Source organism: Miscanthus floridulus, chromosome 7, assembly GCF_019320115.1.
Source record: "Miscanthus floridulus cultivar M001 chromosome 7, ASM1932011v1, whole genome shotgun sequence".
Lineage (NCBI taxonomy): Eukaryota > Viridiplantae > Streptophyta > Magnoliopsida > Poales > Poaceae > Miscanthus > Miscanthus floridulus.
In genome coordinates this window covers 24766338-24837173 of record NC_089586.1, presented here as the reverse complement: position 1 = coordinate 24837173, position 70836 = coordinate 24766338, and the positions used below count along the sequence as shown (strand labels likewise).

The window sequence follows — 70836 nt, the reverse complement described above, 5'->3', positions numbered from 1 at the left end:
TCACAAAAAACATGATGCTCATAACATAGTTTAGCAAGTTGTTTAAGCGGTAACACCGAGGGTGTTACATATTGCTAGAAATAGTCATTACTCCACTATGAACGACCTCCACTCTACATTCTACTTTATTCTTGATATGGAGTGCGTAAGCCTAGTATAAGTAGTGACCACTTGTCTACATGGATGCTAGTAATGATATAGATTTATTTGCTTATCTGTTCTATTGCATCTTGTTAGCCATCCACTTTAGATGTGGTCTCGGCTAAAAGTGAATCATCCCTCTTCGTTATTGTAGATTGCATCAAACTGATAACTACCCATCAGGAGAATAAGTTATGTTGCCTGTTTTTGTTAAGATGATTTATATTTTTTCTATGTATGAATAGATTGGCCATTATCTCTTGTGGAATGTTATTTTGTGATTTTTTTCTATGCTTATTTGAATATATTGGCCTTTGAAATAATGTCCTTTTTCAGTTGCATTTGACATCAAAAGATAATTTGAATTTTAACTTTGAATCACCTTTTATTCTGAGGCAAAGATTCCATCAATTGGCCATCCTCAAGAAATTGTTTTTTCTATGTTTTATCTTTTAAACTGTTATATTGAACTATGTTTTATTTTCTAGTGTATTTGACATAAAAAATATTTTGAATGGCTACAATAAATCTTTTTTAGGTCAACTTCAAACTCTTAATGCATTAGATGCAATGAAGATAGTTGGCTTAGTATTTCTTATTTAATTGAATTTGTAGGTAATTGAGAAATATGTAATAACCAATTTTAGATTAACTTTTATGTAGTGGCACTTGGGGTACATTATTAATGCCCTGTGTAGGTTATAAAGAAGGGTAAAAATGATATTTCTAAATTAGTTTTAAGTAATGGCAGTGGTGACCAAACAATATGTCAATGGAAAAATGATCAAACATGTCAAATTTGCATATGCATAACACAAAAGGTTTAGATAAATTCTTCTAGCCAAGGTATGTGCTGATCATTTTTTTTAACAGCCATCAATCATGCATGTACATAGCAACTGTAACAGAAGTTTTTGAAATGATATTAAGAGAGCATATATACAAACAAAAGTTCGCTGACAAGATTAACTTGCAGCAAACATACATACAAGATTAACTTGCAACAAACATACATATCAACTTTGCTGAAGAAATTAAAGTTCCACTATTCCTCTATACTCTTGCCACAACAGTCTGGGCTATCGTTTTTGTTTCAAAAAACTACAAATGGATAAAAGTGTTAGATTTTCATGAAACAAAGTTCATTCTAATTTGTTGATATCTATACAAATCAAAGACCTTTGAACTGGACTTGTTATGTGGAATATAAGTTGTTGTTCTTACCTGGATACTAACCATATATAGATAAAAAACAGGTGGGTGAGCGTGGTATCCAAATATCTGGAGGACAGAAGCAAAGGATTGTTATTGCCAGAGCAATCCTAAAATCACCTAAGATCCTTCTTCTTGATGAAGCCACTAGTGCACTAGACACGAATTCAGAACGTGTTGTGCATGAGGCGCTTGAGTTAGCCTCCATGGGACAAACTACTATTGTTGTCGCACATCGTCTCTCCACTGTCCGAAATGTCGATATAATTGTTGTCATGCAGAATGGTGAGGTTAAGGAGATGGGATCACATGATGATCTCATTACCAATGAGAATGGCCTCTATTCATCTCTTGTCCACCTTCAGCAGACCAGAGATTTAACAGACACCAACAAGGTCGGCGGAATTGCAAGCCAAAGTATGAGCAGAGATTTCTCTACAGCTAGTAGGACAATCTCAACATGGTCAAGATGATAACAAAGATAATTCAAACCTTCCTGTTCCATCCTTCATGACAATACTTATGCTTAATGCACCAGAGTGGAAGCAGGCGTTCATAGGAAGCTTCGGTGCAATTGTGTTTGGAGGCATACAACCAATATTTGCATATTCCATTGGAAGCATGATATTTGTCTACTTCTCAACAAATCATGAAGAGGTCAAGGAGAAAACAAGGACTTTTGCACTTATTTCCATCAGCCTTACAGTTCTTTCATTCTTAACTAGTATTGGGCAACATTATAACTTTGCTGTCATGGGGGAATTCCTAACAAGGAGGGTCAGAGAACAAATGCTTGCAAAATTTCTCACTTTCGAGATTGGGTGGTTTGACCATGATAAGAATTCTAGTGGTTCCATATGCTCACAACTTACTAGAGACTCCAACATTGTAAGTACAAATAAAGATTGTAAATATTTAGAAAACGATATTACTGACCAGATATAATATTTGTATTGTAGGTGAGGTCACTCCTGGGTGATCGAATGTCTCTAGTCATCCAGACAGTTTCTGCAGCTGTAACTGCCTACATCATGGGTCTGGTTATAGCTTGGCGTATGGCCCTCGTCATGATAGCATTACAACCCATTATCATTGTTTGCTTTTATGCCCGCCGTGTTTTACTGAAGAGTATGTCCAAGAAATCAATACACGCACAAGATAAATGTAGTAAGCTAGCTGCTGAGGCTGTCTCTAATCTTCGGACCATAACTGCTTTCTCATCCCAGAACCGTGTCTTGTGCCTCTTTGACCAAGCACAAGATGGTCCACGCAAGGAAAGCATCCGACAGTCCTGGTTTGCAGGTATCATTCTTGGCACCTCCATGGGCCTTTTGAAATGCACGTGGGCACTCACCTTGTGGTATAGTGGCATGCTCATGGCTGGGCACCATATTACAGCAAAGGCCTTCTTCCAAACCTTCTTGATTCTATTAACCACAGGACGTGTGATTGCAGAAGCAGGTAGTGTTACAACAGATCTTGCTAAGGGTGCTGATGCAGTTGCTTCAGTGTTTGCCATTCTTCATCGAGAAACAAAAATGGATCCTGACAGCCCTGAGGGATATAAACCAGAGAAGCTCAAAGGTGAGGTGCACATTAGAGGAGTTGATTTTGCATATCCATCAAGACCGGATGTGATCATTTTCAAAGGATTCTCCTTGAGCATCCAACCAGGCAAGTCAACGGCACTTGTTGGGCAAAGTGGTTCTGGAAAGTCAACTATCATTGGACTTATAGAGAGGTTCTATGACCCAACTAGCGGGGTGGTAGAGATTGACCTTAAAGACATCAAAACATACAATCTTCGTGCCTTGCGACAACATATTGGACTGGTCAGCCAAGAGCCAACATTATTTGCAGGTACCATTAGGGAGAACATTGTGTACGGCACAGAAGCGGCTAGTGAAGAAGAAATTGAGAATGCGGCAAGGTCAGCAAATGCACATGGCTTCATTAGCAACCTTAAGGATGGATATGAGACAAGGTGTGGTGAGCAAGGTGTTCAACTGTCAGGAGGACAGAAGCAGCGCATTGCAATCGCCCGTGCAATATTGAAGAACCCTGCTATCTTGCTATTAGATGAAGCTACTAGTGCATTGGACAACCAGTCTGAGAAGGTGGTCCAAGAGGCATTGGACCAAATGTTGGTCGGAAGGACAAGTGTAGTGGTGGCACACAGGTTGAGCACTATTCAGAACTGCGACCTAATTATTGTGCTTGATAAAGGAGTTGCTCTGGAGACAGGCACACATGCATCCCTCATGGCCAAGGGTCCTGCTGGAACATATTTTGGATTGGTTAATATGCAGCAAGGAGGCAACAATTTGCATGAAAACACATTAGCTCCAGATTTGCAGCCCTATTGATTTTCCACTTTGTATTAACAAATAATCAAGAATGCTCGGCAAACCATTAAAACTAGCAGGAACCCCCACGGCAATCGCCGCGGGCTAGGCAGAGCGAGGTGGCATTATTGGTTTTGTTCCCTGTAGAACATATATGCATCTATTATTTGTGACGTGCAAAAGATAAATTCTCTGAGATATGAACACATAAAAGTTGATTTTTTCCATAGTAGCACTCCAATAAACATTTTGAGAGAAGAAGCATGAGAAATTCTGTACCAAATACTGACTTTACTTTTTCCAGATATATCTCTACCTGAGAAAATGGTAAATCAACCTATTTTACCATTCAACTAATGTAACAACTCAAGAAAAAAATCTAACATATAAGAAATAGTACACATTATTGGGAGTGAAAACAGTCATATATAACCCCTGCAAGAAGATAACAGGAGCAGTCTTCTTAAACAGGCCCAAGAAAATTGGAATAGGACAACAAACTATGACTAAAACAACATATAGGTGTTGGGCGACTGATGCCAGTGATTTTATTATGCTGGAGCAACATATAGTCATCCTCATCGACCATGAAGTTCTCTGATTCCTTGGGTAATCATATATCTCTTACATTTGAGGGCAGTAGACTCACATCTATTAATTCATTCATCCTGACCATCCTCAGCACAATAGACTCACATCTATGAATATGAAACCGATTCAGTAAGCAAGGTTGGGAGTCTCTTAACTCGAATTTGTATGGGACAAAAAGGTGGAGACATGAAAATCATGTAGCATTTCACTATGACTAGTAAACAGAATAAATAGCAGCATGCTATCGGAACAGTACCATTCATAATCAAAGTCGATTTCTGTGGTCTTTATGTACAAAGATCGATATAGGGAAAAATGTGAGAAAATGAACGAAGCCCACTGTTATCTGATTTGCGATTGTAGACACAAACAGTACGAAGGCTAAGTGATTAGCAGGAAGGCAATAGACAATTTAGAAGAGTCAAACATAGCTTGATATTACAGAGGATGTGTACCACAATGTCAACTTCCAGGAGAAGATGTTCATATCGATTTGGTACTTCGGCGTTGTACGTCCAAATCAAAGATCATGGTTTAGTGACAGTTGTATTGAATAGATCATAAGGTGATCCAAGAGGACCAGCTCGTCCTTGGGACCTTGTTCTTGACTATCAACAGGATTGCTTCTTCAGTTTGATCACGTAGGACCAGCTCGTGTTTGTGTCAAGATCTATGTGGTGGACAAAACGTCCACGGTAGATATTACCAGGAACATGGCGAAACAGAAATCGATTCAGCTCTAAAGGAAATCAATGATAGACGACTTCAGCTATACTTGATCAATTTGTCACGTGTTTTTTTTTTTCTATAAGGAATCGGTAATATTCTTTCATAAAAGTGTAGCAATCTTGCAAAAAACTATTAAAAAAAGTTATCAGAATAGGGTGGACCACTGAAACTTTTGATAGAACATGCTATATGCATATGAATCATTTCCTGATTCCACCTTTTGAGATGTTAGGTTATAGAAATGCAATAAGATCACAACAGCACAGTGCTACAATGAGGTGACTGAAATCAGGAATTAAGTAAACCTAATGAATGGGATTTCTATTTCAAGTTTCCCAAAAGATTGATAAACAGTTCTGAGACCAAATTGTACCTCTATTTGTGCCATCCTAGAATTTAATCTAACCATACCTTCTTTGTTGTCATCTCCGGCGCGTACATAATATGTCCTTTTGAGGAACTCAGTTGTCATCACAATTTTCACTGCATTCAGAATAAACATCAGGGCACATTCTTCTTAGTTTGGTAAAGCCCTTTTTTTGTACGATAGTAAAACTATGTTTTTTTAAGGGACAGTAAAACTATGTTAGTACATGCACCGGAAAGTTTGGACGAAGCAAAGCGGTGTCAAGCACCGACCTAAGCAACAGATAGTCTGGTCTAAACCCGTGCTTTGCAGCATTAAAGGCATCATAAGAATGGACTGGCTATAATATTATTTATAAGTAAGATAATATGACAAAGAAATTTTGTCTTGTTTCTTGTCTATAATGCTAGTGCAAATTGAACGAAACTATCAAAGGTATGAAACAATCCAGTGGCAGCATCATGAAGTTCTGTGTGCGTGTGGGTGGGTTTGAGTCTATGTATGACTCTCTCTTCTTCTATTAATACAATGATACACAGCTCTCCTGCGTGTTTGAGAAAAAAATCCAGTGGCAGCAGCACCGAGGAAATCTTAAGGCATTAGGACAATAGCGACAACTATGATAAGCACATCTGCACATGGAAAGGTACGGAACTCAACACAACTGATTTCACAATAGTGTGCCAACCATAGGCAAGATGCATGTTCCAATGACTTCTGTTTTCAGTCAGAGATACAGCCTCCAAGTAATCTGGAACTTATCATTCCCTCGAGCATCTAGATTTCTTTGAAGTTGCCATCCATGATCCATGATGCCTTTTCAATGCCTTCCGGAGTCTCAGTTTTGCAGCAATCCAGCACCTCAATCCACAAGCCTGCGTTCTGAAACTTGGAGCAGGTCCTGCAACCTATGTACAGAAGTATCAAGTAGAAAAATCATTAGATGAATGTAGCAATGCGTAAATACCAAATAACTAGAAACACTGGCGCGGCTTTGCCGCGCCTTCCTTGATGGACCTGTCGATGTATACAAATTTGTTACAATAAATATACCCTGTGCCCGTTATTCAATTTGTTTGATGGAGCAATGGTTTGATCTATGAAGCACTATGAATGAGCACTGTTGGCCAGAACCCTACAGTAAGTGTTAAGCCCTTGTTTTTTTTTTGCAGCAATTAAATATGCAACAATACACCTGGTAGAGAAGATTCATAATGCTGGCAACGATAACAAAGTATATATTGTTTATTTGTACATATAAGCGTGTAGATTGGTACAGGACATCAGTAAGTATACTCTCTAACAGAAGGAACCAGCAGTTTTGTACTTTGAGTGTGGGTCACCACAGAGGCCTATAGTTACAGAATAACACTGACAAAGGAGGGTTATCAGATCTTATAAATTTTGATACCAGAGGCTTGCTATGGTGAGCACTTGACCATGCTTGTCCCATTCCCTCTCTGTAATTTTTTTTTTGACACTTTAGGCGTACTAAAGGCAAGCCTCCTTTTTTTTTCATCCTACCAGACTGGTGGAAGGAGTGGAGGATCTTCTCTTCTGCAATTGAGATAGATAAAAATCCACAATCAGTTAGATGGAGATGTAAGGACGGCATGCCAGTATAAAGTTATGAATCTAACAAAATTAATTTCACATTATTTAGATCTATAATTATTTTCCTATGGTTTTCACACGTTTCTGCATGGATTAATACAAATGTTCAAGTTCTTATTAGCTTGTACTACTGTTCATCTTCTAGCCGTAGCAGGTAACGCATAGAGAGAAGGAAGGAGCAAACCTGCCATAGATCCACATTAAAAGCACTCAAAGGGATGTGCAACGAATTGAAGGAGCTAGATATAGGAGGGATTTGGCTCTGGTTTACCATGTGCAACGAATTTGAAGAAGAGCAGAGCTCGCCGTGCGCGTGTTTCCGGCGAAGGTGACAACGGAGCACTGGTGGAGCACTTTGTGGTTTCGTACTACTCTTGCTGTGACTCTGAGGCAGGCTCGTCGATTGCCTCACGTCGAGAAGCAGGAGCGGATGTGGCTCACTTTCTGCCGTCGCCGCTGCGCTTGCGGCTGCAAGCGCGGGGTGTTGCTCGCGTGGCCCTCTCGACCCGGCACCAGGTCGTGGGGGAGGAGCGCGCAGAGATCTGGCAGGCGGTGCCGCACGGGAAGAGTCGAGGGGACGCGCGAATCGCGATGGAGAACAAGGGGGGCGCTGCTTCTCCTCCCGGTAGGGGAGAGGCCCGGAAGATGCGGAGGCTGGAGCTCTTTCGGGTCGCGAAGAAATGGCTCGGCGACGGTATCTGAAGTCTTCTTTATTGAGTTAGTCGTGGTACTCTATTTATATAATTTTATCTATTTAGTCCTAATATAGCGTATATGTTATAACAGTAACTAGATAATATACAGGGTTAACTCTACGTCGACTTCTGTATATGGCTACAACATCTGCAGCGGCTATAGTATCACAGTAGAAGGGTCTTTCGATACCGTCTTTCCTTGGTGTGTTCACACAAAAAAAAAAACGGTAGTTTATTCCAACAGGGACCTCTCCAGTTCATACACTGGACAGTTCCGGTGTGTTCAAACGCCCTGAACCCGCATGCAGACAACATTGTTGCAAAGTTCTGGTGCCTATTGCTCTGGTACATGCTCTGAAAAACACCCCGACGACAGTGCCTAGTCTAAGCTCTGGTGAGCACCTCCGGTGACCATAGTCCAGTGACCGCTTCGTGCCTCTTGGACACTCTCTGGATTCACACTCAGGTGCGCACCTTCGGTGCATCATCGAAGATATCTGGTGAGTGCAAGATGATTGGACCCATATGAGATATCACCACTGAAGGGACTCTCCAGTGCCAACCAGAGAGCTCTAGCGAATGTAAAAACACTCCACTGAGCTACTTTATCAAACCTTTTTTAATGGGTAACTCCAAATTAATTTCCAATGAGACAACCACACCTTTAGCATTGAGTTAGCATTTTCAAATCATTCTTCAATGATCTTTTGTCAAGTCTACTCCTTGCATAAATACCAAAGAGAAATCTTGTTTTTTTCAAGTAGGCTTTATAATTTCTAAAGCCTCCTACTAATATTGGTGACATCAGAATGGATTGCCAGATAATGGAAGCAATCAACATTGCAAGTCGGCTGAAGAAGAAGCTGAATAACTAGCTGCATGGGCGGGTCTAAAGCAGACCGTCTTCGTCTGTAAAGAGCGTCTCTAGTTGAAATCAGACTACCTTGTGATGGTATGTACTCTAAAAGAACCATGTAGAAATCATTCTGTAATATGCAAATATGATCAAAGAAAGGAAGCAAAGGAAATCCTCCAGAGTGTTGTTGAGGTAGCTCATAAGTTGTGTCAATTTGGTCGGAGAGAGCTTTCTCATGTTTTCGTTGGCATCCCGGCCTGCATGTTGGCAGCTTTAGCCCCTGCGTGTAATTATGTTCTATTAATATAATTAAGAGTAATTAAGTTCTTCGCATTCAAAAAATAATAATGAAAACATTCTTCTATTTTGGTGTAGGAGTAGGTTGCTGATAAATTTGTCTTCCATTTGAGATGGTACGATGTTAATAATGCGTGAGAGTGAAGTGTTCTATTCTACTAACTCGTGACCTATGAGATCTCTGCGCCATGAAAGATTAAGTTAATGCTAGGAAACGGGTGTCCGTCTGTCCGAACGGACCGCTTCGTGCGCTCACGTTTTTTAAATCCATGAGCCATCGTGTTGATTCATTTTTAAGCATCCGGACGGACTGCTCCGTGTGCCCTGCCCCGCTCGTGCGTTGCTCCCGGCTGCACCGGCTACTCAGTGGGCCCGATCATATTTTATTCTATGGATGCAAGTAAGACAAATATGTGCATGTACACAGTATGTACGGAGGCCTCATCGGAAATTTAGAACATGAACACGAGACATGCATGTACTACCAGAAGAGGACATAATCGACATGCATGGAGAGGTGTGCTGAATGACTAGCTAGAGCAACCTATGGCCACCGTCTATACTTGCATGCATGCACAAAAATCCAAAAATAGTTATAGGCCACAAATATCCGTGAGTCTGATCATATTGCGAGTCAAATTAGCATAGTCAACATAAGTAGCAACCATTCTGTATGGGCCCTAATATGGTAGAGCCACGTATAAAATATTTGTATGGTCGGCTTAATAATTTATTTTTGCTTGATTAACCATAGTCAACATTGTGCCAAAATTTCACCATGCATTATCTTTAACGGTAATGCTACGAAGCGGGCGTCGGTCCGTCCGGACAGACCACTCCGCGCGCCCTGCCCGCACCGCTCGCTCTGTGCGCCCCGCGCCCTGCCCACCCACACCGTTGCTCGCTTCGGCCCGATCGCGGATTCGCCCCGGCCGTCGCGCACCTCGCCTGCTGCAGCCGTCTCGTAGGGCCGCCTCCATCGCGCCAGTTCGTCGCGCCATCCGCCCATGTTTCACTAAAAGCTTATGTTGTAAACATATGTGTCAAGTGTTTCAGATATTTGAGATGTATGTTGCATGTGTTCCATATAGATGTTGCAAAAAAGTAGATATGAATGTTAGATATGTTGCGACAATGGCTATACATGTATTTTGCAAGTGTCTATTCAAAATATTTTATCTACTTTAGACATATGTTACAAGTGTTTTTATCTGAATGTTGCATATGTTGCAGTGGCTATAACATATGTTGCAGTGGTTGTATACATATGTTGCAAGCGTATGTTTCAAATATTTCATCTGCTTCAGACGTATATTGCAGAAAGTGCTTTCATGTTGCAAGTGTTTCATGAGTAGGCACAGGTTGTCCCCGCAGGCGAAGGCGGCCCCTATGTGCGCGATACGGATATTGCAAAAGTAGACCTAGATGTCGCATATGTTGAAATGGCTATACATGTATGTTGCAAGCATCTATTCAGAATGTTTCATTTACTTCAGACCTATGTTGCAAGTGCTTTTATCTTGATGTTGCATATGTTGCAGTGACTATACACATGCAAGTGTATGTTCCAAATGTTTCATCTGTATCAGACGTATGTTACATAAAGTGTTTTCATGTTGCAAATGTTTCGTGAGCAAGAGCATGCGCATGCGGTCCCGTGTGTACATGTGTTTTATTTCTATAAAAGGCCCATAGTTAGATGTTGCAACGTTAGTTGGGCAACAAAGTAAAATTGTAATCTACATAACATCTGACAAGAGAGGTCGATGACACCATCTCCTCGTGGAGGTAGGGAAAGTGGAACGTGCGATCGTACGAGTGTTCAAGACGTGGAATTAAAAAATAATAATTAACAGAGCATATAAGAAGATAATTTTTATGGATACGAATAATTAATAGGATGAAAATAACTTTTCCGGATAGATGGAACATGTGATGATCCGATTTGTCCGGATGTCCGGACGGTAGGTGAGGTTCTAGTGACTCCGGGTATAGTAACATCTTTGTAGCAAACAGGTATACTTTCTCGCATGCTTGTCTTCCAAAAGAACCGTTGTTTGTGAGCCATCTTTTTTACACCATAAAAGATCACAGAGGAAAAAAAACTCGTTTTACCGCCCAAATGTAAGTCCCCGTTTTCCCATCTCTTTATATATGACACATCTATCTATAAACATAAACCAATGGAATTAAATAAGTAAACGTGCATAATTCGTGGGCACCCTAGAGGCCCCATCATCATCTATAAATAAACCAATGAAAACAACAAAACGTGCATAACTCGTTGGCACTGTAGTGGCTAGTGGCTAGTACCGTAGCTAGTCACATCGGTGCCATTTGATTCCTCTGGTCACCTTTCCCTCTCATCTGTGAATTATTATCAATTGCCTCAGTGCCAACGGACGGTGAAGAGAAAAAGGAGGTAGAGGTCGAGTAGAGAGGTAGTGCTAATATGAGCGTGAAAACAACGTCATCTCAAACATGACAAGCACCGTGCTCGCTGTTGCCACACCACATAAATATCGTGTACTCTTTTTTTTTTGATAGGATATCGTGTACTCAGCAGTCAAATCAATTATTTCTCCTTTCGATTGCAAGTGCGGGTCGTTCACTGCTACATAAGTGACTTTGAGTGGTAGACTGTCACGGCCGGTTTCTTAAAAAAACAGCAGTGATAGACTGATAGTGCCTCTCGGTCCATCAGTGTCGGTTTTTTTTTTTTTTTTTTTGCTAAAATCGATAGTGATAGGACCAACCGACACTGACTGTCGGTTTTAGCCAAAAACGGACAGCAATATTGGATCATCATTACTGGTTTTTAGCTAAAAAATAATACTGATACTATCACTGCCGGTTCGTGCACTAAACCATGATCCACTTTTGCCTACAATCATGTGTTCACAACAAGTAATGTGTTGGCAATTCTTTATCTTTTTAGCGTCACTTAAAATGTCGGCAATAGTAATATAAGGCTACAACTTATATGTCGGCGTTTCTCCTTCCAACACATAAAGTGTCGGCGAAAGTTGTTAGACAAAAAAAAGTGTCGTCATAGCCTACCTAAACCACTGTCCAAGTGTCGGCGAAGGGGTACGCGCTGTGGGCGGGAGACCGCGCTCCAAAACAGTACTGGGCACGGGAGCTAAAAGGCTAAACATTTTTTTGATCGAGAAAACGCTAAGTTGAGGCCACTAATTCTGCCAATCCTTCGTACGTCTCTTGCTCCCTTCCCCTTTCCACTCACGCAACCCTTCGTACGTCTCTTGCTCCCTTCCCCTTTCCACTCACGCAGGCACCGCGCGCCACCACAGCTCTGACGCCGGGCGCCGCCACCACAGCTCCGCCGCCGGGCGCTGCCAGTAGGGCTCCGCTGCCGGGTGCCGCTAGGAGCCGCTGCCAGAGACTAGTACTCGGCACCCCTGACGCCCAAATCGCCGCCTCCCAATCCCGTCGGAGCCGCCTCCCAATCCCACCGGCGCCGAAGTCGTCCCTGGCCAGAGCCCCGCAGCCTACAACAGTAGGCCCCCGCCGCCGAATCCAACGGACGGTGCTGCCCTAGCCCCCCGTCGCCCCAGCCCGCCGTCACCCTAGCCCACCGCCGACCAGCAAGAGCGGTGCCGCCGCTGCATCCCCATTCCCCTCCGCATCCAAGTGCGTTATCTCCGCATCCCCTTCCTCTCATCCCCATTCCCCTGCGTGCTAGGGTTTCGGCACATCTTACTTTTTTTGTATTTTTTTTCTTGGATGCAGAATGGAGTAGACAAAGGTGAGAAAGGCTACAAAGATTCAAGGTTTGGGTTACTTCTCTTGCCCGCCATCTCTTCCCCTCTTTGGAGAATCAATTTAGATGCGATGTTTACTGCCTTAGTTGATTTTGCAGAGGAACCAGTAGGATTCAAGATCTTATACACAACACAATCAAGATCTTCTACTGTCTACTGTCATTGCTTAATTGGTATGCTTTCCTTTTCTTATGAACTTTGTCTCTGCATTTGGCTTAGAATTGCAGGTTGTGTGTGATCTGTGATGTGATGATTTGGTTTCTTAAAACTGGACTAAATTTCCCCTATAGTTCTTATTGATGGCTTGTGGTGAGATAATTTTTTAGCATCAAGTGTAGTGAAATTGATTTAATTTGGACAATTGTTTGGCATGATCTTTATTTTTTTGTTGAACAACCCAATCTGAACTGAATGATTTTTTATTTTGAGAGTAATATTTCACTATTTTGACACTGCATTTTGTAAAAGGTGCGTCATGGATAAAACATGGATGGATCAGCCTAGGTACATAATAAACCTATGACCATATACTAGAATCTGCATGCATAGGGTGTTTGGTCTGATATCTTGATCATCATTTGTAGGCAAACCCTTGTGTATAGAGAAGGAGTGGATATGTTTTTAGAGTTTGCCTTTAGTAATTCAGCAAAAGGAAATCAGATTTTGTGTCCCTGCAAGGCATGCAAGAACTCTTGTTGGAGTGTCCGTAGTATTGTACTTGAGCACTTGATATGTGAGGGATTTACAGATGGGTATATAACATGGGTGAATCATGGTGAACCTAGTTCCAGTTTTTTCACAAACAGCAGCCAACATGAAAGGGTAGAAGTAGGGGACCCAAATGAAGAGGATGACATTTCTGGTTTACTTCAAGACATAGCTGGGGGTTTAGATGTCCAGGGGGACTTAGAAGTAGACAACACGAAGCAGCACGATGAGGATATGGAAGCTTTTTACAAAATGGTAGAAGATGCTGGCAAGGAGCTATATCAAGGTTGCAAGTACTCAAAGCTACGTTTCATTGTAAGATTACTGCATATCAAATTCGTTGGGCGATGGAGTAACAAAAGCTTCGACATGCTATTAGAGTTACTTAAGGATGTCTTACCTGAAGAGTCATCACTTCCAAAAAACTTTAATGCTGCTAAAAAAATGGCAAAAGGTGTAGGACTTGGTTACGTGAAAATTCATGCATGTGAGAATGATTGCATACTGTTTTGGAAGGAGCATGCGAAGAAAGATGTATGTCCAAAATGTGAAACTTCAAGATGGAAATCAGAAAACAGTAGTCCTAGTGGAAAACATGTGCATAGGGTTCCTATGAAAGTTCTGCGTTACTTCCCTATAAAGAAAAGGCTGCAATGGTATTTTATGTGCTAAAAAACAGCAAGTGACACAAGGTGGCATGATGAAGAACGCACACAAGATGGTTTGTTGAGGCATCCTGCTGATGCTCCTTTCTAGAAAGATTTTGACTCTAAGCATCCAGTATTTTCATCAGAGAGTCAAAATCTTAGACTAGCTGTAGCTAGCGATGGCTTTAATCCTTTTAGGACCATGAAATCAACTTATAGCATTTGGCCTATTATTTTGATCCCATACAACCTTCCACCTTGGAAGTGTATGAAGCAATCAAATTTCATCCTATCCTTGTTGATCCCTGGACCTAAGGCACCTTGTGGTGATATGGAATTCTTTCTTGAGCCGTTGGTGGATGATATGGTAGAAATGTTTGTTCATGGTGTAAGAACATATGATGCTTCTAAGCGTGAACTCTTCCAACTACGTGCTGCCATAGTTTGCACCATATCTGATTTTCCAGGTCTAGGTTATTTGGTGGCATGTGTCACTTCTGGCAAAGTTGCATGTCCTGAATGTCACTTAGATACATGTTCTTTCCAACTAAAAAAGGGAGGCAAGTGTGTCTACATGGGCCATCATAGATTCTTAGATGCCGAACACAAGTTTCGGTTTGATGCAGATTCATTTGATGGTACTACAGAACTTAGGCTAGCACCTAGACCTCTTAGTGGAGAGGAAATATTGGAGCTGACAGCCAATATATGCACAACCTTCGGAAAGGACCCAGTAACCAAGAAGCCAGCCAAGCGTTAGTGCAATCCAACTACAGAGGAGCCATCCAAGCGAAAACGCAAGAAAGTTAATGAGCCACCAACTGTTTGGAAAAGAAAATCCATTTGGTTTAAGTTGCCATATTGGAAAGACCTACTTCTACGGCATAATTTTGATGTTATGCACATAGAAAAGAACGTGTGTCAGAATATTATTGACACACTTTTGGACACCGATGGAAAATCCAAGGATAACTTAAATGCTCGCTTGGACATCCAGAAGCTTGGCATTAGAAGTAATCTTCATCCTGTTAGTGTAGAAGATAACTTTTATTTACCTCCAACACAGTTTACAATGAGTCCTGATGATAGGGAAGCATTTTGCCAAGTATTGAAGGATGTGAAGTTCCTAGACGGTTATGCATCTGATATGCGTCGTAATGTGCAAGTTAAGGAGAAGAAGATAATTGGATTAAAGAGCCATGACAACCACATATTGTTGCAGCACTTACTTCCCATTGCTGTTCAGAATATACTGCCAGAAAGAGTAAGTGTAGCACTAATTCGTGTGAGCAATTTCTTCAAGAAGATCTACTCACCCACTATTCGTATCAGTGATATGCAAAAACTAGAGGCTAAAATAGCTGAGACACTAAGTGTCCTTGAGACTATAAAGAGGTTATATGATGATGATGACTTTTCTGAGTAGATGAGTGGTCCTTCGAGAGGAGCAACATAATGAGGTAATTTCCTTTGTGTTCTTGCTATGCCTTTAAGCTGAATCAGACCATATTGCATTGATATTAGTATTTTTACCCTACTAAAATATATTTTATGCTTCAGGGTGGCAGAGATGTGATACTATATAATGTAGTAAGGCCCTATGAAGTTGCTGTGGCAAATGCTACTGTTCAAACAAAGAACCCAAGGGCTATTGTTGGGGGTACTGCTCTTGGCATGCAGTTCTGTGAAGTGGTTGTTAACCATGTGTTTATGAGGAATGCTATACTACCCCGTCCATATGAAGGGGTCACCACCATTCTAGAGGCTCGTGGGAGATGCATTGCTTGGCCACATGACAGAGTAATGGTCTAACCTCTTTATATTCTTGAAGGATGACAAGAAGTCTCAGTATGCTCTTAGTAATATATTTGTTTTCTACTAGATGAAGGATGACAAGAAGTCATTGCAGCAGTCAAAAGGTGGTGGCATAGCTTGAAGGTATTTTACTTGAACATTTTGATGTATATATTTAGCTAGCAGAGGAAGCCATAACTATTTGTTAATTGCAACTGTTTAAAAAAATAGTTATTCATGTATGCAAAACCTTCTCCATGCTCCTCTCAAGCTCATGTAGATACTATTGCACTTGACGAAGTAGCACCTGTAAGGCTGTAACTCACATGAGCATACTGAGACAGATAAGGTCTCTGGCTCTCTGCTCAAAAACATACATCCTGTTTGTAGCATGTAAATCTTACTTTCAAGATATTGTACTTCTGCAATATGCATGTAGCACCCAAATGGAACACATGACAGCATATGAGACAGTTTGGTTCTGTAATGGTCCTTTACCAGCTAGAGTATAGTCAGGATCACCTAACCGAGCGGGAATAGCTTCTAGTTGATCTTGCTCTTGTATCTGATCCCACATTTATCTCGCGTTTGACTTCTTGATTTGCTCTGTGAGTAGTGGCATGTGTCATTTTGTTTTGTGCGTGCCGTTCGATTAGGTGCTACGTGGGTATAGTCAGGTGTCTGCCTTATTTCTTTGGCTGAACATAGTTACATGCCCAGGATATGTAATCTGCTCATCGTTACACATATTGCTTCTCATAATGCTACTATGTGTTCCATTTGGGCAGTATATTTTCTCCCATGATAGTTTCATTGGGTCATAGTATTTATTTAAAGATGTATGATACAGTAATATGTTTTGGGTTGTCTGGTCATAGTCAGGTATCTATCTTATACAATCTTGTGGTTGATACAGTTACATGACTGGTACACAGATGTCACTCATCGTTACTCATGTTGCCTTCACTTGCTGTCATGTGTTACATCTGAGTGCTACATCCATTTAAGAGTGCTCTATATTGCTCTTGTATAATTTTGTCCACTATAGGTTAGAAATACCATGTGACCCAATAATATGGCTGCAATGTATTGTCTGGACATAGTCAGGTATCTGTCAAATGCAATGCTGTGGTTGATACAGTTACATGTCCGGTAGAAAGACGTCATTCATTGTTCTTTATAATTTGGCTACTTGTTGGTAAATTTACCGCTGCCTTCACACTATGGCCAAGTTAGAATTTCCCCTGAAGGCCTGAAGTTTTCACTTGACTGTCCTGGTGATCGCAACCCTTCATTTGCTTTCGTGCCTTTTCTGTGGCTGGTGTATGCATTTTGCATGGGCGTCTTCACCTTTCCAGGAGTTGAGGTGCATGATCCCAACAATATGGCGAGATCCACTTTGGTCCCTCTAACTCTTTTTTGCCTTTTGAACTAGAAGGGTCATGCTTTAGTTAAAAGGCTTTGCATGTGTGGATGTTCTAGTTCTGGGCATATATGGATTCTTTTTCATCTCTTGCTAATTTTACTGCAGTTCAGCTTGTAATGATCGTTCTTTCTTTTTTGAATATGTACTCATCATCTTTAGTCTACTATTTGCTATTAGTGATATTTGTTACAATACAAGAGCATATATAATGCAGATGCAAAAAACATATATTTCAGATAGCATAGGTGCAGTTTTTAGTCCAAATGAGTCATTTGCTTCTCACTTGTCTAAACTGAGCCTTAAGCTATCGAAGATGGCACAATAGGGCATAGCAGATCATGTGTCTTTGCTTCTCTGGTACCTAGGTCGATGTGAGTATTAGACAGCATAGATGCATTCCATTAGTAAATTTTATCTATCGGCAAGCTGCAGTTCCATCTTTTGCTCCTTGTATGCATGTTTGTGCATCACATGAATAAATAGTTTAGTTCAGATTTGCCCATCACTAGTACCTGGGCAGTGCCCTTGTAGTAGTAGCTCATCTGAGGCAAGTATGCCAGGAAAACAGAGCTTATGGAGTAGAAAACATAGCAATATAAATGTGTCAATTGAAGGTCCAAGAGGCTGTAGATGCTTAGGTGCCATCTACACATAGCAATATAAATGTGTCCCATAATTTTGGAATTTTGCATACTGTGCATTTCATATTAGGAGTTAATGTACATAGCACATTGCACTGATATTTCACATTTTTTTCATGTTAGGTACTATGTGGTGTTGCAAGTATTTTGGATTGGCAAGCTTTTGAGGTTCGATCAAAGAGCTATTACATGTTCTGTAGAGTGGCAGCAACCATATGTGCACGAAGCTGGTGTTCAAGTATTTTGGAGTGGCAGCAACCATATGACAGCAACCATATTTTGGAGTGGCAGCAACCATGGAGTGGCAGCAACCATATGGCAGCAACCATACTATTGATCTCTTAGCTTTAGTCATAACCAATTAATACAAGGCTTGTACTATGTCTATACATATATGTATGTAACTGACTAATCTATATCTTGGACCTATATGGCTTTTTGTACTATGATCATTACTTGACCTTATATATATATATATATATATATATATATATATATATATATATATATATATATATATATATATATATATCAAGTTGGTGTATGTATGGAAGATCTAATATATTATTTATAAAAAAATCAAGTGAATTTGTTCAATGTGATGCCTTCTATATGAGCAAAAGTAGATTTGTCAAATTATGTTAATTGTAATTATATCTATATAGTTTTGTCGATAGTTTTTTTTTGTAGGGTATGGTTTGTAAAAGACCTTGGAAATGGTTTGGCCAACATACAAACTGTCGGCAAAGGTCTTAACTGTCGGCGTAGGTCTTAACTGTCGGCAAAGGTTTCAACTGTCGGCGTAGGTAGAGCATTTGCCTACACATAAAGTGTCGGCGATTCTGTTAACCGTCGACAAAAGTTTCGCCAACGGCTTCTAGCGTGACTGTTTCTAAACTGTCGGCAAAACTTTTCACGGGAGGTTATCTGTCGGCAAAGGTGCCCTTTGCCTACAATAGAAAGTGTCGGCAAAAGCACGTTGTGTTATAGTGGTGGCTTGAGCGGCAGTGATATGTTGCACAAAAAACTTTATAACTTTCTCATATAATGTTCGATGAAGGCGAACTTTATACCAAAGTTATAGTACTTGATGAGATCTACAACTTTGTAGTTCAAACTTTTTTTATTTGAGATCTTTTGGATGTCCAAATATACACCACAAGATTTTATATAGTTACTCCCTCCATTCCAAATATTATAAGTACTTTTTTGGTTTATCTATTTTTCTATGCATCTAGATATAATAATATGTCTAGATACGTAGCAAAATGGATGAGCCAAAAAAATTCAAAGTGACTTATAATTTAGAACAGATGGAGTAATATCAAAGGAGTCCATATGCTTTATATATAGTCAAGTGAGTGTGTAGTTGTAGTTAAGAATCTCGGATGGAGAAACAACTAAAATAAAAGTTATAGATATCGAAATGTTATGCAATTTTGTAGTTCACAAGATCAGACCGCAGGAGGAGGAGGAGGCTGGCGAAAGGACTCAACGATGGAGAACTGGCCGGCGAGGGGCTCAGCGGCGGCGGTAGGGTTTGCGAAAGCGAGGAAAGGTCGCAGGAGCGAACTGTCTCGTTGATATCATGCATGAGAGAGTATTAGGGTTTGGATAATGCTCGATTGACATTGATTAGTGATAATCATTGGGTACGTATAGGCAGGATGAGAGCCTAGGTTGGTAGGCTCAAGGGCCATGGGCTTACACTCTAAAAGGGGACGCTTATGATGTGAAGAGATGCCAAGGAATGGCGAGGAGCAGTGATGAACGACGACAAGTTTCGTCGTTGGTGACGAAACGGAGACTGATGGCGATGCCTACGAGAGACGATGATGGATGGCAAGGGAGTAGTGTCATGGTGACGAACGATGACGAGTGTTGGTGACGAAGTACTGGTGACGGACACCGAGTGACGCAGTGGGAAAACCGAACAGACGCACTGGTTTCCTTCACAAAACCTAGATTGCAATCATGGTTGGAGACGTGGAGTCACGCGCGCCCCACTCACCAATGGTGCTCTTCGAAAACATCAGTAATTAGAAGCAATATAGAACTGACATGATGTGTAGCATGCCCTGCTGACAAATGGGTGAGGACGAGTCTCTGCAGTCCGTGAAGACGAAGACGGCGCCAATGTTGAGGATGTTCACGATGTTGTTCAAGCACGCAGATGCAGTGGACGTTGCGCTGATGGTGGTGGGCCTGGTGGGCGCCATCGGCGACAGCATGTCCACGCCAGTGATGCTGGCCATCACCAGCCGCGTCTTCGACGACGCAGGCAGCGGCCCTGATCATCTCCAGCAGTTCGTCCCCAAGTTGAATGAGGTACGATGTGATCGAGTTAGTTCCATCTCTGATCTCCATCCAAATCCTAGCAGGCAATGTTACATGAACAACAACACTGATGCATCCACGGGGTCTCTATGTTCAGAACGTGAGGTATACCCTCTACTTGGCTATCGCACATGGGATCACGGCGTTCCTAGCTGAGCGTGCGCAGCGTATGCCGTTGCTCCGGCTGCTGGCTCTCACTCTCACACCGTGGATTTTGCCGCTATTCATGCAGAGGGGTACTGCTGGACGCGGACGGCAGAACGGCAGACGTCGCGGATGCGGCTGCAATAACTACGGGCGGTGCTCCACCAAGATGTGGAGTACTTCGACCTCAAGGCCAGCTCCACGTCGGAGGTGATCACCAGCGTCTCCAACGACAGCATCGCCGTGCAGGACGTGCTGAGCGAGAAACTGCCCAACTTCGTGATGAACGTCACCGTGTTCGTGGCCAGCTAGGCCGTCGCGTTCCTCCTGATGTGGTGCACTACGGGAGACGTGTGCTTTGCCGAGTGCTTAGGGCACTCGGCAAAGCCCCTATTGCACTTGGCAAAGGCTTTGCCGAGTGCCGCACTCGGCAAAGAAAAGTCGGCAAAGGTTTCTTTGCCGAGTGCCACATATCGGGCACTCGGTAAAGCCTTTGCCGAGTGTCACGTCAGCACTTGGCAAAAAAAACCGACGTCAACTCTGACGGCCACTTTGCCGAGTGCCACCTCAGCGGCACTCGGCAAAGAATTTTTTTTTTGAAAATTCTTTGCCGAGTGCCATACTCTTGCACTCGGCAAAGAAATTTTTCTTTTTTTAAAAAAAATCTTTGCCGAGTGCCATGGCTCTGGCACTCGGCAAAGCTGGGAAATTGGGTCTCTGCTTCCCAGCTTTGCCGAGTGCCATGGTCACGACACTCGGCAAAGCCCTCTTTGTCGAGTGTGGCACTCGGCAAAGAGGGAAAATGCTATTTTTTTTGGTTTTTTGCTTTCCATCAGCACAAACAAAGAAATCACATATATATCAACACACAGCACAGGATATATCACATACACATCCATATTCCATCACATACACATCCACCATCCATAATACATCACATACAAATCCATTGTCCATAATCCATCACATACATTCGCATCATCCATGACAATATCCATCACAATATATATATGTCTCTAGTAGTAGTCCAACATAAGGCTAAGTCTAACACAAGTCCATGCAACATGAAAAGAAACAAATAAACGGTACCTACTGCCAGCCTCCCCACCCGGAGTGTGAACTACCACCTTGAGGAGGGCCAGTTGTCCACCCGGCCTGTGGAGAAGGGCCACCTTGAGGAGTCAGGTTTGAACATGCTGACTATTGCTACACAAAGGAGAAGCGAATTCATGAGTATCTACAGGAGGGCCGCACAAACTAAAGGAATAAACAACCATATATACTCACTGGAGTCCCTACAGGAGGAGGAGGAGCCACAACTGGAGCGAGCAGCGACTGGGGCACGACCACACCTGGCAAGGCCTGAAGGCTCGCCATGAAGCTGAACATGTCCTATAGCCTCTACGCCTCGGCCACCCTCTAGGCTTGTACAACCTCCATCTCCAGCCGATGGGCCTCCGCCTGGGCCGCCTGCTGGGCCTCCAACCTCCACAAGTCGGCCTGCAACATTCCACCCGCAATGTTTAAACAATGCAAAGGCAAGGTAGATGTGTAAAAGCAATGAACGACGAATAAAATAGTACTAACCTGGAGTTCCGCCATCTGCTGCTGTGAGCTCTGCTGCCGAGAGCGTATGGGGAGGGAGGAGCTCGTGCTCCTTGCTCGAATCTCGGCGAGGTTGGGAATAGAGGCGGAGTCGACTGTGCTGTCACCCATCCAGTACCGGCCATGCTACTTCCCTCCTCCCATCCCCATCAGGAGGTCTGTGTCCAGGGGCTGGGTGGGCGGATCGAAGTCCTCCCCATGGTGCTCGCGGGCCGCCGAGGTGTACTCACTAAGCTTGCTATGGACGCTCGCGTTGGTGTACGCCTCGGGCCCGTCTGCCGGGTTGTAGGTGACTTCCGGGGCCGTCGCCTTGCCCTTGTGTGCCAGGGCGTACGCCATGAACTCGTTTCATTCCTAGCCTTGGTGCGCCTGGGACTACAAGGAAAACACAAAGATGATTACAAGTAATGAGAATTGAGCGTTAGAATAAATAAATAAAGATGAAAACACAAAGAAGATTACCCATGTCTGGGCATACGTGCTGAGGCTCTGGTTGCCTTGGTGGTGTGGCGCCCCACCCATCTGTAGGCGGCAGTCCCAACAGATGTTGTGCTTCTCCGCCCACTCCTCCGAGAGCCACCTGTCCACAATGGCCTCCCAGCAGAGGCGGTGCCTGGCGCACCAATCAGGACAATGCTGCATGCCATCAAGTTATTGATATGTCAGAAGATGAAATGAAGCCTACCTATTCTTCATGGAAGGAGTCAGTATTAATGTTTCGTACTTACTGAGAGGTACTGCTCCTTGGTGAGCGTCCTGGTCCTGGCATCGGCCTTCCTCACCACCTGACCAAGGATGTCGGCGCTATAGTTGATGATGCACTGAGCCACGTCTCGTGGTACAGGTCCAAGAGTCGGGACCTACAGACCTTGTCCTACACTCGCACCGCCCGGTCCTCAAACCCTTTGTTGCACCTGAAGAAGTCCTGCATACAGACATCATGTATCATTTCATTATTTCAAGAACGACCAGAACTCGCTGTCCTCGGTGGCGTAGAAGTGGTCCCACGTCCAGGGCGGCGAAGTCACCGAGGCGTAGGTGACCATGCTAGGGTAGTGCTGCCGAATCAGAAGGCCTAGGGTGCCATTGATGTGCCGGCCCATTCCGGACATAACTTCCTAGTTGCTGCAAGAGTCATTAAGAAGAATTGTTAGTCTCCAGTTCGATTTTCAACATGTCATATGAAATAGTAGTGAAATAATACTTACTTGTCGCCGCTGGGTCGAATCACCGGGCGCCGATGAAGTGGGATCGGCCGCGCCGGGAGCTACGTGGGCCCACACAAGTAGACTCCCGACGAGGTAGAGCCAGAGGCAGTGCAAGTGGAACCCCCTGCTGTCGCTTTCACCGCCTCCCCGTGGTCCGACGAGTCAGAGGAAGTGCCACCCCCTCCTATGTGTAGGCCCACCACCTGGTCATCCTCGTCCACCGACGGGGTGGCAGCTAGCTACACCCTCATCCTTGGACAACCGCGGGGGCGGCCGCTCCTCGTCCTCCTCATCGATAGCTCCGGCAAGGGGTCCTCCTCAGCGTGGGGTGGTGAGCGCTCCCTCATGTAGAGGGAGTTGACCCCCCGACGGGCCTACCTTCCGCCCGGCATTTTGTCGAGTGCCTGCAATTTCAAAGAGTAAACCAATTAGCACAGTTAAATTACAAGTACTTATAAAGGGATGCAAAATGAACGAAACATAATTGTAATAATAATAATAATAATATAGTATTACATGAATTAGAAATATTCTTCACGATCGGCAGTGGCTGGATCATAGGTGTCGTCATCACTATCAATATTGTCGAGTAAATCAGGCTCATCTCCATCATTGTCATCATTGTCATCGCCTAACTGTAATCGCTCAAGCATTTGTAAGTCCTTAGCATTTTGCACCTCTTCTCTGTCGTCCTCATCTCCATCATCCTGATCAATGTCATTGTCTACTTCCATGCTCATCAGCGAAAACATGTCTATGTCAAACCTCCCTTCTAGCCCCTCTGGTTGATAGAACTCCCATGTGTTTGGGTCAAAGTTGTAATCCTCATCGTTTGGGATAGGCAGTTTACCATGCGGCAATACCAACTGCACAAGGTACCAACCGATAAGATTGGGGTCTTTTTGGCATGCCCATGGGAGATAATAAACTTGCATGGCCTATTGAGCCATAATATAGACATCCTCTCCTTGATAGACAGAATCCTATCGAATTTCGACTTGTCCAATCTCAGGGGCTATTCTCGTGACATTAGGATCGAACCAATGGCATTTGAATACAACTTGATTAGGAGCTTTGCAACACTCAAAATTGAGCTCGTATATTTCTTCTACTATGCCATAGTAGTCGCGCTCATCGGTGCCGGGCATACGAACTCTGGTATTCGTGGTTTTCCGATTGGGCCGACTCCGCTCGTAGTTTCTTGTGTGAAAGCGATAGCCATTCACATCATAAACGGTGAATGACTTGACCTTGTAGGCAAAGCCTTTGGCGAGCCCTTTCAACTCAGCATCCATTTCCGCATCCTTGCGGGCCTGCAAGGTGAGGCCGGATAGATCGTTACATTACTCGCTCGTAGGAGCAAAGTGGGATGTCAAAGATTGAACGAGGTAAATTGGACGGTACCTTCGTATCAAACCAGGATATGAAATCGGGCACACCATCTTTGAGAAGACTATCTTCTTCTTGAGGGGAAGGAGCCCTATTCCCTCTCCAGTATTTATTCAGAAATTCCCTGAAAAAACAAGAGATAAGGGGGTTTGATAGATGGAGGATAGTGACAAGGGCATATGTAACAAGCTCATTGAGAACTTACTGCACATAAGGCTTCACTTCGTCAAGGTTCAACAACACATACAACATGATAGTGCGCCACTCATCATGCCGCAAGGTCTTGGTGCCCGATGTACTTGCCTTTCCGAGTTGCCCTTTGAAAAGGCTGAGGTTCGATGAACTCTTGTCCGCGTTGTAACGAGGGGGACGATTGTGCACGCTGGGAAGGTCATCCTTATAGTATGCTGTTGTGAAGTTTGACACCTCCTCCAGAATGAATGCCTCTGCCACATAAGCCTCAATTTTGGCTTTATTTCTACACTTTTTCTGAAGAATCTTTAGACATCTCTCAATTGTATAGCACCAACAGGCCTGCATGGGCCCCCCCATTTGTGCCTCGTACGGTAGGTGCAAAATTAGATGCTGCATCGCTAGGAAGAAGCCGGGTGGGAAGATCTTCTCCAACTTGCAGAGCAACACAGGTGCCACTTTCTCCAAGTCATTCATCACGTCCCGAGATAACTCCTTGGCACAAAGCTGGCAGAAGAAATAGCTCAACTCTGCCAGCACGCACCACACATGCTCAGGGACGTATCCTCGAGTCATCGCAGGAAGGAGCCGCTCAATCCATATGTGGTAGTCATGACTCTTCATCCCTAAGACTCGCATAGTGGACAAGTTCACTCCCCTACTCAAATTCACCGCATGCCCATCAGGGAACATTAACGTCTAGATCCACTGTAGTACTTCCTTCCTTTGGTCCTTTTTCAAGACAAAATCGACCGGAGTCCTTCTCCATTTCTTACCGGGCACGGGAGGCTTCATCACTTGCTTTGGCCTATCGCACATCGTTGCTAGGTCCAGTCTAGCCTTAATGTTGTCCTTTGACTTATTAGGAATGTCCATGAGTGTTGCAAAAAGCGCCTCGATGATATTCTTTTCTGTGTGCATTACATCAATGTTGTGTGGAAGAAGGTCATTGAAATAGGGGAGCCTAGTCAAGCCCGATTTATGAGTCCACTGGTGTTCCTCACCATATCCAATAAAACCACCTTTCTCTTTATCATCTTTGAGAGCCTCTATCTCAGCACGGACCTCGGCACCGGTCATCATCTGAGGTGCAGGGTCGGTGACTTGAACCCCTTTCCTGAAGTTCTTGACGTCTCATCTGAATGGATGGTCAAGAGGGAGTAATTGACGATGTTGGTCAAATGAAGAAAACTTACCACCCCTCTTCAGCCAAGTGAACCTCACAGCTGTCTTGCATATTGGGCATGGGAACTTCCCGTGAACACACCACGCACAGAATATGCCATACGCCAGGAAGTCATGCAGGAAGTAGTGGTACCACATATGCATTGTGAAGTTCTTCTTTGTAGCTCGGTCGTATGTCAGTACCCCCTTTTCCCAAGCAAGGATCAATTCATCAATGAGAGGCTCCATGAACAAACCCATCTTGTTCCTCGGGTGTCCAGGAATTATCAGTGACAAGAATACGTTCTTGGGTTGAAACATGACACCGGGGGGGGGGGGGAGATTGAGGGGGATCACGAACACGGGCCAACAAGTGTACGTGGCCGCCAGCAATCCATAGGGGTTGAACCCATCTGTTGCCAGCGCTACACGTACATTCCGAGCCTCCTCAGCTTTACTATGATGTATGCCATTGAAATGGGTCCATGCATCACCATCCGATGGGTGTACCATCTTGTCAGCATTGTATCTTTTGCCATGTTTGTGCCATGTCATCTCTTTTGCGGACTCCTCTGTCATGTACAACCGTTGGATCCTCGGTATGATAGGAAGGTACCGTAGGACCTTCGCGGGGATACCAAGCTATTCCTTCTTGCCATCACTAGTGTCGACCTCTAGATACCTAGAGGATTTGAACTTTGGACAGTGCGTTGCTTTCTCGTGATCTTTCCTAAATAGGAAGCAACCATTCGGACAAGCATGGATGTGCTCATACGACATCTTAAGGGCACGAAGAAATTTCTGTGACTCGTACAAGTTCTTCAGCAGAATGTGACCCTCCGGAAGCAGGGATCCAACAACTGCCAACATACCATCGAAGTTGTCTCGACTCATGCTACACTGCGACTTGAACGCCATTAGGCGTCCAATGGCATCTAGTTGCGAAACCATTGTCTTTTCGTGAAGGGGCTTCTGTGCCAAAGACAGCATATCATAGTATGCCTTTGCGGATTCCTCTGGCTCATCCTCTAATCCTTCACTAAATCGTGCCTCCTAAAAGTCATCCATCTAGTCTGCTACCCCGGCATCTCCATCAAAAGCCTCGAGGCGTGGTCTCACCACCTCCTCTCTAATACGATCGGCTTCACCATGGTGGATCCAGCAGGTATAGTTTGGCATGAATCCATACTTGCAAAGATCTTCCCCCACGTTCTTCCTATTCTTTCTTACACGGTTGTCACATTTGCTGCAGGGACACAGCATCCGACTCGACCCTCTAGCAGCCTCGCCAAATGAATGATCCAAGAAAGCATTAGTCTTAGTCATCCATTCTGGGGTCATACTTGCGTGGCCCGTGTACATCCAATCATGGTTCTCCATCCTCTAGCATATACATATGTAAGCGAGTAATATAACCAGCAATTGCATATGCACGGCGTTCCTACCATCTAATAGGTGAGGATAGGTCCTAATCCCACCCGCAGATGCGTATATGAGGCCAGTTTCAATGCTCCGCTCCTATCTGAGATAGAATTTCGATAGCACCTCCTCGCTGTTCTCCCGATACATGTCCTGCAAGGGAGAGTGTGTATCCGGAGAACAACAGGGAGGTGATGCCGAAAGTCTGTCTCGGACTAGAGCAAACCATGGAAACTAATCTCATCTATGCATCCGCGGGCTGTCCAAAATACGTGGACAATCCGAAAGAGATACGGTCGCAGATATGCAAAGATCTGCATACATTCGACCGTATCTCTTTCGAACGGGAGACGCCTAACTAGGCTATGTGACCATATAAAACATGCATGCAAAGGAGGAGGGGGTTATACCTAGGGTGGTGGTGGAGTCAGGCTAGCGGGGCAGTGGCATGTCGATGCAGTGGCGAGGCGATGCGGTGCAGGCAGACCAGCAGCGCCGATGAAGACGATCGGGGTCGCCGAGTCCCTCCCACGGGTCCTTCTCCTACATAAAAAGGCAATAGGTTAGAATCCATTGAAAATTTTGGCAGCACCTCCCCTGCACGAGGAGGTTTCCAAAACCTGCAAGAAATGTAGGCGCGATGGCCAACAACCATATATATACCAAACATAGGCACGAAGGCCAACAAACATATATATACCAAGACGAGCCATCTACTTTAGTTCTCTTTCCATGTAGATGAAAGTATCGAAGTAGTACAACAACAAGTACTACTACCACTACAACTACTACTAACACTAATACTACTACTACTAACACTACTACTATCACTACTTACTACTAACAATACTACTAACACTACTAACTACTAACTACTACTACTTATTAACTACTACTAACACAACTAAGTACTACTACTAACTAGTACATGTGTAGGGCATACCTTCGCGATGAGAATGGCAACAACGAGGGTCGGCGACGACGACGGGGACGACTGCAGTGGCATGAGGGTCGACGGGCCTAGGCCGGCACCTTCCTTCTCCTCTCCTTCTCCTTCTCCTCCTCTCTTCTCCCCTCCTCCTTCTCTTCTCCCCTACCTCCTCCTCCTCTCTTCTGCAGTGGCCACCGGTGGGGGAGGTGGCCGCCGAGGGGGGCGCGTAGGCGGGGGAGGTGGCCGCCAAGGGGGCCGCGCGCGGGCGGTGGAGGCTGGGCGGGGGCGGTGGCCACGGCGCGCCTCCTCCTCCTCTCTTCTGTAGTGGCCGCCGAGGGGGGCGCGCAGGCGGGGGAGGTGGCCGCCGAGGGGGACGGCGCGGGTGGTGGAGGCCGGGCGGGGGCGGTGGCCGCCGGCGGGGCGCACCGCGGTGGCGCTGGGGCCCGCGCGGGGAGGCGGCCCGGGGGCGCCGGCCGGCGTGGGGCCGCCGCACGGGGAGGCACGGTGGCCGGCGATGTGCGGAGGCGCGGGCCGGCGATGTGCGGCGGCGGCGGCTGAGGGAGAGAGAGGTGAGAGGGAGAGAGAAATGAGAGAAAGAGAGAGAGAGCGCGCCGGCCGGGCGCGGGTGAAGGGATAAGGCGGCTTTGCCGAGTGCCAGATCGGCGGCACTCAGCAAAGTCAATTTTCTTCACCGAGTGTCGTGATCTGACACTCGGCGAAGTTTTAAAAAAAATTTAGCAGCTCTTTGCCGAGTGCCAGCTGGGCGGCACTCGACAAAGTTATTACTTTGCCGAGTGCCAACCCTAGGCACTCGGCAAAATAAATTTTTTTGGGTTTTTTGCCACCAATTTTTTTGAAGCTTTAGTACACTACCACAAACACAATGTTTAAATTTGGGACGTTTTCATTGCCTTTTGGCATATTTCTACAGTTTATTTTGTTTTGTTGAATTTTTCCGGAAAATGTAAGTTTGAACTGCAGGTGCATTGAATAATGGATTACATTCGTTCAAAAAATATTATCATTGTTTCTTAGTGTAAATTTAGGCTAAATCCAGAAACTGTCTCAAAATTTCGATCAACGTGCTCACGGGGCAACGCCGCCAACTTGCGTGGGAGTGGTTTTTTAATTGTATAAAATGCGAACGAATTCCGAAAATCATGAAACTTGTCGAGTTGTCGCCATATCATATGCGTATGCTGTGGAAAAAAATTGAAAAAGTTTCGACCACGTTGTCACGTACGATGCTCACAAACCAGGACATCTCCACATGTGATGCTCACAAACCAGGACATCTCCACATGTGATATCACATGTGGAGATGTCCTGGTTTATGAGCATCGTACGTAACAACGTGGTCGAAAGTTTTTCAATTTTTTTCCACGGCATACGCATACGATATGGCGACAACTCGACAAGTTTCATGATTTTCAGAATTCGTTCGCATTTTTTACAATTAAAAAACCACTCTCACGCAAGTTGGCGGCGTTGCCCCGTGAGCACGTTCAAGTTGGCGGCGTTGCCCCGTGAGCACGTTAATCGAAATTTTGAGACAGTTCTTGGATTTAGCCTAAATTTACACTAAGCAACAAGGATAACATTTTTTGAACGAATGTAATCCATTATTCGATGCACCTGCAGTTCAAACTTATATTTTCTGAAAAAAATTCAACAAAATAAAATAAACTATAGAAATATGCCAAAAGGCAATAAAAATGTCCTAAATTTAAACATGTTGTTTGTGGTAGTGTACTAGAGCTTCAAAAAAATTTGGTGGCAAAAAAAAAAAATTTCCGAGTGCCAAGTTTTAGCACTCGGTAAAATAAATTCTTTGCCAAGTGCCAAACGGGAGGCACTCGGCAAAGAGGACGTCGCTGGATGCTGTTAGGCCCCTACCAATCTTTGCCGAGTGTCTGCCTTTGCTGAGTGTGAGGCACTCGGCAAAGACAACTTTTGCCGAGTGCAGGTCTTTGCCGAGTGCCAGGCCTCTTTGCCGAGTACCATATTTTGCCGAGTGCGACGCTCGGCAAAGCAGATCTTTGCCGAGTGCCCGAAATTTAGTACTCGGCAAAGATTTTTGCACTCGACAAATCACGTGTTTTCCGTAGTGGCGGCTCACGCTGGTGGCGCTGCTGCTGCTCATCATCCCCGGCTTCCTCTACAGCCGCGTCCAGATCAGCCTGGCGCGCCGGATCAGGGAGCTGTACACCCGCCCGGGCGCCATCGCCGAGCAGGCCGTCTCGTCTGTGCGCACCGTGTACTCGTTAGTCGCGGAGACGTCCACCGCGGCGCGGTTCGCCGCGGCGCTGTACGAGTCGGTGCGGCTCGGGCTCAAGCAGGGGCTCGCCAAGGGCCTTGCCCTCGGCAGCGGTGGCTTCCGCATCGCCATCTTGGCCTTCACCGTCTGGTACGGCAGCCGCCTCGTCATGTACCACGGCTACAAGGGTGGCACCGTCTACAACGTCGCGCTCGTCATCGTATTCGGAGGCGGGTACGTCGGCGAAGCTAGCTGTAAATTTTGTTTCGATGATACTTACTAGACGCCGACACCATTGACGATCGAACCACGCATGCAGAGCACTGGGGACGGAGCTGTCAAACATCAAGTACTTGTCAGAGGCGACCTCGGCGGCGGAGAGGATCATGGAGCTGATCAGGCGGGTTCCCAAGATAGACTCAGAGAGTGGCGACGGCGACGTGCTGGACAACGTCACCGGCGAGGTGGAGTTCAGGAACGTGGAGTTCTGCTACCCGTCGCGACCCAAGAGCCCCATCTTCGTCAACTTCAGCCTGCACGTTCCGGCCGGGCGCTCGGTGGTGCTGGTGGGCGACAGTGGGTCAGGGAAGTCGACGGTGGTCGCGCTGCTCGAGCGCTTCTACGACCCGTCGGCGGGGGAAGTAACCCTTGACGGCGTGGACATCCGGCGGCTGCGGCTCAAGTGGCTGCGCGCGCAGATGGGGCTCGTCAGCCAGGAACCGGCACTGTTCGCGACGTCGATCAGGGAGAATATCCTGTTGGGCAAGGAGGACGGCACGGAGGAGGAGGTCATCGCCGCGGCAAAGGCGGCCAACGCCCACAGTTTCATCTCGCAGTTGCCGCGGGGATACGACACGCTCACACGCAGGTAGCATCTTCTCCTTGATTGCACTAGCGCTTTCTCTTTTTTATTAAAAAACTACTTTACGAAAAGCCAAAGCATTATAAGATTTTTTTTCTTTTTTTTTGTTTCTACATATACTAAGTTGAGTTTTATTAAGTAAAAATTGTGTAGGGTGATAGCGGACATATCATAAGTTAAGTTAGAAAAGTAGAATGTATTTTTCGTAATCATTATTCATAAATTTTTGTATCTCTTGTGTTAATTTATAATTGATGTCCTAACCTATCGAACTAATGACTAAAAATCTATAATTTATTTTTTAATATAAGTATGATGTCCATCGTGACCCTTAATTTAACTTTAAAATCAACTGGTAGGTGGATAAATGAAAAGTATAAATCTCATTAACAGGTCCAATAACAACAAAGCCTTTCACTCCCAAGTAAGTTGGGGTCGGTTAGAGTTAAAACCCAATATAAGCCTCTAGTCACGGTTCAGGCACGTCAATATCTGCTTTTGAAGCACTCCTATCCAAATACAGATCTATATGTATATCACAACCTTTCAAATCTTTTTTTATAACCTATTAAAATAGTTGGTAGTAATTTGAATTGAAAATTATTATAGAGGTTATCCAAACACAAGTCTTACTTGCAATAGTAATTTAGACTTTATATTTAAATCTATAATGTTAATGTGGTTCGCCATGTAGCTAAACATCAATGTCGATAAATGATAATAAATATCAAAGAAAAATTACAAATAAACAAGAAGAGTAGTTGCATTGAAGGCAATATTATTGCAATCTATGCGTAAATAATGCACACAAAAAGTTAGAATGTTCACAAAGAAGATGACGAGACCTATCTGGTATATTGAGCCAAAGTACACACTTATTGAGTAACCTTATCATCTTTAAAGATGGATAACCTTAGCATCTTTCCATTGTGACAAAAGCACACACTTATTGAGTAGAATGATCACTTCAAAGTTCAAACAATCACATATTGAGCCAAGATGCTTAATTTATTGATGTTTTAATCATTGAAAAAGATAAAGAAGGCATATATATGCGGGCCCTTGACAACTTATGTATTCAGTTCACGACAACGGGAAGGTAAATTCATATAAATTAAATATGCAATAACTTGTTAAAACAATATATCATTGAGCAAAAGTTTCAAGAGACAAACTGAACAGACATGTCAATTTACATATGTGTCTATAACTTCAAATATATATATTCTTCTAACTAGGGGATGTCTTGACCATTTTTCAATAGTCGTGTATCGTGCAATGTACACACTTACTATTAAAAAAGTTTTTAATTGGAATAAAGAATGTTGTGCAAACAAAAGTTTGTCGAGGCAATTAGCTAGCACCAAACATGCCAAAATTACTAAAGTAATTAACAAAGTCAATTCTCTATATTCATGCCACAACAAACTGCAGTTAACCTTTTTGTTTCAAGAAACTACATATGATTACAAGTGTTAGATCAACATGAAACAAGTTCATTTTATTTGCATACATTGTCCAAATCCTTAGAACTTAGACCTTTCAATGAAATATAAGTTTATTTTTTACTTGGACACTAATGAAATACATACTAAAAACAGGTGGGTGAGCGTGGTATCCAAATGTCTGGAGGACAGAAGCAAAGGATTGCTATTGCTAGAGCAATCCTGAAGTCACCCAAGATCCTCCTCCTTGATGAAGCTACTAGTGCATTAGACACTAATTCAGAGCATGTGGTCCAGGAGGCACTTGACCTGGCCTCCATGGGCCGAACTACTATTATCATTGCACATCGGCTCTCCACCATACGAAATGCTCATTTGATTGCTGTCATGAAGTCTGGTGAGGTCAAGGAGTTGGGCTCCCATGATGAGCTCATTGCCAATGAGAATGGCCTTTACTCAACTCTTGTCCACCTTCAACAGACCAGAGATCCAATTGAGACTACCGAGGTTTGTGAGACTAGAAATGCATATGTTATGTTGCAATCAAACAGCCAAAGTAGGGGTTTCTCTGCAGCAAGTAGGTCGATCTCAACAGGGTCAATGGGTGATACAAAAGACAATGGTAACATAGAGAATCCAAAGCTTCCTGTGCCATCCTTCAAGAGGCTACTAATGCTCAATGCACCAGAGTGGAAGCAGGGGTTGTTGGGGAGCTTTAGTGCAATTGTCTCTGGAGGCATACAACCTGCGTTTTGCTATATCATGGGCAGCATGATTTCGATCTACTTCTCTACAGATCATGAAGAGATCAAGGAGAAAACAAGGATGTACGCACTTATCTCCATCGGCCTTGCAATGCTCACGTTCATGGTTAATATTGGGAACACTACAATTTTGCATCCATGGGGGAATACCTCACCAAGAGGGTCAGAGAACAAATGCTCGCTAAATTTCTCACTTTCGAGATTGGGTGGTTTGACTATGATGACAACTCTAGTAGTTCCATATGCTCATGGCTTACCACTGATGCCAACACTGTAAGTACAAAATAAGGCTAGTAATATTTAGAAGAGAATAATACTTGACCAGACGTAACATTTGTGTTACAGGTGAGGTCGCTTGTGGGTGATCGAATGTCTCTAGTGATCTATACAGTTTCAACTGTTCTAACTGCCTACATCATGGGTCTGGTGATTGCTTGGCGTTTAGCAATTTTGATAATTGCAGTGCAGCCATTTAGCATTATCTGCTATTATACTCGCTATGTCTTATTAAAGAGCATGTCTGAGAAATCAACACAAGCACAAGCCGAATGTAGTAAGCTAGCTGCTGAGGCTGTTTCTAATCTTCGAACCATAACTGCTTTCTCATCCCAGAACCGCATCATGCGCCTGTTTGAGCAAGCACAAGAAGGTCCATGCAAGGAAAGCATAAGACAGTCCTGGTTTGCAGGTATTGGCCTCGGCACCTCCACAAGCCTTTTGAGATGCACATGGGCACTCACCTTCTGGTATACTGGCATACTCCTGGCTGGGCACCATATTACTGCAAAGGCCTTCTTCCAAACCTTTCTAATTCTAATAAGCACAACATTGGTGATAGCAGATGCAGGTAGTATGACAGCAGATCTTGCTAAGGGTGCTGATGCAGTTGCTTCAGTGTTTGCCGTTCTTGACAGGGAAACAGAAATGGATCCTGACAGCCCTGAGGGATACAAACCAGAAAAGCTCAAAGGCGAAGTGGACATTAGAGGAGTTGATTTTGCATATCCATCAAGACCAGATGTGATCATCTTTAAGAGATTCTCCTTGAGCATCCAACCAGCTAAGTCAACAGCACTTGTTGGGCAAAGTGGTTCAGGCAAATCAACCATCATTGGGCTTATAGAGAGGTTCTATGATCCATCTAGCGGGGTAGTAGAGATCGATCATAAAGACATCAAAGCAAACAATCTTCGGTCCTTGCGACAGCACATTGGGCTAGTCAGCCAAGAGCCAACACTACTTGCAGGTACCATTAGAGAGAACATTGTGTATGGCACAGAAGTAGCTAGTAAGGAAGAAATTGAGAATGCAGCAAGGTCAGCAAATGCACACGACTTCATTAGCAACCTCAAGGACGGATATGAGACAGTGTGGTGAGCAAGGTGTTCAACTGTCTGGAGGACAGAAGCAGCGCATTGCAATCGCTCGTGCAATATTGAAGAACCATGCTATCTTGCTACTTGATGAAGCTACTAGTGCATTGGACAGCTAGTCTGAGAAGGTGGTCCAAGAGGCATTGACTGTTGGTCGGCAGGACAAGTGTAGTGGTGGCACACAGGCTGAGCACTATTCAAAATTGCGACATGATTATTGTGCTTGAGAAAGGAGCTGTTGTGGAGACAGGCACACATGCATCCCTCATGGCCAAGGGTCCCGCTGGAACATACTTTGGATTAGTTAATTTGCAGCAAGGAGGCAACCAAGTGAACAACGTTGTGGTTTTGCATGAGAACACATCAATTCCAAATTTGCAGCCTTAAATCAGCACTTTGGATTAACCAGCAAGGAGGCGGCAAGAGTGCTGGGCAAACAATTAAAATATCATTAAAAAAATGAGCTATCTCCCATTGATCAATTAATACATAGTATAGTAGTGTGTCAACCTTGTAATTTCTTGATGTAGCTGTTGTTGGATATGTATTTGCAGTTGCAGCTTTGTGAAGAGGTCAAGGAACATGACAGAAGATATGCATTAGGTTGTATTTAATCTTATTTTTCTGCTACTTGTTTGATGAAACTATTAACCCTCTTTGGCCAAACAAATTACTAAATATTTTAACGCCATGAACTCCATCAATGTAACAGGTAGCAGAATTGAAAGTTACAGGAAAAAACACTACCAAAGCAACAAAAGTGGAGCAGAAGTTATTTCTTTCAAGTGTTACTAGCTTATGATTTGCAGGTGTGTGCGTCTCATGTAACGATCAGCACATTTAGGACGATGAACCATAATTAAGCGTGCTCACATCAAACTCACATTGATGCGTGCAACTTGTACGCTCTACCGGCAGTGCTTGTTTGCTGAAAATCTTCAAGGAAGAATTAGCAAAGAGGAGACAGTTCATGGAGCATTACCAAACTCCCATCAGCAACTCTACCAACCATCAATCCATTCTATTTGAACCTGAATGTTGGGGGCAGGGCTGGCCTTTGGGCACCCCAGTCGGGTCCCGGACGCCGCCCTACTTTCGTGAGTAAAGGCGCACCTAGCATTTCGCTTGGGTGAAATGGCAAAACATACAAGCAGAAGGGAAAGACTTTGTGTCGTGGCGCTGTCTTTCAGCCAAAGCGGGACGACGGCGGATTCAACAGCACCCTTTTGCCAATGTCGCCCATGATCCATGGTCGGCTTGGTCATTTTGCTTAGGCGAATGGGACGGCGACGCTGCCAGGCGGGGATCGGTCCTCTCGCCTTGGCGAAAGGAACGGCTCAGCCTGGAAAAGCTCGGCCGGTGCTGTTGCATCGACTAGGACTATTCGCCTGGGTGAATAGTCTTTGGTGATCCATTTAATTGTTTTTGCAGGTTTTGCTGGAGGAGTAGCCAGCCGTCTTCATGGTGCCGGCAGCCTCCATTCACTGGGGCCCGCACGGTCGGCTGGGAGGCGACATGAGGCAGGGCCGGTCCAGATCCCCGGGGTCGGCGTTACCCGAGGCGGGCGGCAACTCCGAATGGTGGACAAGCCCATGGTTTCAGGGAATATTCTCGGAATGTGTAGTAGTTAGAAGGGCATTCTTGTCTGGAGAAAAGCCCACGGATGTGTATAAATAACCCCTGTCGGGGGAGTGTAAAAAGGGGGAACAAGGTCAATGAAATTGTCCGTTTTGTTTCGCATACGTATTCCCTTCACTTCATTTCGCATCTGAGTTCGCTCGCGATAACCTGGTGTTCAAAGGCTTGGGCCTTGAACAACATTGACACCCACCGTGGTTGTTGCTCGAGCTTATCATGCCACCAAAGAAGTCGAAGATATCAACGGATAGAGCAGAACCATCCGCGGCAGCAGCCGCCGCTATAGCAGCGGAGGCAGCTGCGCGAAGCGATGCAGCAACGGGAACGGAGCCACGTGCGCCGCAGCCGCAGCTGGATAGCTCCACAGCGACTAGAGCGCGAGAGAAAACGCCAGAAGGCGACGTCGAAGAGGTCGAGCTCGGCCAAAACGGTAACGAGATTGAGGAAGACGAAGAGGGCGAAATCACCAAATAGGCAAAAGATCTGAAAAAATTGGACCAGTATCAACAGGATTTCCTCGTGCTGCAGCATGAAAAGGAATAGTTGTTGATGCAGACAACGGCTCAAAATAGGGCAGAACAAATGTAGGGAGCAATCAGGCAAGCTGAGATTGAAAGAGAAAGGCTGGTACACGAGATCCAGGGTCTGCACGGAGCTACGGCAGGCGGAAGCGCCGGTCGGGGAGGCGGAAACACAATAATACTAGACACAATCCTGCTAGACGAAGATGAAGAAGCACACGATTCCACCTCGCCTTTGTCAAAGGAGCTCCAGCTGCATCCATGGCCCCTGGGCTACAAGCCACGCATTCCAGTCTTCAACGGAAAGACAAACCCAAGAAAATTCATCGCAGGCTATGAAACCGCCATCACCTCAGCAGGAGGAGACGCTCAGACTCTCGCCAAATCTCTAATTATGGCACTCGAAGATATCACCCACGATTGGTACACCTCCTTGAAGCCCATCTCCATCCACTCATGGAGCCAGGTCAAAGTAGAACTTTTATCCACATTCCAGGGATATCACCCAGGAACGAAAACCACAAGGGACCTGCTAAACTGTATACAGTGAGATGACGAATCCTTATCCGACTATTTAGAGAGACTCATCCAAATCAAAGCACAAGTGCCAAACACACCAGAAGAAATGGGGATAGCGGCAGCTGTCGAAGGATTGACCATAGGCCAGTGTGCAGCTCATTTCGCCAGAAATTACCCCACAACTGTCAAAGAGCAGTTCGAGATAATGAGGCAATATGCTATGTCAGATGATGACCTAAAGAAGCAAAAGGAGGCACGCAACTTGTGGAGGCAAGAAGGCAGGGCCCCTAGGCCACCACCAACCCCAGGGCAGCGAAACATGAGACCTTTTCACGCAATCAACAATTTGCGAGAACAGCCAGAGCATAATCCAGTAGAGCAAGGTTTTCCAGGGCCACCGCCAAACCAGCAGTACAGAAGCTTCGATCAAGCTCCGCGTGGCAAGCATGGGGGACAAGGCCCTGTGGTGGACGCAATGGAAGAGGAAGGGGAAGAAACCAGAGGACACCTTATTGCGCTGTGTGTGGCAAAAACACAGGTCAATTCACAAAAGACTGCAAATACAACAAAATGGCTAGAGTGCTTAAGGAGAAAGACGAAGCTGCGAAAAGCAGCGAAACATCCAACCATGTGTTCCACAACACCACTCGCAAAATGGTAAACAAACAGGGTTATGACAGCCCCTACTTGGTGACAAGCAGCAACACTCTCCAGCACCCTAGCTTTTTGCACGGGTACAACCAGCACCCATATATATGGCAATAGCCAGCATTCCCGGTGTATTAGCATTTCGCCCAGCATCCGGGACAATCAGCTGCTGTGTCCTCACCAGTTCAGCAAGAGCAACAACAATCAAGCCAACCTCATCTCACAAAGCAAGAAAATGCCCAAGAGCATCAGGCTGTAAATAGTGTCCTCCCATCCCAAGGCCACATATTCATGATCACAGGCGGATCAAATCAAGAGCATAAAAGCAAGAGTGCCAGAAGGGACCATGAAAGAAGAGTACACATGGTCTCGCCAAGGGTGTCGCTCAACAGGGCAGCTTGGTCCATGGTACCCATCACCTTCGATGAAAATGACTTCCAAGTGCGAGATTATACATGGTGATAAAGCAAAGCTAATTATACATGAAGATGCCATCCCCTTTTGGGATAATTGCAGCACATGGGGATCAAGCCGCGTCTAGGCGAATAGAGGGCAAACTGATTCTTGGATACAGCTTCATAAACAAAGTGGCAAAGAAGTCGCCTGCAGAGGAAGCAAACAATGAAAAAGCAGTCGGGCCAAGGGCAGAAGCCACCGAAGACACTCTAAAAGCACCTTTGTCACCATTGGTGCCCGAAAAGTGCGTGCACGTAGGCTCCGACCTCGCAAAAGACGAGAAGGATAGTCTGATAGCTTTTCTTTATGAGAACCAGGACATGTTTGCCTGGTCGGCAAATGACTTACAGGGCGTCAGTCACAAACTCACGCAGCACAAGTTAAACGTGGCGAAAGGAGCAAAACCAAGGAAGCAAAAGCTAAGGAAAATGTCCACAGAAAGAGCAGAAGCGGCAAAAGCCGAAGTACAAAGGCTACTCGATGTTGGAGTCATTAGACAGGTACAATACCTGAAATGGCTAGCTAATGTAGTGATGGCCAGGAAGAAGAATGGAAATGGTGAATGTGTGTTGATTTCACTAATTTAAACAAGTGCAGCCCGAAAGATCCGTACCTACTCCCAAGAATCGACAAGTTATTTGACATCACGGGAGGATGCGAAGTGATGAGCCTGCTAGATTGCTTCTCAAGGTACCACCAAATCTAGTTGAACCCTGATGACGAAGAGAAAACAAGCTTCATCACTACAGGAGGAACTTATTGCTACTGGTGGATGCCAGAGGGGTTGCGAAATGCAGGCCCCACCTTTTCTAGAATGACCGATGGAATTTTTGACAAGCAGAAAGGCAAAAATCTTGTGGCATACGTCAACGACATCATGCTCAAGAGTGACAAGAAGGAAACTCACATTCAAGACCTCCAAGAGACATTCATGAACCTAAGAAAGAGCGGCCTCAAGTTGAATCCAGACAAATGCATATTCGACATAAAAAAAGGCAAATTGCTCGGTTGTTTAGTATCAATGAGAGGCATCGAGGCAAACCCTGAGAAGATAGCCCCAATAGTCAACATTAAGCCTGCTACAACCAGAAAGTAAGTACAGAAGCTCACCGGCAGGTTAGCAGCACTAAATAGGTTCATCGCGAGATCAGCAGAAATGGGCCTACCTTTCTTCAGAACCCTTCGAAACTTAGATCATTTCGACTAGGGGCCCAAGCAGCAACAAGCTTTCGACGAGCTCAAAACCTACTTGGCCAACCTTACAACACTGTCCAAGCCTTCGCCATCAGCAACACTGCTACTATATTTGGCAGCGGCACCCGCAACGGTTAGTGCAGTCCTGGTCAAAGAGAAGGAGCACGAAAACAAGATGAAGCAGTTTTAGGTATATTTCATATTCGAGGCTTTATCAGGAGCAAAGCTCCACTACTCCGAGCTAGAGAAGATAGCGTATACAGTGGTCATGGCTTCAAGGAAGCTGAAGCACTATTTCCAAGCTCACCGCATCCAAGTCCTCTCAGCACAACCACTGGAAGCACTATTTTGCAATAGCGAAGCCATCGATAGAATTCGAAAATGGGCCACCGAGCTAAATGAATTTGTAGTTGATTTCGAACATAGGTCAACAATCAAGTCACAAGCACTCGCAGACTTCATCATGGATTGGACCCTAGTAGCTTTCAACACCACATTACAGTTTGAAGAACTGACTTGGACAGTGCACTGTGGCGGAGCCTGGGGAATAGCTGGCGCTAGCATAGCAGCAATATTAACACCGCCGAAAGGTCCAAAGCTGCGCTACGCAGCCAGGCTAGAATTTCATGACCAACAATATAGCCGAATATGAGGCAGTGCTCCTAGGGTTGGGAAAGCTCAAAGCCCTAGGTGTTAGAAGATGTGTAGTCAAGTCAGACTCTCAGGTAATAGTGGGACATGTCGAGAAAGGGTTCACCGCAAAGGAGCCAGAATTGATCAAGTACTTGGCAGTAGTAAGAAGAATGGAGAAACATTTCACACAATTCACTTTTCATCACATACCAAGAAGCGAAAATGCTGAGGCAGACAAGTTAGCAAAAGTAGCTGCGCAAAGAGCACCGATGGCAGCAGACGTATTCTATCAAGAACTAACAGTCAAAGCCATACGAGAAGAAGAAGAGCAGCCCTGCAACATGCACACCATCGCAAGCAATGACTGGAGATCACCCATATTCGCATACCTAAACGGAATCTATGAGCCACACAGGAAACACTAGATAGAAAGAATGAACTCCAGAACAAAGCATTACTAAATCATAGCGGGGGAACTATACAAAAGCGGAATCATCGCGCCGATGTTGAAATGCATGAGTAGAGAGCAGGGAATCCAGCTGCTATGCGAAATGCACGTAGGCACGTGCGGGGCTCATAGGGGTTCGCATGAAATCACCCATAGAGCGATGAGATAGGGGTTCTATTGGCCAACAGTAGTAGAAGATGCCAAGGAATTGGTCCGCAGTTGCGAAGGCTGCCAAATGTTTGCAAAAAAGTAGAAAGTTCTAGCTAACCTGACTAAGTCAATCTTCCCGGAAATCTACGTTTCGCCGCAGTACCCCTAGAGTATTTCACAAAATGGATCGAAGCCAAGGCACTAGCGAAAATCACGTCCGGGACCTTAACCAGTTTTGTGTGGCAAAGAATCATCTGCCGTTTTGGGGTCTTGTCTAACATAACAATTGATAACGAGAAGCAATTTGACTGCATGGAGTTTAGATATTTTTTGTAGTGAGTTAGGAATCAAGCTAGCATTCGCCTCTGTCAACCACCCAGAAAGCAACAGAGCAGTTGAAAGGGCAAATGAATTAATCTTTAATGCAATATCAAAAGCACTATTTGACTTACCGAAAGGAAAATGGGCGCAGGAGCTGATCACTTCTGTCTGGGGTCATAACATCTCAAACACCCAAACAACAGGTTTCACCCCTTTTTGCCTTTTGTATGGCGAAGAAGCAATCACTCCCGAGGAACTTAAATTGGGTTCTTTCCAAACAGAAATCACAGCAACCACACCAATACAACGATATGTGGAACTCGAAGCCGCTAAGAGCGCCAGATTGTAGGCCGCATCAAACCTTGATAACTATCATGAAGAAACCAAGACCTAGTGTCGAGGACCAATATTAGGGTACCCTAAGAGGAGGAGCTAATGACCATCAACATTAAGTCATCCGTGTGATCAAGAGCACGACTACACCTCTTGCTGGGCTCTGCCTCATCTGGCCACCGAATCCAGGGGCTCTGCCTCGTCTTACCCTCGAGGGTTGGCTCCGCCTTGGTGGACGCTGCGGCCATGGGCTTCGTCACGCCCAACCCCCGAGGGTTGGCTCCACTTCATCTGACCCCCAAGGGTTGGCTCCACCTCGCCTAACGTTCGAGGGCTGGCTCCGCCTCGCCCGATGTCTGAGGGCTGCCTTCGCCTTGCCCGACGTTCGAGGGCTGGCTCCATCTCGCCCAACCACCTCACCCAACATCTGAGGGCTAGCTCTGCCTCACTGATGTTCGAGGGCTAGCTCCGCCTCACCCGACATCTAAGGGCTGGCTCCGCCTCGCCCGATGACTAACGGCTGGCTCAGCCTCACCCGATCCCTCGGGCATAGATCTTTACGAAAGCTCACGACAACCACTATGGTCCAGAAGGTGTGACCCAAGGTCAAACTTCTAACATCGTGTAGGAAGCGGTCACATCTCAACATGACCCGTCCCCGTGACATGTCATTCCAGGGAGCTCACATCACCCACAGTGATGGACACATGGTCACTATGCTGCCCACTCCCTGTATGGCTGCTAATTAGCACGCTAGTCAGCCATGCCACCCGCCAGGGCAGAGTGGGACGTTATGGCCCGCTGACAATGCCAAGGCATGGTATTGTCAGAGGATAGTTGACTGGCATGGAGCTGAACCTATTACCGCCTGCTATGTCAGCGGGGCCCGCATGGAGGAAAAGGAAGGCCCAATGACCCTAAAGACTTCCGTGGTCTCTTGTTCTCCTATTTTCTCCTGTGGTAACCCCTGCTTTCCCTTGGCCTATAAAAGGGAAAGCAGAGTATCCCATTAAGGGACATCGAACAAGTGCATCACATAGGATCGGTTCACCACATCGCACATCACACCGCATCACAGCAGAACCACTAGCATTGAACCTTGAAGCACATAGCTGAGCAGTGACTGAGCTCTCAACACCCATTCGATCTTTCCCTCAGAGACTTGGGACCTGTCCCTCTCTCACCCATTTGTAACCCCTACTATGAACTTTTCAGTGCTAATAACATGAGCAGCAGCCATAAACTGGACATAGGGACATTTTGCCCGAACCAGTATAAACCTTGTGTCTTTTTAGCACACCATCCAGGCCAGATGCCCAATAATACAAATTTACTCATTGGTGTTTACTTGAAACACCGATAGTTGGCACGCTAGGTAGGGGGTTTTGCGTGTCCTAACATTAACATCAGGCCATGGATGGCTAATCATGGCATCAGCTGGGTCCTAGGCACACACGTGTGCTTCGGGGACCTAGACTTCATCATCACGACAGAGGGAGAGCTGGAGTGGGCGCCTATCGTCGTTCAACCCTTCCACTCCACCGGCCTCGACGCGATCACTGAGATGCTCGAGGAGCTACATGCGTCGAAGGCCCATGCCCCTGGAAGCGGCCAGCTCCTCAACTTCGACTATGGAAGGTTGGAGCGTTAGCTCGGCATCTTCCTTAGACGCCAACCATCCCGGGAGGACCTATGCCATCTCACCTTCTCATTCACCAATATCATGGCATAGCTTACTAGGGGAGAGTCGTTCTCCCTAGAATACCTCATTCGAAGCGCCCCGACAGTGCTCCTGTTCAGTCTCTGCAACGCTGTAGAGACCGTTGGCCACCTTGTGGCGCAGCGCATGATCCCATCCCCTACAAACGATGAGTTCATAGGGGTGATCAAACATGTCATAGAGTCTTTCCATGACCTCCTCATAGAGGAGTCGGAGTCGCCCTCTGGCTCTGACTCTAGCAGGGGGAGCTATCACCCCTCTCGTGAATGCTTCATGACAGGTACCCTCGAGGGACACATCGAAAGCATCCACAAGGAGGAGGCTACCCCGACAAATGACCTCAATGACAAGGCCGAGGGGGAGACAGTGGTCCCACCTCGCATGTAGGTGGAGCAGCTGAAAGCCCGACACTAAGAGCTCGAGGAAGCATGACTCTAGCTCAAGCATGAATGTGTGGTGCTCGATTAGGAGATCGAGCGCCACGGAGATGGTGGGTGCACACACGCCATGGCCCGCGACATGAACCAGAGGATCATCGCGGATGATGAAGCCCTCCCTCGCTTCGCCCGGGTGAGCCAAAACATCGCCAATGCGATGGCCTTGCTCCGTGGTCTTCTAGAGGCTGCGACGCCCGAGGATCATCGGGCCTACCACGAGATTCGCTCGCTGCTCGAGCGTGCAGCGGCGTAGGAGGCCGAGAGCTCATTGTCTTGGCGATGCGAGCTCGACACCAACCAGCGCATGCCCTTGGAGTGGCCCAGCAGGGACACGTCGGTCCACTAGGTTCCACAAGGCGGTAGGCAGCGTACCGTGGTCCTGGTGCATCAGCGTCTCGGCCGTAGCTATGACGCACGCGACACCCTCGACGCCCATAGGTGTACCTACAAAGACCTGAGAGAGGGAGCTAGCTGCGACTATCACCCTCGTCATGGTAGATGCTATGACAGTGGTGAGGACTGAAGCCTGAGCCCCAGCCTACCGGGGCCTTAGGCCTTCAGCCAACACATCCTTGAGGTTGCCTTCCCGCCAAGGTACCGACCACCAACCAACATCCCAAAGTACTCTAGAGAAATGAACACCGGATTATGGCTCAAGGATTATTAGCTTGCCTACCAAGACGATAGTGCGGATAATGATGATTTCATTATCCGCAACCTTCCATTGTTCTTGGCCGATTCGGCACAAACATGATTGGAACACCTTCCGTCCAACAGAATCCAAAGTTGGGTGAACCTAAAGGAGATCTTCGTGGGAAACTTCCAAGGCACATACAAGCACCCTAGGAACCCATGGGACCTCAAGAACTACCGATAGAAGGCTGGAGAAACCTTCCATGGGTACATCTGGTGCTTCTCCTGGCAATGCAATGAGATACCTAACATCTCCGACGCCGACGTTATAGGAGCTTTCCTATCTGGGACCATCTACAAGTCCCTGGTTCACAAGCTAGCATGCAAGGGCCTGTGAACCACCATGGAACTCTTCGACATCACCACTAGCCACGCCTCGGGCAAAGAAGTGGTCAGAGCGATCTTCGATTGCCTCAAGGGCAAGGCGAGGTAGGACGAGGACGCTAGCGAAGGCGCCTCCAATCGTCCCACCAAGAAGAAGAACAAGCAGCGGCGCGAGAGCTCGCTTATGGCCACCGCTAACCATAGGGGTGGTCGAGAGCCCACGGAGGGCACTCTAAACCACTTCAAAAAACTACTTGAGGGGCCATGCCCGAACCATGCTTTCTCCGTCAAGCATCTGTACAAGGACTATGGCCTCATGAAGCGGTTCTTGTCTAGAGGCTCCAACAAAGGGGAGCATGGGAAGGACCCTGACCCGACCATGGATGACGCCGAGGGGAAGGACGGTGGCTTTTTGATGCTGGATGGCTACCTCATGATCTTTGGAGGGTCTGCGGCCTACGACTCCAAGCGTCGCTAGAAGGTCACACGCTGTGAGGTCTATACGACCAAACCAGCCATGCCTACCCTCCTCTGGTGGTTAGAGTCCGCCGTAACCTTGACCGACCACCCGGAGAGCATGCCACAACCAGGGAGATACCTACTCGTGGTCGACCCGATCGTCAGCACAAAGTGGCTCACCAAGGTACTGATGGATGGAGGCAATGGCCTCAACATTATGTACGCCAAGATGCTCGACGCTATGGGCATCGACCGAGCACGCATCCGGCCAACCAGAGCGCCTTTCCATAGCATCATGCCTAGAAAACAGGCCATGCCGCTTGGGTAGATCGATCTGCCCGTCACCTTTGGGGGTCTATCCAACTATAGGACAGAGACCCTCACCTTCGAAGTGGTGGGGTTCAATGGAACTTACCACGCCATCCTAGGACAACCATGCTATGCGAAGTTCATGGCTGTCCCCAACTACACCTACCTCAAGCTGAAGATGCCGGGCCCTGGTGGGGTTATCACCGTCGGCACCTCCTTCCAGTGCACCTACGAGTGCGAGGTCAAGTGCTACAATCATGCCATGGCAATCGTCGCCTCCGAAGAGCTCACGACCATCAGGAAGGAGGTCACCGAAGAAGCGCCCGACTCTACGAGGTCGACTGGGTCTTTTGAGCCAACAGAGGGCTCCAAGGAGGTCCTCATAGATCTCGGTAGCCCCGAGGGCAAGGTGGTGCGCATTGGCACCATGCTTTCCTCTAAATAGGAAAGCGCACTCATCGACTTCCTCTGCGTCAACAAGGACATCTTTGCTTGGAAATCCTCGGACATGCCAGGCATTTTGATGGAAGTTGCCGAGCATGCCTTGAAGATCCACCCAGGCTCCAAGCCAGTGAAACAGCGCCTATGTCGCTTCAACGAGGGGAAACGCAAGACCATCGGCGAGGAGATCGCAAAGCTTTTAGCGGTTGGATTCATCAAAGGAAGTGTACCACCCAGAGTGGTTAGCCAATCATGTTCTTGTGCGAAAGAAGATTGGGAAATGGAGGATGTGTGTTGACTACACAGGTCTCAACAAAGCGTGCCCAAAGGATTCATTTCCTTTGTCGCACATAGACCAAATAGTCGACTCTACCTCAGGGTGCGAAACCCTCTGCTTCCTTGATGCGTACTCCGGGTACCATCAAATCACGATGAAAGAGTCCGACCAGCTCGTGACATCTTTCATCACCCCCTTTAGTTCGTTCTACTATGTCACAATGCCATTCGGTTTGAAGAATGCTGAGGCTATGTACCAGCGTTGTATGCTCAAGTGTTTCAGGGACCTCATTGGGTGGACCATTGTGGCCTACGTTGATGACATTGTGGTCAAGTCCAAATGGGTTGACCACCTCGTAGCCGATCTTGAGCAGACCTTCATAAAACTCCGAGCAAACAGCTTCAAACTCAATCCCGAGAAGTGCATTTTCAGGGTCCCAAGGGGCATGCTGCTTGGTTTCATCGTCTCCAAGCATGGCATCGAAGCCAACTCAGAGAAGATCTCAGCCATCATGAGGATGGGCCCAATTCAGAATATGAAGGGGGTACAGCGAGTTATAGGGTGCCTCACCATGCTCAGCCGCTTCATCTCACACCTCGGCGAATGAGGTCTCCCCCTTTATCGACTTCTGAAGAAGGCCCACCACTTCGAATGGACGTTCGAGGCCCAGGAGGCACTTGACACGGTCAAGCAGCTTCTGACGAAGGCTTCGATCCTAGTTCCTCCTACCGATGGAGAACCCCTTCTGCTCTATGTTGTGGCCACCACGCAGGTGGTCAGTGCCACCCTAGTAGTGGAGCAAGAAGAAGAGGGGCATGCCCTCAAAATACAGTGCCCTGTGTACTTCATTAGCGAGGTCCTATCTGACTCTAAGACCTGCTACCCCCAAATCTAGAAGCTCTTTGAAGGGACCATGACGCCTAAGAGGGGGGGTGAATTAGGCAACTTAAAATTCTTACTCTAAAACTATTGCCTCTTTTTCAACCTCTAGCAAAACCTATGCAAAAGATAATCTATCTAGATGTGCAACTACGGTTTTGCTAGTGTGTTGCTATCTCTACCGCAAATGATAATAATATGATCAATGTAAATGCGGAAGCTTAAAGAGCAAGGTAGAGATATGCAAACTCCCGTTGATGACTCTGGTATTTTTATCAAGGTATCGAGAAGCGCGCAAGCTTCCCCCTAGTCCTCATTGGAGCCCCTCGTAAGGAATCCCTAGCAAGGGCCAAGCTCCCGGTCGGGTAACTCCGTGGATAGCCTCGGGCCTTCCCCACGCACAAGTGGGTCTCCGATGTGCCTTCTGGCAAGCCTCTCCCGGATGCTCCCCGCCGTCTTCACTATCAAGCTTTCGGCTAAAACGCCACGGGCCTTGTTCCCTTCGGTACACGGTGGCAGCCGTACCACAAACGCGGTTGGTGCGATCTCGCAAGACTTCAAGCCCCTCCGATGTACAACTCTTGTGCCCGCAAGCACGGGGTGGCAAGAGGTATGCAAACCTCACTAAACACTAGGCATACACCTAGAGCAAACACATAAGCAGTGGTCTAATCAACCAAAGCACTTCGCAAAGCACCTACGCTAATCACCTAATGAAACACTAAGCACTATGCAAGTGGAGATCACTAAAATGATGTATCAACACCCTTGGTATGTTTCCTTAGCTCCACTATCCTCAAATGGCCGGTTGGGGGTTGTATTTATAAGCCCCACTGAGAAAGTAGCTGTTGGGGTTGAATTCCTGTGAAACTGCTACTGACCGGAAGCTGAATCGTCCTGACCGGACACGTCCGGTCGTCATGACCGTTGAGCCGGTAATATGCTGATCAGACGCTGGCCAGCGTCCGGTCGCCTGCCACCGGACGCGTCCGGTCATAGATGTGCCGCTCTGGAACCTTACTATAATCGATCGGACGCTACGTTCCTACGTCCGGTCGGTTGTCGCCAGCGTCCGGTCCTTGCGTCTGGTCGCATCTGCAAGCTCGTTTCTTCATGATCTTGCATATGGCTTGGTTCCTATCTTCATGCTTGGACTTTGCTTGCTATCTTGGGTCTTTTCTTGTGCTCCTAAGGTCTTGCTTAAGGTGTTGATCATCGGATCATCATGTCGCCTTCGTCCAAGTCACGTCTTGCACCCTGTTGGACTACAAAACAAGCACTTGCAAATTCATTAGTCCAATTTGGTTGTGTTGGTCACCAAACACCAAAATCCAAAGTAAATGGGCCAAGGGTCCATTTTCCTTACAATCTCCTCCTTTTTGGTGGTTGATGCCAACACGACCAAAGCAAGCAAATAATAAGAATTTTGGAAGTTAAAAAAACTACCTACTTGCTAGGATGCAATGCAAAGGGCAAGGTTATATGATGCTAGAAAATCCTACTTAGATACCAATTGAAGACCATCTTGCCCTTACAAAAGTCCCTATGTGTCATTATGGATTCCTACAAATTTTACCATTACTTAGTATAATTCATAATCCACTTTCCTCCCTTTCTTGGACCATTACCACTTGTAGACATCAACTTGATGCTTGCCTTTGGTCCTTCAAATTCTCCCCCTTTGGCATCAAACACCGAAAAGGAAGACATTAGTAGCACAAGGGAGGGTCAAATTTCGTGATCCTTTGTGTATAGAATGAAATGGATCACAAAATTTGACTCTCACATTATATAGACTAAGCTCCCCCTAAATGTATGCATACATATGGTAGAAAGCAGAGCATATGCATAATCAGCAATTTATTGCACAAGAGAGTTTAATCTATATAATGCATGGAGAAAGCATATAAATATTAAATGAAATCAACATGATGATGCCAATTGAAGAATGATGCTTAACTCTGGGGACTACAATTTCCTTACAATGAGACTACTACACATGTGATAGGTTTGAAAAATTGATACCATTTGAAAAAGGGTTAGTCTCAAAGCATCCAAGTTGTAGAATTACTCCCCCTAAATATGTGCACATAAAAGTAGAATACTTTGTAGAAGTCATTCACATTGATTTTAGAGTAAAAATACCACTTGAAAGATGACATCTCATGAATGTGAGAATCATTTTCAAAATAGATATTCGGGAGAAATTATCTATAATTTTGGACTTTGGCACATATTAGATAAACAAAAGTAAGACAAGCTATGTGCCGTGCTTCTAAGCAATTTTAACACCATGTAGGTTTGCTCCAAGAGTTAAGAATGTAACCGAGCAAGCCTACCATATGAAATACCTAGTGTATGCATGACAAAAGATATAAGCATGCAAATGCAAACCTAGGCATGAAGAGTAACTAGATGCTTAAAGATACCAAATGTAGGAAAAATGAATTGCAAGATGTACCAATTAAAAAGTAATGACATCTAGTTACCTAACATGGGAAGGGGAATTTGGGTCCATAGTATTCACTAACCCACTTGGCAATGATTTTGTCCATCATGATGCACCCCATGAAATGCACCCATACTTTGCCAAGTCTCCAAATTCCCCGAGGTCTGACGGACTTCTCACTTCCCTTTCGGGATCCAAACCTTCTTGGTGCTCTTCATGTTGGAAATGATTTCCTTTGGCACCCAAAAGCGTTTGACCCCATTGTTGGCTTGCTTGTTCACCTTGATGGCCACCACCTTGTCATTTTTCTTCTTCTTCAAGAGATAAGGTGTGGAGGCCTTTTTGTCCACCTTGTTGGTGTAGGTGTTGGAGAGCTTGCTTGTTTGCTTTTTCTCCTTCTTCTTTGCTCCTCCCCCATTCTTCACCTTGCACTCATAGGATTTGTGACCTTCCTTGTGGCACACGTAACAAACCACGGTTTGTCCTTCATCAAGCTTCTTCACTCCCTTGATGGTGTTATCTTGATGAAGTTGGGTTTGCTTCGCCTTGCCTTTCACTTGAGTCAAGTCCTTGGTGAGGTGAACTACTTCTTGCTTGAGTTACTCATTCTCGTTTGCAACCTCTTGTGTGCATGTATCTACAACAACTTTCTCAACACAAACTTGGTTGCACAAAGGTGAGTCTAAACATAAATCATTGCAAGAAGTAGAGGCATCCTTTTTAATTATGTCATTTCTTTTATATGCCTTGGTGGGGGTATTTTTGATGGCCTCAAGATTAGCAACTTTATTTGTTAGCTCATCACAATGTTTGCCCATGATTTCCATTTTAGCAAGCAAACTTTGATAATCATTTTGTGAGCTAGCTAACTTTTCTTTTAATTTTTCATTTTTCTTTTCAAGTTGCTTATCTTTGATTGTGCATGCATTTGTTGTTGCACTAGCCTCAAGTTGCTCAATTTTAGTGGATAGTTCAACATTGAGATTTGCAAAGTTTTCATATTGTTCAAGCAAATTTTTGTATGCTTCTTGTGAACTACCTAGCTCTTCTTTTAAATTTTTGAGCTTCTTTTGTTGACTAGTGCAAACTTTAGCATATTTAAGATTTTATTGCACAATTGTATTATAAGAAGGCAAATCATCATCACTATCGCTCTCACTAGAGGATGAGCTTTCATTACCTCGTGCCATAAGGCACACACGAGAAGAGCTTGATGATGAGTGCTTGCGCCCTTGCCTCTTGTGACGATCTTCTTCACTTGAAGAATCATCCCATGACCTTATTGATGTGAGGGCTTTGTTCTTCCACGCCTTCTTCTTTGCCTTGGGTGTGGGCTTGTTTGGACAAACTTCCACAAAGTGCCCCAACTCGCCGCATCCATAGCATCCTCTCTTTCTTTGCTTGTTTCTTTGATTAGTGAAAATGAGGTCTTGAATTTGGATGGGCACACCCTTGACATTGAGCCTTACGATCATCTTCTCCACCTTTTTGATAAGTTTGATTGATTCTTCATCAAGGTCGGAGGTGGAGGAGGAAGATTGATCATCATCACTTGATTCTGTTCATCATCATCATCATCATCCTCATCTTCTTCTTCTTCACTTGAGGAGCTTGAGCTTGAGCTTGACTCAACTTTCTTGCCCTTCATCTTTTTCTTCTCGCTACAAGCGAGAGCTTTGCCTTTGCTTGATGAAGATGCTTCTCCTTGACCCATCTTACGTGACATTTCAAATGCCACTAGCTTGCCAATGACAATGCCCGGGGTCATGGTGCTCAAGTTCTCCATGTTGTGAAGGATGGTGATGATGCTTGCATATTTCTTTTGTGGTAGAACGGAGATGATCTTCCTCACGATGTCCGCATCATCTAGCTTTAATAATCCTATTGAATGGAGCTCATTGATAATTAGATTCAATTGAGAATACATATCACGAACAAGCTCATCATCATTCATAGCAAAGGATTCATAATTTTGCTTAGCTATACAATGTTTTTGCTCATGGACATTACTTGTGCCATCATGGAGCTCTTGGAGTTTTAATCAAATTTCATGTGCCGTATTTAAGGTGAATACTTGGTTAAACACATCCATGCTAAAAGATTCAAACAAGCAATTCTTAGCTCTAGCATTAAAAAGCATTTCTTTTTCGTCACTCTTTGTGGGCTTTTCGGGATTCTTAATAGGTTTCATCCCATCACGAGTGACTCTCCATACACCTAAATCAACCGCCTCAAGGTGGCAAGCCATTCTAGCCTTATAGTAGAGGAAGTTAGTGCCATCAAATTGTGGAGGCCTAGCGGTATCCATCCCAATCACTCTACAATAGCGTCGGCTCAACGGCGTTTAAGCCAAGGGTCCAAATATGAGCCAACCGGCTCTGATACCAATTGAAGGGATTATGACGCCTAAGAGGGGGGGTGAATTAGGCAACTTAAAATTATGACTCTAAAACTATGGCCTCTTTTTCAACCTCTAGCAAAACCTATGCAAAAGATAATCTATCTAGATGTGCAACTACGGTTTTGCTAGTGTGTTGCTATCTCTACCGCAAATAATAATAATATGATCAATGTAAATGCGGAAGCTTAAAGAGCAAGGTAGAGATATGCAAACTCCCGTTGACGACTCCGGTATTTTTACCGAGGTATCGAGAAGCGCACAAGCTTCCCCCTAGTCCTCGTTGGAGCCCCTCGCAAGGAATCCCTAGCAAGGGCCAAGCTCCCGGTCGGGTAACTCCATGGATAGCCTCGGGCCTTCCCCACATGCAAGTGGGTCTCCGATGTGCCTTCCAGCAAGCCTCTCCCGGATGCTCCCTGCCGTCTTCACTATCAAGCTTTCGGCCAAAACACCGCGGGCCTTATTCCCTTCGGTACACGGTGGCAGCCGCACCACAAACGTGGTTGGTGCGATCTCGCAAGACTTCAAGCCCCTCCGATGTACAACTCTTGTGCTCGCAAGCACGGGGTGGCAAGAGGTATGCAAACCTCACTAAACACTAGGCATACACCTAGAGCAAGCGCATAAGCGGTGGTCTAATTAACCAAAGCACTTCGCAAAGCACCTACGCTAATCACCTGATGAAACACTAAGCACTATGCAAGTGGAGATCACTAAAATGATGTATCAACACCCTTGGTATGTTTCCTCAGCTCCACTATCCTCAAATGGACGGTTGGGGGTTGTATTTATAAGCCCCACTAAGAAAGTAGCCATTGGGGTTGAATTCCCGCGAAACTGCTACTGACCGGACGCTGAATCGTCCTGACCAGACGCGTCCAGTCGTCCCGACCGTTAAGCCAGCAATATGCTGATCGAACGCTGGCCAGCGTCCGGTTGCCTACCACCAGACGCGTTCAGTCGTAGATGTGCTGCTCTGGAACCTTACTGTAATCGATCAGACGCTGTGTTCCTACGTCCGGTCGGTTGCCGCCAGCGTCCAGTCCTTGCGTCTGGTCGCATCTGCAAGCTCGTTTCTTCATGATCTTGCGTACGGCTTGTTTCCTATCTTCATGCTTGGACTTTGCTTGCTATCTTGGGTCTTTTCTTGTGCTCCTAAGGTCTTGCTTAAGGTGTTGATCATCGGATCATTACGTCGCCTTTGTCCAAGTCATGTCTTGCACCCTGTTGGACTACAAAACAAGAACTTGCAAATTCATTAGTCCAATTTGGTTGTGTTGGTCATCAAACACCAAAATCCAAAGTAAATGGGCCAAGGGTCCATTTTCCTTACACTCTTGTATGCCGTCCTCATCGCCAAGAGGAAGCTATGCCACTACTTTGAGTCACATCCGGTGACAATCATGACATCGTTCCCCCTTAGTGAGGTCGTCCAAAACCAAGATGCCACGGGAAGAATCGCGAAGTGGGCACTCGAGCTGATGGGTCAGAGCATTGCGTATGCCTCCCGGACGGCCATCAAATCCCAAGTATTGGCTGATTTCATGGCAGAGTGGACCGAGGTCCAAATGCCACCAGTGGTCATCGACCAAGAGTACTGGACGATGTACTTTGATGGATCGCTGATGAAGAAAGGCGCCGACACGGGGCTAGTCTTTGTGTCACCTCCATTTCCCCTCCTCCAACAATGTGTCTTAGTATGAGGCGCTCATCAATGACCTATGCATCGCCATCAAGTTGGGCATCTGACGCCTCGATGTCCGGGGCGACTCTCAGCTGGTCATCGACCAAGTCATGAAGGAGTGAAGTTGCCACGACACCAAGATGGCTGCATACTACCGAGAAGTCCGCCAGCTAGAGAACAAGTTCGATGGCCTCGAGCTCAACCACATCCCGAGGTGCCTCAACGAGGCGGCCAACGCGTTGGTAAAGGCGGCATTCGACTGGGAGCCGGTGCCAACGGGTGTCTTCGCTAGCGACCAACACAAGCCCTCAGTTCGCTACGAGGGGTCGGAACAAGACGATGATGGTCCACCCATTCTAGGCTGGAGGGCTGACCAACCATCGGCTCCATCTGGTCCTGAAGTCATGGAGTTTGAAGAGGACCCAGCGACAGAGCTCGACCCTCTAGTCGACTAGAGGACGCCCTACCTCAACTACCTCCTCCATGATGCACTGTCGATGGGCAAGACAGAGGCTCGATGGCGCGCATGTCATGCCAAGTCCTTTGTTCTTGTGGAGAGCGAACTTTACAACCGAAGTCACACCGGGATCCTGCATCGCTGCATCCCCATCGAATAATGGAAGCATTTGCTGAATGATATCCACGGTGGGGTCTACGGTACCCATGCCGTGCCTAGAATCCTGGTCGAAAACGTGTTCCAACAGGGCTTCTACTGGCCTACCATGGTAGCTAACGCCGAGCAGATCATACGCACCTGCGAAGGGTGCCAGTACTATGCTCGGCAAACCCACCTACTGGCCCAAGCGCTCTAGACGATCCCCATCACCTGGCCATTTGTGGTCTAGGGCCTCGATCTGGTTGGACCTCTCAAAAAAGCGCCTGGAGGCTACACCCACTTGCTTGTCACCATAGACAAGTTTACAAAGTGGATAGAAGCTCGGTCGATCTCCATGATCAAGTCTGAACAGGCTGTGCTGTTCTTCCTCGACATCATCCATCGCTTCGAAGTCCCAAACTCCATTATCACAGACAACAGCACACATTTCACCGAAAAGAAGTTCCTCCAATTCTATGATAAATATCACATCCGCATCGACTAGGCTTCTGTAGCGCACCCCTGAACGAATAGGCAGGTTGAACGTGCAAACGGCATGGTCCTACAGGGCCTCAAGCCTAGGATCTTCAAAAGGTTGAACAAGTTTGGCGCTTGATGGATCGTCGAGCTTCCCACGGTGCTTTGGAGTCTAAGGACGACCCCCTGCCAGGCCACCGACTACACGCCATTCTTCATGGTCTATGGTTCCGAAGCCGTCCTCCCGACTGACCTCGACTTTGGAGCACCAAGGGTCAGGGCGTATGATGAACAATGAGCCGAGGCATCCCTCGAGGATGCCATGGACCAGCTGGACGAAGCACGCGATGTTGCCCTCCTTCGCTCAGCCAAGTACCAGTAGGCGTTACGATGATACCACAGCCATCGAGTGCGGGGTCAGGCCTTCAACATCGGAGACCTGGTTCTCTGCCTCATCTAGAGCAACTAGGACTGCCACAAGCTCTCCCCGCCATGGGAGGGACCATACATCGTCAGAAAGGTGCTCCGGCTAGGCGCCTACAAGCTGAAGACCATCAATGGTGAGGTCTTCGCTAATGCCTAGAACATCAAGCAGCTACATCGCTTTTACCCTTAATAAACACACACTTTCTCTTATCAGTTTTGTTATCAAACTCCCCGATCTTTCATGACATCTGACCTAGCAATGGTAATGGGTCAGACCTCACTTAGGGGCTGATATGAGCACATTTATTTGGCAAACATTCTCTATGCCTACCCCTCTTTTCATGTTAAGACCTAGGAGCTGGGTTTACGGGAACAAGCTCTGAGTATAACTAGTTAGACTACGGGAAACCTATGTCCCAGTGACTATAGTGTCTTTGCTCACCAGCATGATCAGAATTGGCTCACCCACACTCCAAGCTTTTACGACCTTAATGATGAAAAGGGTCAGAGTGCGCTAACCTTTTTACTCAAAAAGGAGAAAAGAGCTAAAAAGCCGTTTGCTATAACGAAACCTAAGAGCTTGTCCATTTGTTACAAGTTTCTCCGCCTGGCTTATATACCTAACTAAATTCTTGCGCAGGATGTTCTCATCCTTTACCTCCATAGGAAAGTTTTGTGTCAGTAGGTAACACAAGTCGACTGGTCAGCTTGCCCACTGCTGAGAAATGGGTAGGGAACAACAGGATGCCCCACACAGGATATGCCAACCCCATCACGGACGATGGACCCGGATCCCACTCATATCCTGTAAAGAGCTTTCCGAACCCATCACTCTTGCCATCGAGGTAAAACCAGTGCCTAGGTCGATCGAATGGCTCGAAGCCACCGCCGAGAGACAAGCACCCTTACTTTATGCATTAATTTTGTTACCGACCCTCCAACCCCAGCAACGGTAGGGTCTTGAACATCGCTTGGGGGCTGGCGAGTGTAACAACCCAAAAATCCACACACCAAAAATCACAACTACAAAATTTTTGTTTCTAACCCCATGCAATGTCGAGTGACAACTGAAGGAGCCAACCCTAGGTTTTTCATTAGTTGTAACCCAACTAGACAATTTCATGAGCATAGCATGTCATTTGTTAATTATGTTATTTAAATTCTAACAAATAAAGTAATGCATACATTGTCAATTGTGATTTGGATTTCCAATTGCTTTACAACTTATTTAAAGTAATAAACCACAAAGTAAATATTAATCAAACCAAAGAATAAACACTTAAAATGAAAACCATTTCTATTTTTGTATAACAAAGCTACCACTACTTTTGCTAAACCTAATAGCTAAATAAAATTCCTAATATATATAAAAGAGTGCTGTGGGCCTCATATCTAAAAATCCAATGAATAAGGTACACCAGATTTGAATTCAAATTCCAAACCAAATTTGAATTCAAATAAAGAAGAAGAAAAACAAAACAGAAAAAGAAAAGAAGAAAGCCCGCAGCCAGCTCGGTCTGCTCTGCCCGCTAGCCAGCCCAGTCTACGCGCGGCAGCACCAGGCCCAGTAAGCCGGCCCAAATGCGCTGCTCATGCCCACGCGCCCTTCTGCTTTGCCTGCTGTCGCTGCCAACCTGACCCCACGCGTCAGCCACTCCCGACCATAGTGTCTTCTACCTCCCCACGCCGGCACCTCCTCCGACCGAGTCCCGACCAAAACGATAGGCACGGGCCCGGGGTCACGCGAATCACCTGGCCTTGTCCCCTTGGCGCCATGCCCACGCAACCTTTGCGCCAACCACCCATGCCCGCGATGCCGTCCGATGCAATCGGCGCATCACCAGCCGTTCGCCCCATCCGCCATGGGTGAAGCTCGGACCTCGGGGCTATAAAGCGATGCCTAGAGCGCCCTACGGATTCCTCAGCCCACAACGCCACCACTCGGTGGCCCAACTGCCCGCACCACTCTGAGAGAAGAGGGCCGAGAAGGAAATTTGGAAGAGGGGAGGTGAGCAGAGAGCTCGGAGACATCGATCACCGAAGCCCAGGCACCGCCCTGAGCATCTACCCCGACGACGTGCCTCGCCACCGCACCACCACCAAACGCCGCCAACACCACTCGATGAGTCCTTTGCTGAGACCTCCTCCTAGCCCATGGACGCCGTAGCAATGCATGCGCTCGCCGCACTCACGACGCCGCCGTCATGGCATGGCCACCCTGTGCGCACTCGGCCGCCTTGCTGGACTAGGACGCAGCCATAGAGCACCGCCATGATGACCGGAGGATAGCCGCGTAGACCGAGACCCCGTTAGCAGGCCACAACACCTTGGCCACGAGCACCGGACATTGGGCAAAGCTCCGCCGTGCACCACCACCGTGAGCGGACTCCACCATGCCCTATGGTCGTCGTCGACGCTATATCCTGTCTCCCGTTAACCGTCTGAAAGAGAACGGGGCACCAGGACCCCTAGAACTGCCCCTAGATACCCCGCCGGTGAGCACCACCACGACCGAGCCACCGACCACCATGGCCAAAGCCCCATGAAGCCTTGGCCGCCACCTTGACCCCACCACCGTACATGCCGAGGCTTGGTGAAGCTTTTCCCCACCTCAATTAGACGCCAGCGCCGCTGTGGGAGCTCACCGGTGAGCACACCACCGGCAGGAACACGCCAGGGAAGGAAGCAGAGGATTCCCCTCACCGGCCGCACACACCTGCACTCGGTGCACATGGACCAGGCCAGAGGGAAGAAGGATAGACTCGGTCCACCGAAGACCCAGCCTACGGTCCATGGACCGTGAACACCAGTCCACCATGAGCCACGCGGTGTGGGCCGACCTGTGGACCAAAGCCCAGTGGAGGCCCTTGGCTACGACGTGGCAGCGCCACAGCATGCCACGTGGTGGGCCAAAGCCCATCCCGTATCTAGGCCCAACCGGCCCAGTTTGGACCCGGTCTGTGTTGATCGTTGACTGGTTAATGTTGACCGATTGACCGGACCCACAAGTCAGTGACACAGAGACTCTGGACCCACTTGTTAGTAGGTGACATCATGCTGACATCATGACGATGTCACGCGGGTCCCACCTGTCAGTAACAACACAGCCGAGGTGATGTCATGATGACGTCATGGTGACATCAGCTGCTGACGTCAGTAGCTCTGGCCCCACATGTCAGTGACTATGACCCGTTGACCATTGACTCGCCCGTTGACTTGACGTTGACTTTGAACGAACCACATGTCAGTGACCCAAGAGCCTCTGGCCCCACCTGTCAGAACTGATGACGTCATGCTGACGTCAAGATGACGTTAGCAGGACCCCACTTGTCAGCTCGGAGCCAAGATGATGATGTCATGCTGATGTCACACTGGCGTCAGCATGCCACGTGGACCAGTCATAGTGTGACACGTGTCAGCCCTGAATTAATCAGCCTTTTCCCATTTTCATAAATGATTAAAACTTCGAAAATTCATAACTAATTCATACGAACTCAGAAAAATACGAAACTAGGACCAAAATTCATCTAAAATCGAGCTTTACGCAATGAACCCATGTTTGAGTGCATTTGGCTCTTTTGAATTTTCATTGCTTCTTTGTGCTATTCTATAGACGTCGCTAATGCGACTATAATTCGATCGTATGCAGACTCGGAGGAGAAACAGACGGACGAGGATCATGAGTACCGTGAGGAGTATGGAGACGACTACACTGAAGGTGCCACATCCCACCCAACCTCGTAGCACCTATTACGCATGGCTAAAATAGAACTGCTATTGCTTTACTTTATTGTTATATTCACACTATGATAGGACTTGCATGGTAGTAAGCTTACTTGATGGCCTTTACCTTGACGCAACCTTACCCCTGCTTACACTGCTAGTAGGCTAGACACACGCTTACTGCTATATTTCATTGCTTATTACTTCTACTACGCTTGTACTACATTGATGCGTGGTGGAAATTGGTGTTATCTGGACTATGGGGAGAGTGCTACATGTGTGACTTGGGTGCATGGAGGGTGAGGGTTGTGTCGACCAAGTTGGAGTATACGACGAGCCTAGGGCAAGTCTTGCCATGGGGTGCTAGCTGGGCACCCCTGGAATGAATACTATGGTGGGTAAATGGTATATGAGATGGCCCTGGGTGTGAACCTGTGATGGGAGGAGCCCAGGGTGGAGGTGCTGTGGTGGCACGGTAAATGGAAACCCTGATGAAGACATTCTGGCTTGGTCATCTCTAAGGACTTACTAGTACTCAGATTCACCGGGAAGCCTTACGTACCACTCGCCCTATATGGTGTGGGACGGTCGGACTACTTGGTAGGATATTGCCACTACTGCTAGGTTGATAGCGGACAGTGTAAGGAGGTACGGGGGCGGAGGATTTCCCCCACACCCTTCCGAGACTTCATGGAGACCTTGTGGGTCCAGCTCATGACTCACAGTTTCAGCCACCCCAGACTAGACTTAGGGTGTACCAGGGCTGAATGGTAGAGTGGCATTATCCTAGGCTAGCAAGCGGTCAGAATCAGCCCAGTTGACGATGGTCAGCAAGGAAGGTGGATCTTGTGGTTATGTAAAACCTCTGCAGAGTGTATGGTTCATCGATCAATACATGTGCTGACTTGTCGGCTATGGACCTTTCCTAGGTTTCGCTTAAACTAGATAGTGAGATGAGTCCTTCTCTTCTTCCCCTGTGAGAGAGTGTCGGTCGTAGCCAGGGGCTATGGGCCTTGAGACAGTGCCGAGAGGGAGTTGGCCTGTCGACTGAGTGATGGTATGGTGATGGTGTGGAGATGGTGGTGTATCGATGCCAGGATCGAACCCTAGCTCTGGATGGAAATGAGGTGGAATGTGTGGGGGAATGGTGTTAAAACTTGACTAAACTATTATATACTTGATATGCTAAGACATAGGAAACCCCAGCCTTATAGATTCCTTTTGATTATATCCAACTTGCATCCAATTTCCACAAAGCAATGCTCATAGGGTGGGAGTGGCCAGTACAAGCCGTACTGATAAATTTTGGCACATAGGTTCTGCTAAGGATTATAGCTCTGAGGAGTTTGACGGTTGAGGAGTTCGTTCCTATGCTCGAGTTTGGCGATCTTATCTTCAAGCTGTTCTGAATGAATGCTACTTTTGATTCCACCAATGCGGCGATGTAATAATTTATGTAATTCCACACTATTTGTACTCTGATATTATTGTTGTATAGATATGGTATTCAACTGGAATTTGGGTAATATGATCTACAACGGTCATAATACACTTCGACTCTGTGGATTTCCCTTCACGGAAATCAGGTTGTTTCAGTTGGTATTAGAGCCATACTTGACCATAGGATGAAACCCTCAGAAATGGACGATAGAATAGGACATGAACAACCCTTCTTTCGGTTATATACCGACCCTACATTTACTTTTATGCAAGGCTTATCTATTTAGTGACCTGCTAACACCTGATTCCTTAAAACATGTAGATGGCAATGAATGTCGAATGGCCACCTATAGGACCGCTACCTCTAGACCACGCCAAGCTTACCTTCGACCTACGTGAGCTCGGGGGTTTTGCACAGACCCTCTGCCGAGTTCTTGTCACGTTAGCAGTCCTTGATGAGCTTGTCAAGGTCACTTGCACCGGGAAGCCAGCTTAGGAAGGAGGAATCGAAGGACCGATTGTCACCTCAGTCAAGTTCCTAGCTAGCACTACCTTACCTTATGTCCCAGCTTTCACCGAGATGACTATAGAGGACATAGTTGAGGAGGGACTGTGAGCTATCTCACACAAGGCGCTTCGTAGAGTGATGAGGGACCACCACAAGCACCTAAAGACGATAGAGTTCCGTCTACTTCCCCAGGCCCTCAACCTCAGCCTTACCCCTAGTGAGCAGAGTTTCGTAGCCGGTAGAGTTATCTTTGCCGAGGAGGACCGATGCCTTCGCATCTCGGCTATCCACCTACTAGAGCAGGATAGGTACGTGACCCAGCTGGAGCAGAGGAGATGTTAGGACCAGGCCCTTCTGTGGGAGTACCAGGAGCGAGACTCATAGGGAGCATAGGAGCGAGCTAGTCTGCTTGAGACAGTTGCCAAGCTATAGGACAAGCTCAACCGTCGTGAAGAAGTCCATAGAACCGAAGTCGCAGACTTATAGGACAAAGCCGCCGACCTAGGCAACAAGAACTGCTACCTCAACAGCAAGGTCTTGGAGTTGCAGAGAGAGTTGGACGACAAGAAGGCCGAGTTCAACCGCAGAGGAGACAGAGAGAGGTCCAAGGGGATTGATATGCTAAAAATCCAATCTCGAAACAAGACCATGACTCAGGATCTAGAGGAGTTCAAGAAGAAGGCCATTCACAACCAGGGTCACCTGATCGAGGCACTCAGGCAGAACGAGTACCTACAGGACAAGTGTGAGAGGACTTGGTAGGCTTGGCAGAAATCTAACAAGAAGCGCCTCAGGGAGATGAAGGGTATGTGGGATCAGCTACCCAAGGAGATTCATAGCAAGACAAAGCCTAGGATAGAGGAGTTTGAGTTAGCCCCGACTCGCCTCAACCTAGACGCCTGCCCTACCCTACCTAGAGCCAAGCCTACTAAGGAGCTCGCCGAGGCCTTGAAGTACATGTCCCGACTTCACAAGTCTGACGAGGAGATCAAAATCGAGAATAGTCGTATCCCAGTTGTGGTGTACGAGTTAGAGTAGATGACCCTGTGTGGTCATAGGTCATGTCAGTGGCTTCCATGAGTTGTACCCCATGATGTACCCCTTATGAGATGTAATATGAGACACTACGCATAGTACGATTCTCGCGAGTCTTCAAGTGTAGCTACTGGAGATGATGCCATGTAATAAAACTCATGTAATGAATGTTTGGATCTTATTGCATCTTATGGATCTTATTGCTTCTTTGTAATGGGTGTTGGATAGAATAAATGTTTTTCTTTAAATTGTTAAAACCATGTAATCCTACTGAATTATAAGCACTTATGGCACAATCACTAAAATTCCTATGATCCGTGTTGCAGATGCTGAACCGCCGATCTAATCACCTAATGAACCGTGGATGTGCGCCCACCCCCAAACCAGTCGAACCAAATGGGGGGCGTGGTGGCAACAACCGTGGCCGTGGCCATGGTCATGGACGTGGAGGGATACCCTTCAACCTAGAGAATACCCCGCCGCCTAAGGAGAATATTCTGCCACCACCAGCACCGACCCTGGCAGAGATGATGACGCAACAGACCCAGCTTCTTGCAGCTCTTGTTAATGGAGCAAACCGTCGCCAGGGAGGTCAGTAGAATGACTTCCAAAGGAAGTTGGAAGGATTTCTGAAGCTAAGGCCACCTACCTATGATGGCACCAACCCTGACTCGCTTGTAGCCAATGACTGGCTCAAGGAGATGGAGAAGAAGCTCGACCTCACCACCTTCACCGACGATGAGTGTGTTGGAGCTGCTACACACCAGCTCACAGGTGCAGCACGTGCCTGGTGGGATAGTTTCAGTGATTCCCATGGGGACCCTGCCAACATCTCATGGGATGAGTTCGCTGAAGCATTCACTGAGTATCACATTCCCAAGGGTATCATGGAGGCCAAAGCTGAGGAGTTTTGCAACATCAAGATGGGAAAGGACAAGGTGACTGAGTACACTACTCGTTTCACCAACCTTCTACGCTATGCACCTTCCTATGTTGTGAACTCTGAGAAGGAGAAGCTGTACTATTACCATAAGGGACTTAACCCACACATCAAGCTAAAGTTTGGCGGTATTGAGAGTAGCACGCTACGTGCTCTGGTGGATCGCTGCATCCAGATTGAGAAGGACCATGCTAAAGCTGGAGAGGAGTACAGGGAGAGGAAGCGTAAGCCTAAGGAGTCCTTCTGTGGTTGTGAACGCAAGAGCTTCCGCAGAGATGCACCATCCAGAGAACGCACTTGCCATAATAGGGATGACAACTCTGGATCGAGTAGGGGTAGTGGAGGCTACACTGCCAAATACTCCTGTCCTGCTCAGGATCATTACACCCGGGACCGTTATGCTTAGGACCATGACACTCAGAACCATTTCAACTGTTCCCGCTCTGTGAATGAACACCCAGCACAGAACCACTCTGCACCAAGCACTAGAAACTAGAAGGCACCTGCACCAACCCCTATAGGCGGTGCGCCTTTCACCAGCTTCGCTTGTGGCCAACCGGGTCACAAAGCCGCTAAGTGCCCTCAGAACTCAGCCGCTCAGAAGTCTCAGTTCAAGGGATCTGCTACTCATGGACATCTCAACCATCTGGACGCCGAGGAAGCACAGGCTGCCCCTGATGTTGTGTACGGTATGTTTTTAGTTAATGGCGATATTGCATCAGTTCTATTTGACTCTGGAGCAACTTGTTCTTACATATCATCCAAATTTGCACGAGAGCATGACTTACCTGTAGCCCCACGTGGAAAGCCTATCATCACCAGTTCACCATTAGGAGACCTAAAGTGCACCCACATCTGTAAGGGAGTGAGTCTTACCATTGAGGGTCTTATCTTTAAAGCCGACCTAACCCTGTTACCTTCCACAAACCTAGATGTCATCTTAGGTATGGATTGGCTAACCATTCACCGAGGCATCATATCATGTTCACCTAGATACGTCCAAGTGACCCACCCATTGGGCCAAGTTATTAGATGTGAACCTCTGTTGATGCAAAAGTGGATCTGCAAACACAAAGGGCTAATACCCGAATCGATATCCAAAGCGTGCCAGTCGATTTGACCTGCTAATCGACAAGGATGAAGAGACGAACACTTTGGTCCTGACAACAGCGATACGCCCGGAAGTCACGGCCAAGAGGTGCTCACGCGGAACTCGAGAATCGCCGAAGATCGCACTGAAGCGATGCAGCTCGCCGAATCAATGAGAACTCGTAAAAAGAAAAGTATGCAAATTGACGAAGTCGCCGAAAAGTAGATGCAAATAGGAGTAAAAGTTGGTTTTGATATTGATTGATATATCTTCTTACATTGCCCCTTACTCCATATTTATACCCTGATCTAAAGAGACACAACCAAACACAACTAGGACACCAATCCCATATCTAAGGAAACACGTGACTCTTACATGAATCATACTCTAACTAATATAAAAAAAAGGAATCAACTTCTATCTATTTCCCTGTCCGCCTCAATTACGATGGAAATCTCACCGTCCTCCTTCCCATCGGCATACTCCCTATTTCATCGGCAGTAGTCTTCAAGCCTTCCTTCATCGGCATATTCCCTGTTTCATCGGCAGTAGTCTTCAAATCTCCTCTCATCGGCATCGACAATAACACCTCTAACTTCATCGGCAACGCCCGAATCCAAACCAACCTTTCCATCGACCACCACCAGCTATCGGCAACTATCTTTACAAGCTGGCTTCCATCGGCTATCAAAGTACACAGTAACCTTCCCCTCACCGATTAATCCACTCCGATCACCATCACGTACAAAAAAAACGGTGTCAACACATGCCCCCCAATTTCGGAATATAAAACCATTAATGTTCCGAAATTTACTCCAGATAACACTTGCCTTTGCCAGATTATCATAACTCATTCTCCAAGCCAAAACTTGATTTGTTATCAAATCCAATCAAATCTAATCTTGATTCATGCATTTCAGTAAATATCGCACAATCGCCAACCACTCTTGCCTTGATTATAGTTAAGATACCGAAACAATAACCCATCGGCAAGATCTTAACATGATAATGCTGCCATTTTCAGAATTAAAATATCTTGTATCAATATCCCCTCTAAATCATGATTACTTGTCATCAACTCATCTGTACAATCCCCTGATTATCGTGCGAACAGTTACCATATCCTTCTGAACCGTCTCGACCTATATGCTGCGCGACATAGAAATAAGTCCAAAATACCCTTACTCCGGGCGGCTTATAAATAGATTCCTCCGGAACCCTCATTTTCTACCTTCAGCCTCCAATCCTTGGCATTTTCTCTCTCCGGCGGCGACTCCGACGAACAACCACGCGACCCCAACCAAGAAGAACCCTTCTCCGGTGCTAACTTCAAGTTTCCTCAAGACCATGGCCATCAACTTCGACGTCCCCGCGGTTCGCTCCACTTCCATTACCCTTTACTTTGATCTTTTCGCAAATTCATTCAGTTGGTGATTTTTCCCTTTTTTTTCTATTCTCTGGATTCTATAACCTTAGGAACTGCGCAACAAATTAATTATCCCAACCGATCAGCCGCACGTCCAATGCCTCGGACCAATGGGCAACCCAGATCCAACCGATCTGATCAATGCAGAGGTTAACAGAATCCCCTTTAGAGCCCAAAATTTCTCTCTGAATTTGTGGAAAGACACATTCCGATCTTGGCCCAAAACCACCAAGGGGTGGAAAGACTGGTACTTGAGAGTTAATAACTCGATGCAAGTATACTGGGCAGAACGAAGATTAGACCAATGTATCAGGCTCTCTATTGCCGATATGCAGAAAAATGAATCAATGATAATTGCAGCTGCTTATTTCTGGTCAGATACAACCAATACTTTTATGTTTGGACATGGCCCAGCTACTCCTACCCTTGCCGATGTCCACATGCTTACTGGCTTGGACATCTCAACTGCCGACGAAGGCTCCATCTATGGTAGAAAGCCTGAATATAGAGTGAATACCCGTAACATCGGCGGTTGGACAGGATATATTCAAGAATACCAGAAAACCGGGACACCTAGCCAGAGGGAACATGCCACATTCCTGAATATGTGGTTAGAAAAATTTATCTTCTGTGGTCGATCAGTAGGACCAACCAACGCCTTCCTCCCTGCAGCTGAACTTCTAGCTAATGGCGCAAGGTTTCCTCTCGGCCGATACCTTCTGAGCTCCACTTATCATCTTCTTCACCAAGTGTCTCAGAAGCTTCTGCTTGGCGAACCCATCGGCAACCTGGGAGGCCCGTGGTGGTTTATCAACATGTGGCTGAATGCCCATATGCACAAACGTTTGCAATGGGACTTTTTTGCTCAACAATTCCCACGAGAAATTGCTGAAGATTATGTGCTCGGGGATGATGAATCGGCAACACGCTCACCCCTCAATTTTGGTGAAGCCATAATCGTCCTCCCTGGAACAGAAGCCAACGAAGACCAAATCGGCAGATTCTTTCAAAGCTTCTATAATGGTCTCTCTCGTGATCATAGGGCCTGGGTACCTTATATCGACGAAGAAAACAGATTCCCCCTTCTTTTCAACTTTGCCGATGACACTCTGAATCAAGATAATGAGCTTATGATGGCTATCATCACTCCCAGGGCAATTCCAGTAAACACATTCGGCAGCGGGAAAAACACCAACATTACATATGAATTTTACAACCCATCGGCAGTATCCCGCCAATTGGCTTTTGGGCAACTGCCAATCAAACTCTGCTTTGCCGATGTGATCAAACCCAGGGAAACAATCACCTGCGGAACAGACTGGAACAAGGTAGTACAACTTTCTCCTGATGCCGATACCACAGATGTCGATATATCCACCTGGACACCAATATCTTTCATCACCGAGTCATACAAGCAATGGTGGCGAGAGTGGAAAGAGCAACTGTTCGCGACTTCTGTTCACACATATCGGCACATGATCGATTCTGAATATGCCATCCCTGACGACGCGGTAAATTTCCTTTGAACTCCCTTCTGCTTTTCCTTTCATTTATCAGTAACTGATTCCCTTGTAACAGGTTAATAACCCAGCACCATCGGTGAGCAAAAGTGGGAAACCCTTCAACCTCCGGCCTGTTTCCCCAACATCGCCGATCGGCTACAACGCTCCCACCTTAGCCGCTTTGACCCGCCAGAAGATTCTTACTAAGACCATCACTTCTAAGTCCAAATTGGCTACATCCAGGGCTACCCCATCGGCCGCTGCTACAACCTTGGTCAAAGCCTTTAAGGTAACAACCTTGTTTATTTTCACTTATGCCGATCACAAACTATATTAACCTTAATCATCAGGGGGTAAGAGCTGCTACGGGATCGTCATCGGCAATTCCGCCGATATCAAGCACCACTCCTTCAGAGGTAGCTTCTTGACTTTACATTTTATCTGTTAAATATCATATCTTACACTTGTTTTGCAGCAACAATTGGGTACATCGGCAAACGTACCAGATGCCCAAGCTTCACAATCAAGTGTCGATGCCCCCCAGCCAATCGTTGCCGATGTCCAAGCAAAGCGCAAAGCTTCAACAGATACTGAAGCACAGCCAAAACGACAAAGGTCTATGCCGATCCCTACATCCGCCCCAATGTCATCGGTCATCATACCTCAAGAGCCCACCACCGATGAAGTCATAGAGGATATCCCATCGGCAAGCTCAGCTGATCCACACGACATACTCCAGGTTGCTTCCTCCAGTCAAGCACAGGAAATTGCCTTGAAACAGGTAAACCGATTAACCTATCTGATTTTACAATACTCATACCTACCCCTGATTGATCTCCTTGTCTTTCTTTCAGGAACAAGATTCTCCGAACAGCCTATTTTCCTTTGCCATTGACATTTCTGACGACGATGGAGAGGAAACAAGTTCTTCCCTTGCACTGGGAACAATATCGGCAGAGACTAAATCCAAGTTGGAAACCCTCCTGAACTTGCTACAGCAAAGTACCGCCCAACTGGTAGATGACTCGGACCCCGCAAAGGCAATTTTCAAAACAATTCGTGGCCAGGTCCCTGCCGATGTTGAAGAAATACTCTTCCCAGCAGCTCACTTAGAAAGCCGTCAACTGCAATATCAACGGGCTGCTCAGCGCATTGCCGATAGAGCAGCTCAAGCTCAACTTAAAGGAGAGATGCTACAACTGAAACAAATCGCTGATGAGAAGCACAAGGGCATCGTCAACTTGCAGACTTCGGGTGCTGCACTTAAGCAGAAAATCTTGGATCTATCGGCAAGGAAGGCAGCTCTATTGGCTGAATTGAAAGAAATCGATGCAGCCTTAACTCATGCTCAACAAGAAGAAAGCCAGCTACCCAATGCCGTCAAAGCCCTTCAGCAAGAAAGAGATATCCAAGCTCGCAAAGCTTTAGCCATGAAGAAGAAACTCAAGCCTGTGGAGGGTGCTGCCGATGACGATATCAAAGAAATGGAAGAAGCCGACCAGATTCGCCTGCGTGCGATATTAGCTATCCAATCCTTGCTGAACGTGTAATCTTATTTATTGTATCGGCACTTTATAAGACATTGATACTCTTGCATAATTCCAGCCGATAGTACTGTTATCGGCACTTATACTCTTATGCATCTGTCCAGATACTAGGGTAATATTTCTTTAAATATTTTCCATTTAACGCTCTGGGAAACACAACCCCTTCGAGGGTTTCTAAAATATATGCATTACCAGGAATAGACTGATTTATCCGATATGGACCTTCCCAATTAGGAGACCACTTTCCAAACTTTGAACTTTTAGTCCCAATCGGTAAAATCAATTTCCAGACCAGATCTCCATCGGCAAACTCTTTTACTTTCACCTTCTTGTCATACCATCTAGCTACTCTTTTCTTATTTTCTTCAATACTAACTAAAGCCCTTAACCGATGACCCGCCACATCTTCCAACTCATCTTTCATAAGAGTATTATACTCATCGGCTGTCAGCTGATTTTGAGAACGTATTCGTCTAGAGCCAACCTTAATTTCCCAAGGCAACACTGCATCGTGTCCATATACTAACTGATAAGGCGTTACTTTGGTTGCACCATGGCATGACATCCGATATGACCACAAGGCTTCATTTAATACTGTATGCCACCTCCTAGGATTTTCTTCAATTTTGCGCTTAATGAGTTTGATGATCCCTTTGTTAGAAGCCTCAGCTTGACCATTAGCTTGAGCATAATATGGAGAAGAATTTAAAATTTTAATTCCCATACCCACAGCAAACTCATCAAATTCTCCTGATGTAAACATAGTGCCCTGATCGGTAGTGATAGTCTGAGGAATACCAAATCGGTAAACAATATGCTCTTTCACAAAATCAATCATATTGACCGATGTCACCTTTTTTAAAGGAATTGCCTCAACCCACTTTGTAAAATAATCGGTAGCAACCAGGATAAATTTATGTCCCTTACTCGATGGCGGATAAATCTGACCAATGAGATCAATAGCCCATCCCCGGAACGGCCATGGTTTGATTATAGGATTCATAGCCGACGCAGGCGCTCTTTGAATATTACCAAACCTTTGACACCCCTGGCATCCCTTAAAATATTTAAAACAATCTTCAAGAATAGTCGGCCAATAGTACCCATTCCTTCTGATCATCCATTTCATCTTGAAAGCCGATTGATGTGCCCCACATACTCCTTCATGAATTTCACCCATCAAGCTTTTCGATTCATCATTGTTAACACATCTGAGTAAAACTCCATCTATAGTTCGATAATATAATTCATCATCGAGGAGCACATATTTGGTAGCTTGGAACCTTATACGTCTCTCAACCTTTCTACCTGGATCCTTTAAATAATCGACAATCTCTTTCCTCCAGTCATCGGTATCAACTGCCGATGTTAGCACTTCCTGAATAGGCTGATACCCTGAAGCATGCTGAGCTAGTCGATTAGCTTCCTCATTATGCAATCGAGAGATATGTTCAAGACGAAAATCTCTAAATCCTTTCAATAATTGCAAACACCTTTCATAATACGAAATCAAGGCTTCACTTCGGCATTCATAACTTCCAGCCAATTGATTTATAACTAGCATAGAATCACCAAAGATTTCAACAACATCGGCACGTATCTCCTTCAGCAATTCTAACCCTTTTATCAAGGCTTGATATTCAGCTTGATTGTTTGTTGCTGTAGCAACAATCGGCAATGAAAACTCATACTTCTTCCCTTGAGGTGAAATTAACACAATGCCGATACCTGCTCCTTCACCACATGTGGACCCATCGAAGAAAAGTGTCCAGGGAGCAATCCCCAGAGAATCCACCGTGTTACAATGCTGAGTGACAAAATCAGCCATCACTTGCCCTTTAACTGCCTTAGTTGATTTGTAGCGTAGTTCAAATTCTGATAATGCTAAAATCCACTTGCCGATTCTACCACTTAATATCGGCATCGACAACATATACTTGACCACATCGTCTTTGCATATGACCGTACATTCGGCAGATAACAAATAATGCCTTAATTTGATACAAGAAAAGTATAAGCACAGACACAATTTCTCGATAGCCGAATACCTTGTCTCAGCATCCACTAATCTTCTGCTCAAATAATAAATAACACGTTCTTTCCCTTCAAATTCTTGAATAAGAGCTGAACCGATAACTGCATCATCAGCTGACAAATATAACCTGAAAGGCTTCCCATGTTGAGGTGGAACTAGCACTGGAGGATTTGATAAATATTTCTTAATTTCATCAAGGGCTAATTGCTGTTCAACTCCCCATACA

General features: G+C 46.1%; 2 protein-coding genes, 2 long non-coding RNA genes and 2 pseudogenes across 6 annotated transcripts; 5 read left to right on the top strand and 1 right to left on the bottom strand.

Annotated features, from left to right (window-relative positions):
• The first annotated feature begins 1667 nt into the window (after nt 1-1667).
• Nucleotides 1668-3927, top strand: LOC136466735 (putative multidrug resistance protein). Its single transcript, XM_066465242.1, has 3 exons — nt 1668-2241; nt 2313-2655; nt 2809-3927. The coding sequence occupies exons 1-3, from the start codon at nt 1864-1866 to the stop codon at nt 3717-3719; spliced, it is 1632 nt and encodes a 543-aa protein (XP_066321339.1). The 5' UTR covers nt 1668-1863; the 3' UTR covers nt 3720-3927.
• Nucleotides 3928-3987: 60 nt separating this feature from the next.
• On the bottom strand, nt 3988-7690 carry LOC136466736 (uncharacterized). 3 transcript variants are annotated; one of them, XR_010761422.1, is made up of 3 exons: nt 7271-7690; nt 5430-6942; nt 3988-4959 (listed from the first exon to the last, which is right to left on the bottom strand). It is a non-coding gene; the product is annotated as an uncharacterized lncRNA (long non-coding RNA). The 3 variants fall into 3 exon arrangements; XR_010761423.1 differs by having other exon boundaries at nt 3988-4396; XR_010761421.1 differs by lacking the exon at nt 3988-4959 and having other exon boundaries at nt 6054-6293; nt 6797-6942.
• Nucleotides 7691-13104: 5414 nt separating this feature from the next.
• LOC136465229 (uncharacterized) lies at nt 13105-15410 on the top strand (annotated as a pseudogene).
• A 4549-nt stretch (nt 15411-19959) lies between these two features.
• Nucleotides 19960-35340, top strand: LOC136462864 (putative multidrug resistance protein; annotated as a pseudogene).
• Nucleotides 35341-45487: 10147 nt separating this feature from the next.
• LOC136465228 (uncharacterized) lies at nt 45488-46183 on the top strand. The gene is made up of 2 exons (XM_066464049.1): nt 45488-45648; nt 45799-46183. The coding sequence occupies exons 1-2, from the start codon at nt 45488-45490 to the stop codon at nt 46181-46183; spliced, it is 546 nt and encodes a 181-aa protein (XP_066320146.1).
• A 21561-nt stretch (nt 46184-67744) lies between these two features.
• On the top strand, nt 67745-68703 carry LOC136462863 (uncharacterized). The gene is made up of 2 exons (XR_010760835.1): nt 67745-67809; nt 67883-68703. It is a non-coding gene; the product is annotated as an uncharacterized lncRNA (long non-coding RNA).
• The last annotated feature ends 2133 nt before the right edge of the window (nt 68704-70836 follow it).

Excerpts from the sequence above, each read along its gene's own strand:
- LOC136466735 (XM_066465242.1), top strand. The coding sequence starts at position 1,864 with ATGACAATACTTATGCTTAATGCACCAGAGTGGAAGCAGGCGTTCATA. Across the intron at positions 2,242-2,312 it reads TTACTAGAGACTCCAACATT|GTGAGGTCACTCCTGGGTGA; the intron begins GTAAGTACAAAT and ends TTTGTATTGTAG. Across the intron at positions 2,656-2,808 it reads CCGACAGTCCTGGTTTGCAG|AAGCAGGTAGTGTTACAACA; the intron begins GTATCATTCTTG and ends GTGTGATTGCAG.
- LOC136465228 (XM_066464049.1), top strand. The coding sequence starts at position 45,488 with ATGCCTACCCTCCTCTGGTGGTTAGAGTCCGCCGTAACCTTGACCGAC. Across the intron at positions 45,649-45,798 it reads GGCAATGGCCTCAACATTAT|GACAGAGACCCTCACCTTCG; the intron begins GTACGCCAAGAT and ends ATCCAACTATAG.